This window comes from Cervus canadensis, chromosome 10 (genome assembly GCF_019320065.1).
Source record: "Cervus canadensis isolate Bull #8, Minnesota chromosome 10, ASM1932006v1, whole genome shotgun sequence".
Classification (NCBI taxonomy): Eukaryota; Metazoa; Chordata; class Mammalia; order Artiodactyla; family Cervidae; genus Cervus; species Cervus canadensis.
In genome coordinates, this window is record NC_057395.1 from 72390506 (window position 1) to 72460697 (window position 70192).

Sequence of the window (70192 nt, forward strand, 5' to 3'; positions counted from 1 at the left end):
ACTATGAACAAAGCTGGTGGAGGTGATGGAATTCCCGTTGAGCTATTTCAAATCCTGAAAGATGATGCTGTGAAAGTGCTGCATTCAATATGCCAGCAAATTGGGAAAACTCAGCAGTGGCCACAGGACTGGAAAAGGTCACTTTTCTTTCCAATCCCCAAAACGGCAATGCCAAAGAATGCTCAAACTACTGCACAATTGCACTCATCTCACATGCTGGTAAAGTACTGCTTAAAATTCTCCAAGCCAAGTTTCAGCAATACATGAACCGTGAACTTCCAGATATTCAAGCTGATTTTAGAAAAGGCAGAGGAACCTGAGATCAAATTGCTAACATCCTCTGGATCATTGAAAAAGCAAGAGAGTTCCTGAAAGACATGTATTTCTGCTTTATTGACTATGCCAAAGCCTTTGACTGTGTGGATCACAATAAATTGTGGAAAATTCTGAAAGAGATGGGAATACCAGACCACCTGACCTGCCTCTTGAGACATCTGTATGCAGGACAGGAAAAAACAGTTAGAACTGGACATGGAATGACAGACTAGTTCCTAATAGGAAAAGGAGTACGTTACAGCTGTATATTGTCACCCTGCTTATTTAACTTACATGCAGAGTACATCATGAGAAACGCTTGGCTGGAAGAATCACAAGCTAGAATCAAGATTGCCAGAAGAAATATCAATAACCTCAGATATGCAGATGACCACCCTTATGGCAGAAAGTGAAGAAGAACTAAAGAGGCTCTTGATGAAAGTGAAAGAGGAGAGTGAAAAAGTTGGCTTAAAACTCAACATTCAGAAAACTAAGATCATGGCATCCAGTCCCATTACTGCATGGCAAATAGATGGGGAAACAGTGGCTGACTTTATTTTTCTGGGCTCCAAAATCACTGCAGATGGTGATTGCAGCCATGAAATTAAAAGACGCTTACTGCTTGGAAGGTAAGTTATGACCAACTTATACAGCATATTAAAAAGCAGAGACATTACTTTGTCAACAAAGTTCCATATAATCAAGGCTATGGTTTTTCCAGTGGTCATGTATGGATATGAGAGTTGGACTATAAAGAAATCTGAGCTCAGAAGAATTGATGCTTTTGAACCATTGTGTTGGAGAAGACCCCTGAGAGTCCCTTGGACTGCAAGGAGATCCAACCAGTCCATCCTAAAGGAGATTAATCCTGGGTGTTCATTGGAAGGACTGATGTTGAAGCTGAAACTCCAATACTTTGGCCACCTGATGCGAAGGGCTGACTCATTGGAAAAGACCCTGATGCTGGGAAAGATTGAGGGCAGGAGGAGAGGGGACGACAGAGGATGAAATGGTTGGATGGCATCACTGACTCAATGGACATGGGATTTTGGGTGGACTCCGGGTGTTGCTGATGGACAGGGAGGCCTGGTGTGCTGCCGTTATGGTATCACAAAGAGTCGGACACGACTGAGTGATTGAACTGAACTGATAAGTAAAGGGTCCCAATTTCTGTGAGCAATTTTGATAACTTGTTCAACATGGGAGTTCAGTCAAAGAATATCTGAATTAACAGTCAGTTGGTCACACGTGTAAGTGACCCCAAGATAGTGATAAACACTTGAAATGTGGGCCGACCTCAAGGATGGAGCCATCATCATTGGGGTCTGGGTCACCTCTGCGGATTTAGTGTCAAAAGTGAATTGACTCCTGTATGCCCAGTGTGTGTGAGGGAATAGGTTGCTGTTGGCACAGACCCTACATGTTTGTTGTCAGGGATAAAACCCAGACTCACTGTTTTCTTCCATTTGTGTCTGGGGTGAGATTCAGGGACAGTGGACTATAATATGTTGAACAGAGCGTTTGGAACCCCTCAGTAGTTCTCTGCATTTTTAGAATTCCTGAGAGAATCAGGGAGTTGATTAAATGGGTTGTGACAGATTGTATCTTTTCCTCATCCTACCACCTACATGCTGTTTGTCCTGCGATAGTCCGATCTGCAACTTTTTCATGAGAGCAGGGGCACCAAGTTTCCAGAGATTTTTGAAAGGATTATTAGTTATACCTTTGTGGTCAGCAGTGTCCATTTTCCACCAAAAATTTTCATCTGAAAGACTTGTCAACCTACCTACACATCTTCATGACACACCTGAAAAAACATGTGCATCAAATAATGATTATGTCCCGGTGATTAAATTAATCAGAGAGTGAGTGACAGCTGAGGGTCTTCTCTTCAGAGGCAATGGCTGGCAGAACAAGAAATGCAGTACTTTGTTGAATTTGCTCTTGGGGCCAGGATTGCTTTCTCCAGGCTGGAGAAAGCAGCCTTTCTCTTGACCTTAGTCAAGAATCAATGCCCTTCCCCTTGTGCCCCTATCAGACTACATTTTATTTTCCTATAATGATACAGATGACAGCTACACGCATAATTACATAGACAGGCCTCATCATCATAGAGACTAATAGGAATTTTACTCTATCCACTCTCTTCAATGATGGTGCACTTGGCATGAGTCTGAACCAGGAGAGTCATTTACTAGAGAAATACTTATCAAAATGTATCTTTTTGATTCTGAGAGCATAGTCTTTAAGTAGGAAACAGCTATAAAGAAAATATAGTAAAATAATATACACACAATAAAGGAGGGGAACACACAATAAAGTTGGGGAGAATCCTATGCCAGGTTATGATGAGCGTTGTGAAGAAAGAGAGAGATGGGGATAAAGGAGGCTGGCAGGGGTCAGGGAAATGCTCTGTGATAAGGAGATTTTGGGCAGATGCTTCCAAAAAAGTGTCTGAATGTTTGAGCAGCACCCACGACCAGAGTGGCTGAGACTGAGAGGGTTGAGGGGCAGGGGAGTGGAAGGGATGAGACAGAGAGGGCTTGGGGACAAGTCATGAAGAGGCATGTAGAACTGTAAGAATCAGAATTTGACTCTTAGAAAGCTAGAGGGTCACTGAGGGATGGGTCATGGGAGCCATGGGATAGGATTCACTTTGTTTTTTTTGACACAGAATCCTTGTGGCTATAGTGTGGCGAGTGGCCTCTAGTGGGTGAAGGGCAGAGACAGAGGCCCCTGGGTGGGCTGCTGCATTTTCCAGGTGAGCCATGATGAAGTGTGTATCCATATTGCTGCCTGGATTGAACTCAGTACATTAGAATAACATGAATCACTTGCTCTGTTGAGGTTTCTGTGGCGGCTTCATCACAAATCAGGATTCATTAAATCTTTAGCCATTCGTGATGTAGTCACCCTTCTAACCCTTGCCTCCCTTTGAGTTTTGGGGGAAGGAAAAGCAGAAGCTGGAATTAAAACCTATATCTATGGCTGATTCATGTTGATGTTTGACAGAAAGCAACAAAATTCTGTAAAGCAATTTTCCTTCAATTAAAAAATATATAAAAATAAAAACAAATCAACCACCAAATCAGGTGTTAGTTACCCAGACAAAAACCTCCTTTCTAAGGTTAAATTGAGGCTTTGCTGATGACCTCTCTCACATCGTAAAAGACTCCCTTGGTGCTGTCACCTCTAAGGAAATCCAGTAGTTTTTGTTGCTCAGTTACAGGACCAGTTAGAAGATCAAATTAATACCTCTTACATAAATCAGAGTATCAGTATTCCTAGAATATTCCTTAATCCCAGTGCCCATAATGTAAACAAAGTGAACACAGTGGGGGGTTTTCTTCCATTCGTTCCTCCATTAAATCATGATGCCTTCTCAGTTTCTTTTTTATACTGAAATCTTACAACTAAATACATCTACAGATCAGAGTATTATATGGAGAATATTCTTAAAATACCTTTTTTTCTTGTTCTATTTGTAGCTAAGCAGTAGAAAAATGCCAATTCATGTATACGCGTCAGTAATGATATGTGATTATTTACAATCTTACCCAGTCGATCTGAAGCCTAACAATATTAATAATATTGTCACACAAAGCAGGGTATGAAATGGCCTTTTCACATTCACACCCATACCACTCTCTATTGCAGACAAACTGGTATTTTCTGTATTTTACCTTTTAGACCCAGCTGTAATGACCATCTTCCTATTTCACTGAGATCCTCCCATCCCTACAGCCTTGTGGCCTGACGCCTGTCTGGAGCCTCCATTCATGGGTCCCTGCAAGGCCAAACTAAGCAGACACAGCTACAATGCCACGTTCAGTTTCTGGTAGATTTTTGCATATGGTAGCTAAAATATTAAGAACAAAGACTACAGTGGTGGCCTTGCTATGATAAGACTCCTGCTGGTGCTATCCTATCCTGGGTAAGACAGCAGGCAGATCATGGTATAGGGGAAGGGCTGGGGAAAGAGTTGGAGCTCAGGAGGGTACACACTTCTCTAGACCACCCACAGTGATTATTTTCCTCACTGATTCCTGGGAGAAGGGGCTGCAGTATCCTTAGAAATCATGGGCTGAGCATGTCCTCCAGGGGCCAGCTTGGCAAAAAGTCAGTCCTAGAAGCACCATCCTGATAATCTGAGCTTACTCTCATGCTCCCCTTTCTTAGATGGGAAGAGTAATTCAGCCAGGCCACAGAACAGGTTGGTAGTGCTACTGAGTCCCCCACATCGGCTTCAAAAATTCACTTATTTCTGGAGGTCACTGTGATCGTGGGAGGACTGTTGTTGGTGATTTTTAGGATGGCCTAGGTACTGACCAGGTACACAGTGTCCAGGTCTGGGGCTTCAGAGATTCAGTCAGCAAATTCCTCTACTTTTGCAAAGGCCATGGGAACTGAGCTCCCCTGAGATGCTGAAGTCTAAGGAGCAGCCAGTCATGGCTGAACTCTGGCTGCTTGTGAGAATATTCAGCCTTTCCCTCTTGCTTCTCAACACTACCTTCCTCAGCAGAAATCTGCCTCTTTCCTCTCTCCCATAGGACTACTTGCTTTACTTCTGTCTCATCCAGTTGGCTCTAAGCGCCATGAGAACAAATCTTCCCTTGATCCCTAGAACTTTGCACAGCTCCGTGCACATAGGATACAGTCCATGAATATTGAAGTTAGGATGGAAACAATGAGGGGGAAAAGCTCCTCATGACTGCAGGAAAAGAAGAGCCTGGGATGTGAATTCCTGACTCTTGCTGTAATCTTCTTCATCAATACATCCTTACCTTCATCCTCCACCCCACCAGCACCTTGAGAGCCTTGGGAACGTGGCTGCCTGGATGCTGCCACAGAGGCTGGGACCACCTCATTTCCTTGTAAATGTGATTGCCAGTCATGAAATCACATCCAAAATCTTTGAAGCATCACCTGTGTTAGTATCAAGAAGATTTGCCTGGGTGGTGTTTGTTTGTTTGTGTGTTAGTGAAATTGAAATATCTCGGAATACTTGAAAAACAGGCAAGTGTCTTCCTCCTGATTTTCAGCTGTTTGTCTTGCAGCAAGTCACTTTTCTGTAGCTGTAGTTTGGTATCTTCATCTCTAATACAGGAATAATGATAGTTGATTGATAAGATTAAGGAAGACCAAGCTATCTTTTTTTTTTTTTAATGAAGCAAACAGTTATGTTTATTTTTTTAATTTATTTTTATTAGTTGGAGGCTAATTATACAGAGTGAAGCAAGCTATCTTTTTATCAACACTTCCTGAGAGCCCGCATGACAGGTCACAATTTTAAATGCCCTCCAGGACAAGTGAGTAATGTGAATGGAAGTATTTTGTGTGAGGTGGAGGCAGGTGGACCATGAGAAATGGTGGGTTTGTGGAAGTTTGAGAGAATGCTCCCCCTCTGAGAAGAGAGCCCCACAAGGATATGTCACTGGTTTGCTCCCTTTCTTTAAGGGTTTTTAGGATTAGATGAATTATATGTTTCATGTGTCTAGGATAAGTCCTGCTACAATGAAGAATTTAAGTTTTATCTAGAGTAATGCTACTACAAAGGACTTTGCCTTCTAGGGAGTAGGAATGCCTGTTGGATCCCTTGCTTCCACAGCAACCACATCATGTGGGCATCATCCGTCTCATGTGCCACCTGAAGACACAAGGTTCTGAGAGTTTTAAATCCTCAGGCACAAAGTTAGGAAAATGCAGAGCTGGTCCCCAAACCAAGATCCTATGGCCCCATCGTCAGTGACAGAGAGAACAGGAGGAATGGGGAGGCTCCCAGTGTTTTTCCAAGGTCCCCTGGTGTCCACTCAGGCAGACAGCTCTCCTGTTGCTGAAACCAGATGAGAGATGACTGTTGGTCATGCTGTGGATGCAGGTTCAGTTCCCTTCTTCCCCTCTGCTCCTTCCCCTTACTTGCTTTTTGATGCATAAACAGAGTTGTAGCCCAGGATGACATCACCTTCACCAACTAAGCTCCTGCCTGGACCAATGTCAGGGCCAGGGTTCCTCGGTTCCAAAAACTACAGTGTAGAGTCCTGAGTTGTGGTTGAGGTAGATTGGTGGTAGGCAGTCTTCCAAGACCCAGAGATCTACTCTAGTCTCTGAGGTCCACTCTGGCACATAGCTCTCCTGTTATGTGAAACCAGGCAAGGGGCAGTGGGTGTCATGCTCTGGAGACATATTATTCTTCTATTTCTATTCTGGCTGTGCCCTTTACTTTATTTCTATCCAGAATGTCAGGGTTTGTGGCCCAGATAGAGATGCTTTTCCCTGGCTGAACATCTCTTTGGACCAGTTCCAAGTAAATTGCTTGTGTGTTCCAGTAGAGGTGCTACCACAATGGTCGCAGGAAACTTACCTCTGTCATACTGGTCCTTTGAAATAAATGGGGTTAATGTGAGAGCACTGACATGTAGATATGAAGACAGCTGCATGAGGCTGTAAAGGAGGACCTGGCCTAACACACTGCTGATCGCCTAGCAGTCCTTTGATCTGCTCTCATCCACCCTCAGACCAACCTTCACGTGCCATGCAGTGCTCTAGGTGCTGGGATGCTTCTTGAGCACCATATTGGACAAAATTCCACCCGTAGAAACATGTTTTATGTTTTCATGAGACCACAGACAGAGTCAAGTTTGAAGACTGAAGTCACTGTTCATTTGCAGGACACAAGCAGGACAGAGGAGCCTGGCAAGTTGCATCCTATGGGGTGTCAGAGTCAGACAATATGAAGTGACTCGGCAGACACAAAAACACAGGGAGAAGCAGGACAGTGGAAGGCAGGGAGATTACACATTGTACGTGACTGACCCCAAATCCTCCATTTCCACACTCCCCTTCTTCTGGCCTGTTCTTATCCATCTGCTGGGGTGTAAGCAGTTCTGTGAACATTCATTTTTTCATAGATGCCCTTCTGCAAGGTCACAAACATGAGCAGACTCTGTTTCTTTGCAGCCCTGCTCATTTTCCTGGACACCATTCTGGTCAGCATTCTGGGGGATGAAACCAGCAACCAGCTCTGGGGTACATCCCAGCTCACTTCTCCCCTACAGACTGGAGGGGAAGGTGGTGAGTGCATGGAAGGGGTAGGAAGAGGGGTGTGGAGGATGCTGCCAGCCCTCTCTGGATTTCTTCTCGAAGTGAGCAGTTGAACTCCAGTACATTTTTGACTCTCAGAAAATATCAATATGTGTTCTGCTTTTAATAAAATTATCCCACCTCATTTTACAAAATCATGAATTTCATCTCTGAGACTGTCTATTCCTAGTCTCTACCTTGTCCCTAAATGTCATTTAGGATAGTTAAAATATCCATATTTGATCCTTGTCCTGGTTCATGCCCCAGGAATCCAGAAACTCTTGGAATTTATTGTCTTTCTCTAAGTACTGAAATCTGTGAAGGATCAGACCTTAGATAGTATCTGTGTACACCTGGACTCCAGAATATGCCATCATATGATTAGAAGCTTAGAATTTTCAGTCCCCAATCTCTCTGGGGAAGAGAGAATGGATACTGAGTTCCACCAAGAATGGCCAAAGATTCAGTCAAACTGACCACTTCAAACTGCCAATTAAAACCCTTGAAGACTGCATTCAGAGACTTTCAGAGGGGTGATAACATCAATGGTTTAAGGGAGAAGTGTCCTGAGATGGCATGGACACTCAGAATTTCCTTCTCCCTGTTTGCCTTATGCTTCTCCTCCGTTTTGCTATCTTGGAGTTTTATTTTATTCAGTGGGGAGTTTATATGAGAGGGGACCATAAGTAAAGGGTCCCCATTTCTGTGAGTGATCCTGATAACTTGTTCAGCATGGGAGTTGGGTCAAGCAATATCTGAATTAACAGTCAGTTGGTCATGGGTGTAAGTGACCCCAAGGCTCGTGATCAACACTTGGAAGTGTGGGTTGTCCTCAAGGATGGAGCCCTCACCATGTGGGGTCTGGGTCACCTCTGTGGATTTAGTGTCAAAACTGAATATACTGCTGGGTGCCCAATGGATGTAGGGGAACTGGATGCTGTTGGCAGAGACCCCACATATTTGTTGTCAGGGACAAAACCCAGACTCACTGTTTTCTTCCATTTGTGTCTCGGGTGAGATCCAGGGTAAGGGGACTATAATACCTTAAACAGAGTGTTTAGAACCCCTCAGTAGTTCTCTGCATTTTCAGAATTCCCGACAGAATCAGGGACTTGATTAAATGGGTTTTGCAGATTGTGTCTTGTTCTCATCCTACTACCTACATGCTGTGTGTCCTAGAATATTCCCATTTGCAGCTTTTTCATGAGAGCAGGGTCATCATGTTTTTGCAGATTTTTAAAAGGAATACCAGTCATGAGTACAAAGAATTTACACCTTTGTTGTCAGTTTTGTCCATTTTCCAGCAAAAATTTTCATCTGAAAGATTTGTCGACCTACCTATTTTTCTCTAATGATCATATCCCTGTGATGAAATTAATCAGATACTTGTAGGACAGCTGAGGGTCTTCTCTTCAGAGGCAACTGCAGGCAGAGCAAGAAATACAATACTTTGTTGAGTTTGCTCCTGGGGCCAAAATTGCTTTCCCCAGGCTGATATGATATTAGTCAAGACTCAATGCCCTTCCCCTTGCTCTTCTATCAGAGTATATTTTAATTTTCTATAATGATATACATGACAGTTGCACTCATATTTATATATCTAGGCCTCATTATCATAGAGACTAATAGGATTTTTACTTTATCCACTCTCTTCAATGATGATACACTTGGCATGAATCCGAAGAAGGAGAGTCATTTACTTGAGAAATACTTATCGAAATGTATCTTTTTGATTCTGAGAGCATAGTTTTTTCGGGTAGGGAAACAACTATAAACAAAATATAGGAAAATAACATGCACACAATAATGGAGGGAAACACACAATAAAGAGTGGGGAAAATCCTATGCCAGGTTATGATGAGTGTTGTGAAGAAAGAGAGTGATGGGGGTAAAGGTGGATGGCAAGCATCAGAGAAATGCTCTGTGATAAGGAGGTTTTGATCAGCTCCTTCCAAAAAAGTGCCTGAAACTTTGTGCAGCAGCCAGGACCAGAGTGGCTGAGGCTGAGAGGGTTGAGGGGAAGGGGAGTGGAGGAGATGAGACAGAGAGGGTCTAGGGACAAGTCATGAAGAGGCTTGTAGAATTTAAAGAACCAGAATTTGACTCTTAGAAAGCTAGGGGGTCACTGAGGGACTGGTCATTGGAGCCATGGAATATGATTCACTTTGAAATAGGGCGCTTGTGACTGTAGTGTGGAGAGTGACCAGTAAACTCATGAATGGTTATAAACTCGTGGACCATTGTCTAGCTCCAGTCTTGATCAACATATGGAGAATATCCTTAATATGTATCCTTTATTCTTGTTCTATCCGCAGCTAATCATTGGCAACATGCCAATGCATATATAAATATTCAGTAATGATATGTAAATATTTACAATATTACCCCATTGATCCGAATCCTAACAACATTAGTAACAATGTCCTACAAAGCAGGATATGAAAGGGCCTTTTCACATTCACACCCCTGCACCCCTACCACTCTCTATTGCAAGCAAACTGGTATTTTCTTTAATTTTTAAAATTAATTTATTTGAATTGGAGGCTAATTAACTTTACAATATTGTGGTGACTTTTGCCACACATTTAAAAGAATCAGGCATGAGTGTACACATGTCCCCCCCCATCCTGAACCCCCTCCCACCTCCCTCCTCAACCCATCCCTCTGGGTTTTCACACCCCTGCACCCCTACCACTCTCAGTGCAAACAAATTGATATTTTCTGTTGTTTGCCTTTTAGACCCAGCTATAATGAACATTGTCCTATTTCATGGAGATCCCCCCATCCCTACAGCCCTGTGGCTTGACGTCTGTCTGGAACTACTGTACATAGGTCCCTACGAGGCCAAAAGAAGCAGACACTTCTACATTGCCAAGTCCAGGTTCTAGGAGACCTTTGTATATGGTAGCTAAACTGTTAAAATCAAAGACTACAGTGGGGGCTGGGCTGTGTTAAGGCCCCGAAAGGTGATACCCTATCTTGAGTAAGATAGCAGGCAGGGCATGGGGAGAGGGCAAGGGCTAGGGAAAAAGGTGGAGCTCAGGAGGACACACACTCCTCACAAACGCCCACAGTGACTACTCTCTTTGCTACCTCCCAGGAGAAGCTGTGGGCTGAGCAAGTCCTCCAGGGACCAGCTTGGCAAAAGTTCAGCCGTAGCAGCACTGTCATGGTAGTCTGAGCTTACTCTCATGCTCCCCTTTCTTAGATGGGAAGAGTAAGTCAGCTACCTCCAGAGCAGGTCAGTAGTGCTGCTGAGTCCCCCACCTTGGATTCAAAAATTCACTTCCTTCTTGGTGGTCATTGTGATCCTTAGAGGACTGTTGTTGCTCATTTTTAGGAAGGCCTAGGTCATATCCAGGTACACAGGGTCCAGGTTTGGGGCTTCAGAGATTCAATCTGCAAGTTCCTCTCTTTTGCAGAGGTCATGGAAACTGGTCTACCTTGAGAAGCTGAAGTCCAAGGAGTACCCGGTCAGGGCTGAGCTCTGATTGCTTGTGACAATATTCAGCCTTTTCCTCTTGCTTCTCAACTAAGCCCTTCTCAGCTGAAATCTATCTCTTTCCTCTCTCCCATATGAGTATTTACTTTACTTCTGTCTCAATTAGTTGGCTCTAAGCACCATGAGAGCAAGTCTTCTCTTTATCCCTAGAACATTGCACAGCTCCAGGCACAAAGGATATAGTCCATGAATATTTTAGTGCAGATGGAAACAATGCAGGAGAAAATCTCCTCCAGTCTGAAGTGAAAGTGGAGCCTGAAATCTGAATTCCTGATTCTTGCTGTAATCTTCTTCGTCACTGCATCCTCACCTTCATCCTCCACCCCACCAGCACTTCGAGAGCCTTTGAAATGTGGCTGCCTGGATGCTGCCAGAGAGGCTAGGACCACCTCATATTCTTGTGAATATGATGTGACATTCATGAAGTCATGCCCAAAATCTTTGATGCATCATCTGTGTTAATACCAAATAGATTTGCTTGGGTGGTGTTCGTATGTTTGTTTGTTAGTGATTTTGAAATACCTGGTGACACTTGACAAACAGCCAAATGTCTTCCTCGTGATTTTCAGCTGTTTGTCTTCCAGAAAGTTACTTTTCTGTAGCTGTAATTCGGTATCTTCATCTCTGAAAAAGGAATAATGATAGTTGATTGATAAGATTGTTAAAGAAGAGCAAGCTATCTTTTTATCAACACTTCCTGTGAGCCCACATGACAGGTCACAATTTTAAATGCCCTCCAGGACAAGTGAGTAATGTGAATGGAAGTATTTTGTGTGAGGTGGAGGCAGGCGGACCATACGAAACGGTGGGGCTTATGGAAATTGAAGAGAATGCTCCCCTCCTGAGAAGAGAGCCACTCTTGTTAGCTTAGTTCAGGGTTTTGAAAGTGTGGTCCCTTGAGCAGCACCTCCAGTGCATTGGAAACCTTGTTGATGCAGCTACTCAGGTCCTACCATGTGCTACTGAATCTAAAATCTGGGGATGAAGATCTCAAATCTGTGTTTGGCCAAATGGTTAAGGGATTCTGATGCTCACTCACATTGAGACCCATGGTCCTTATTAAATACCAGGACTGTGATGCCAGTTGGGTTACTTGTCCTGCATTGATAGAAATTTTTTAAATTAAATCTCCCATTTTATTGGCATAGAGCTGCTGGTAGTAGTCTCTTATGATCCTTTGTATTTCAGTGTTGTCTGTTGTGATCTCTCCATTGTGGAGATTTCTTAAAAAACTGGAAATAGAACTGCCATATGACCCAGTAATCCCACTTCTGGGCATACACACCAAGGAAACTATATCTGAAAGAGACACGTGCACCCCAATGTTCATTGCAGCACTGTTTATAATAGCCAGGACATGGAAGCAACCTAGATGCCCATCAGCAAACGAATGGATAAGGAAGCTGTGGTACATATACACCATGGAATATTACTCAGCCATTAAAAAGAATTCATTTGAATCAGTTCTAATGAGGTGGATGAAACTGGAGCCCATTATACAGAGTGAAGTAAGCCAGAAAGATAAAGACCAATACAGTATACTAATGCATATATATGGAATTTAGAAAGATGGTAACAATAACCCTATATGCAAAACAGAAAAAGAGACACAAATGTACAGAACAGACTTTTGGACTCTGTGGGTGAAGGCGAGGGTGGGATGTTTAGAGAGAACAGCATTGAAACATATATATTATCAAGGGTGAAACAGATCACCAGCCCAGGTTGGATGCATGAGACAAGTGCTCAGGGCTGGTGCACTGGGAAGACCCAGAGGGATGGGGTGGGGAGGGAGGTGTGAGGGGGAATCGGGATGGGGAATACATGTAAATCCATGGCTGATTCATGTCAATGTATGACAAAACCCACTGCAATGTTGTGAAGTAATCAGCCTCCAACTAATAAAAACAAATGGGAAAAAAAAATAAATTAAATCTCCCACTGTGAAGTCTTATAAATGCCTAAAATTGTAAAGTCACCTCTGTGAGCTTATATTACATATAGTCTAGCCAGACGTGCAACCTCTAGTTTACGCTCCCTTTTAATCTTGGACATAATTTAAAAAAATATACCATGGGGCTCAAAAGTCAGGTACTCTGTATCATGTAGCAAGAAAGCAATCACATTACTTGGATGTGAAAGTACCTCTCCCATGGCACAGCATCTGAAATATCTAAAATCTTATCTCTGCCCCAGGTGCATTCCATCCATTTGAAGATGTGGCCTTAGATAGCATGGAATTGAAGATTGCCATTATTCAGATGGAGATACTGAGGAACAGAAGCAGAGATATGACCTGGGGTCCCAGAGGGTTGGCATCACTTGTCTTCATCCGGTGTACATCCACTGTTTGTGCCTGTCCTGCAATTTTTCTAAAGAGGCCTGCCTGCAGGGGTCAGCGAGGTTTCTAGTTAGAGACCACACTTACATGAGCAGGGAGCATGGAGGTGGAGTCAGAACTGGCCCATCAGGGGGCTAGCAGAACTGGGGGCCTCTAATTTTGACCAGAGTAAGGAGGACCGGGAGAGGAGAACACTGGGAGAAAAAGACATACCGATGAGAGAGGAGAGGGGAGAAAAGAGGAATTTCTTTTGGGGAGAGTCTCAGCTACAATGTGGTCTCAGATGCAGACATTGAGGCAGGAAGAGAGGCAGGGCCAGAGCGCCTTCTGAACGTGAACCCTTGTTGTACCATCTGCAGGTTGTGTGTCCTGAGCAAGTGGCATTACCTCTCTGAGCCTCTCCTTTCTGCTTGACACTGTGGTATGAGAATCCCAGATATTGTAGAACTGACATGAGGCTAAATGAAATCATGCATGTGGAATGTCTCAGGAGAGAGGGACCCTCCACTCACAGTGGCTTCTTTTGTGAGTCACCCACTCCCGATGCACATGTGTACTAAGCCAGCTTGGTAGTGAGAGCTCCTGCCATTCTCAACCATGCTCTATGTTTGTAACTACAAGTAATAAACACGAGTGACATTATTAGAGAAATGCAAATCAAAACCACAATGAGGTACCATTACTCGCCAGTCAGGATGGCTGCTATCCAAAAGTCTACAAGCAATAAATGCTGGAGAGGCTGTGGAGAAAAGGGAACCCTCTTACACTGTTGGTGGGAATGCAAACTAGTACAGCCGCTATGGAGAACAGTGTGGAGATTTCTTAAAAACTGGAAATAGAACTGCCATATGACCCAGCAATCCCACTTCTGGGCATACACACTGAGGAAACCAGATCTGAAAGAGACACGTGCACCCCAATGTTCATCGCAGCACTGTTTATAATAGCCAGGACATGGAAGCAACCTAGATGCCCATCAGCAGATGAATGGATAAGGAAGCTGTGGTACATATACACCATGGAATATTACTCAGCCATTAAAAAGAATTCATTTGAATCAGTCCTAATGAGATGGATGAAGCTGGAGCCCCTTATACAGAGTGAAGTAAGCCAGAAAGATAAAGAACATTACAGCATACTAACACATATATATGGAATTTAGAAAGATGGTAAAGATAACCCTATATGCAAAATGGAAAAAGAGACACAGAAATACAGAACAGACTTTTGAACTCTGTGGGAGAAGGTGAGGGTGGGATATTTCAAAAGAACAGCATGTATACTATCTATGGTGAAACAGATCACCAGCCCAGGTGGGATGCATGAGACAAGTGCTCCGGCCTGGTACACTGGGAAGACCCAGAGGAATCGGGTGGAGAGGGAGGTGGGAGGGGGGATCGGGATGGGGAATAAGTGTAAATCTATGGCTGATTCATATCAATGTATGACAAAAAAATAAAAAAAAATTAAAAAAAAATAAATAAACACGAGTGAGTGATGGGATGGTGGATGTGACTTGTGTGCACTCTAATTTACAGCTTGCAATGCAGCAGAACGCATGTGCATAGACTCTAAGTCAGATCGCTTGGCCCAAATCCTCTCTCAAAAAGCTATGATCTAAGCAAATTACTTTATTTCTTGTTATCTCAGGTACCTCTTCAGTAACACGCAGATATGTCAACAGTTTCTCCCCCTTTCTTTAAAGATTTCTTAGGATTAGATGAATTTTATGTTTCATGTGTCTAGGATAATGCCTGCTACAATGAAGGATTTAAATTTTAATTAGAGTAATTACTCATTACTGTTATTGTTACTACTACAAAGACTTTAACTTCTAGGGAGAAGGACTATATGCCTGTTGCATCCATTGCTTCCATGGCAACCACATGAGTGTGCAGCATGGATCTCAGGTAACACCTGAAGACACGGGATTCTGCGAGGCTTAAAACCTCAGGCACAAAGTTAGGAAAATGCAGAGCTGGTACCCAAACAGAGGTCCTATGTCTCCGTTGCCATTGAGGGAGAGAGCAGGAGGAAGGGGGTGGCTATTCGTGGTCTTCCAAGGCCCCCTGATATACACTCAGGCAGACAGCTCTTTCCTGTTGGTGAAACCAGATGAGGGATGACTGTTGGTACAAGTTCAGCTCCCTGCTTCCCCTAGTCCACAGAAATTAAAAGATGTGGGCTTCTATGAGTTGAATTTGGGGAGGGTTTCAGAAAGCTGGCTTTGTCTGGATGGATGATGTTTAGGAAGTGGAGTAGTTCTCTGAGTATCTTAATCTTACCTTTAAGAAGGAAAGACTAGAGGTTTGAGCTGTACTGGCCAAGAAATAACACTCACACAAGATAAGTGTTTGATCATATCAGTGATTGGTGTAATGTAGCTCCTTTGTTCAGTGCTCAAGCATGATTATCCAATATCCTATTTTTGTCTAGAACTTTCACCAACCCAGTATGGTCTCATCTGATGTTGAAGCATTGTAAAATGTTTATGTTGAGCAGGAGAACAAAAGGGCTGTTGGTGGTACCAGCTCAGGTCTTGGAACTCAGAGGTTGCTTTTCTCTTTCTCTATCAATCTCAAAGGATCGTGATGAGAGTGAAAGAGATGTATTTGTTAAATGCTTGTTCAAATGTTAGCAGAGTAACTATTTGATGAATGTCAGATACGATAATAGTGATAGTAATACCAGATTGTGCTGTTGTTCAGACACCCAGGCATGTCCCACTCCTTGCAACTCCATGGAGAGCAGCATGCCAGGCCTCCCTGTCCCTCACAATCACCCGAATTTGCCCAAGTTTATGTCCATTGCATCAGTGATGCCATCCAGTCATCTCTTCCCCTGACACCTCTTCTCCTTCTGCCCTCAATCTTTTTCCAGCATCAGGGACTTTTCGAATGAGTTGGCTGTTCACATCAGATGATCAAAATACTGGAGCTTCAGCTTCAGCATCAGACCTTCCAATGAGTATTCAGGGTTCATTTCCCTTAAGATTGACTAGTTTGATCTTTTTGCTGTCCAAGGGACTTCAGGAGTGTTCTCCAGAACCACAGTTCCAAAGCATCAATTCTTCGGCACTCTGCCTTCTTTCTGGTCCAGATCTCACAAGCATATGTGACCAATGAGACCATAGACTTGACTATATGGAACTTTTTTGCAGAGTGATGTCTCCAGTTTTCAACACACTATCTAGGTTTGTCATAACTTTGCTAAAAAGAAGTAATCTTCTGATTTCACACCTGCAGTCACCAACCACAGTGATTTTAGAGCCTAATTAGGGGAAACCTGTCACTACTTAACACCTTTTACCCTTCTATTTGCCATGAAATAATGGGGCCAGATTCCATGGTCTTAGCTTTTTAACTATTTAGTTGATGAAACCAGATGAGGGATGACTGTGGGTCATGCTGTGGATACATGTTCAGCTCCCTGCTTCTCCTCAGCCTCTTCCTTTATTAGTTTTTCGATGCATAAACAGGGTTAGAGCCCAGGACGACATCACCTTCACCAGCTAAGTTCCTGCCTGGACAAATGCCTGGTAAAGTGCAAGTGTCCATCCATGGGAGAAGTTGTGGCAATGGTTTTAGGAAGGTGACCTGTGTCACACCTGTCATCTGAGGTAGGTGAGGGGGGTCAGGGTATTGAGGTCCAGGTGAGATGACTCATGCAGAAGGCTGAAATGGAGAATCTGGGCTAACACGTTGCTAGTCACTTATCTGTCTTCTGATCTACTCTCATCCATTTACGTATCATCCATCACATGCCAGGCACTGCTCTAGGGGCTGGGATGCTCCCTCCATCTGTCTGATCACAATCTGTGTTTACATGAGACCCACAGGCATCATCAAGTCTGAGAAGTGTTCTTACTGAATATTTGAGCCCTGCAGACAGAAGCAGGAGGCATGGTTAGGTAGGCAGATTACGCAATAAACAGGACTGACCCAGCTCCTCCCCTTGCCCACTCCCCTCCCCATCACCTGATCCCACCCCTCAGCCAGGATATTAAAGCTCAGTGCATCCCCAGCATCCTCAGGAGCCCTCCTGCAAGGCCACCAAGATGAGACGGCTCTGCCTCTCCGCAGCCCTTCTCTTCCTCCTGGTTATCCTGGTGGACAGCATCCCGGTGAATATACACCATATCCAGGATGAAGGTAGGTCCAGCCTCACCTCTCTTCTACAGCTTCTAGGAAAATGATGGAAGTCCATGAAAGTGGGCGGGGCAGGTGTGGATTGGGTGTTGCCAACCCTCTCTGGATTTCTCCTGTCATGCTGTCCAGGAATTTTGTTTGTTTCTTTGGTTTTGGCAGCACTGGTCTTCCTCCCTATTCAAGGATATTCTCTAGTTCCGGAGTCTACTCTCTGGTTGCAGAGTGTGGAATCTTGTTGGGGTGGTTTCTCTTGTTGTAGATCAGGGGCTGTAGGCATCTGGGCTCAGTAGTTGCAGTTCATCTTCTTAGTTGCCGCAAGGCAAGTGGAATCTTCACAACCAGGGATAGAACCCAAGTCCTGTGCATTAGCATGTGGATTCTTTTCTATTGGACTACCAGGGAAGTCTTTAGTTGCAGACTTTTAACTCCACTGACATCATGACTCTCATGAGGATATTTATTAAAAAAAAAAAATATATATATATATATATATGTCTCAAAATTCTGCCAGATCAGGAACCCTATTTCTGAGAATCTCTATTCTTGTTCCCGGCCATGTCCCTGAACCTCACTGTAGTTCAGTAATAAAAGTAAGTAAAGTGAAAGTCGTTCAGTCGTGTCCAACTCTTTTCGACCCCATGAACTCTATCACCCATGGAATTTTCCAGGCCAGAATACTGGAATGGGATCCCTTTGCCTTCTACAGGGGATCTTTCAAACACAGGGATTGAATCCAGGTCTCCCACATTTCTGGTGGATTCTTTACCAGCTGAGCCACCAGGGAAGCCCTGTATAGTAATAAAAAGCTTAAAATTTGAACCATCTCTTAGCTAATGGCCCAGGTCTCCTAAAACTCTTGCAGTTTCCTTACTTTAGATGTTATGAGATGAGTAACAAAAGGCAACTCAAGGTAACCTTGAGGTGTGGTTTGTGTCCAAGAAACCACAAGAACCCATTTAACGTTTACAGTTTTCAACAACTGTCATTCCAGCACCTCTGAGGAGAAGGGAGGGAACTGAAAGTGAGATCAATCACCAATGGCTTATCCAACCAATGTGCCTATTTAGTGATCCCTAGGAAGAAAGACATAAAAACTGGGCTCAGAGAGCTTGTGGGTTGGTGAATAAAGGAAGTTGAAGTGAGGGTGCTATGCTCACTAGGGCACAGAGGCTGGGGACACCTCCCACTCCCTTTGCCTTACACATCTCTTCCATTTTGCTGCCTCGAGTTATATTTTGTACATTAATCTGGGAATAGTAAGCAATGGTTTCCTGAAGTTCAGCCACCGGATCTACTGAGTTGTTGAATTTTGAAGTTGGGGTCATAGACCTGCCTGCCCCCCCTTTTAGTTATTTGGTCTCAAGCATGATAGACTCGTGACCTCATGGCTGCCATCTGAACTGAGGAGAGTCTTGAGCCAACCTCAACCTTCAGAATCTGCAGTAACTCCATTGATGCCCATCAGAAGTAAATGGATTTGTTGAACACCCAGTGGGTGTTTGGGTAATTGGTTGCTGTTGGTAGAGACACCACATATTTGGTGTGAGGGAAAAACCCAGAATCACTCTCCCCTGTGATTGGCGGTTCAGGTGATGCTTCAAAGAGGGGGAGTAATGGAAATACATATTGCACCCATAAATTGTTTCCACTTATCTGTATTTTCAGAGTTCCTGGGATAATCAAGGACTGTATCAAATAGGTTGTAACATGCCAGAATCTTGTCCTGGCCCTGAAACACACATGCCATGTCCTGGGGCAAGTAATCTGCAATTTTCTCATCAGAACAGGGGATACATGTTACATGGCTTTTTAAAAAGATCACTAGTGATGAATATAAAAATTGAATCACATTTCGTGGTGAATTTTGTGCATGTTCCGCCAAGATGTGTTACTCTAAAAAAATTTCTTTAACTACCTAGTTTAGGAAACAAAGAATATTTATGTGTCAAATAATGAGTATTCTTCTATCTGAAAAATAATCAGAAAAACCTGGGATGAATGTTCTGCAGGAAATGTAAGAAACAACCTTTTATGGGTTGACTCCTGATACCAAAGCTGAGATATTATTAGGAAAGTCTCCAGGCCCTTTCCCATGTTCCCTTTTGAATATTTTTTATTATCCATATGTTCTCCCTCCTTTGTACATTGTTGACTACTATTTTATTATCCATATTTGATACTTGTTTTAGTTCATAGACCAGGCATCCTAAAACTCTTGGAATTTACTGTCTTTCATAGGTCTGGAGACAAGCCATACACGGGAACTTGAGAAGCGTTCAGTAGTAAATGTGGTTAAAAGTATCCTCGGCGGTGTGATTACAGGTTTGATCTTTCTGCACCTCTGGGAAAAGGACAGGGCACTGAGATTGGGAACAGTCTCCACTGGCCAATGATTCAAGCAAAATACCTGTTTGGTGAAACCTCAAGAAGAATCCAGAAATGTGGGGCATTAGAGAGCTTCTGAGCTGTTAAAAGAGGGAGGGTGGTGATGTGAGGGTCCTGTGTTCTCTAGGACATGGAGCTCCCCACAACTGTACTTCCATGTTGCCTTGCACATCCACTCATTTGGGTGTGCCTAGAATTATCCTTAATAACAAGGTGCGATCCCTATGTGGGTGGTCTTCCTGAGTTTGGTCATCAGATTAACTGAGCTATTGAACATGGAGGTGGGGTAATAGAACTTCCCAGTTTTAGACACTTTGTCAAATCATGAGCAATGGGCCCACATGGCTGGCATCCGAAGTGAGGACAGTTCTGGGACCTCAACATGCAGAATGTATGTTAACTCCCCCGATTTCCTATCCGAATTAAATTGCCTTGTTGCACACCCAGTGGGTGTTTGGGGAATTGGGTGTTGTTTCGAGAGACACCACATATTTAGTGTCAAGGAAACCCAGCCCACTCTCCCTTGTGCTTTGGGAGCTCAGGTGAGTGCCGGGCCAGGGGAGTAATGAAAGTGGGACACTGTACCCAGAGCTGTTACCAGTTATCAGTATTTTCAGAGTTCCCTTCAGAATAGGAGAGTGTATCAGTTGGGTTGTGACAGGGTGTATCTTGTTTGGACTCTGTCACCCTCATGCCATGTGTCCCCCAGGAGGTCATCTATAGTCCTCATCTGAACAGCAGATAAGTGCTGCATGACTTCTTGGAACATTTTACGAGTCATAAATATAAACAGCTTATTCAAATATCATGGCCATGTTTGGTCATTTTATACCAGGATATGTTCATGAACAGTTTCTCTACCTGTTTACTAGGGTTCGAAAGAAAGAATACTTATGGGTCAAGTAAGGATTATCCCTTTATTTAAAATTTAATCACACAGACCTGGATCACTGAGAAGAGGAAATGCTGGGAAAGCATGAAACCCACTCTTTGTGTGGTTGGCTCATGGGACCAAGGCTTGTACAATACTAGCAAATTCTCCAGGCCTTTTTCTTTGTCCCATTTGAATATCATTTTATTTTTCATATTTGAACGTTGTCCTGGCTCATAGTCCAATATTCCTGAAATTTTGAAATCTCTGTCTTTCACAGGTACTAAGATTGTCGGAAATGGAGCCAGTATACTAACAGGATTGGCTGAAATAATCAACAAAGCACTTAAAGGTTAGGACTCTGCACCTCTGGGGAGAGAAAAGGGCACTGAGACTGAAATCAGTCACCACTGGCTGATGCTTCAACCCATATGACTATTGACTGAAACTTCATATAAATCTATAAATATTGGCTCAGAGAGCTTATGAGGTGGGAGGAAATGGTTGTGAGGTGATGGTGCTCTACTCAGGAGGGTGTAGACACTCTGTCCAACACCATTCCTCCCGTGCCATAAAGATCTCCATTTCACTGTTTCTGAGATTTTTTCCTGGACATTAACCTGAGAACAGTGATTAAGAGTTTTCCTGAGTATGGGGGCTGGTTCGATTGAGTTTTTGAGCACAGAGGTAGAGTCATGGAAATTTCAGGTTTAAGTCACTTGGTCAGGAAGATGATAATTTGAGAAGACATGGTGGGCATCTGAAGTGAAGGCAGTCTTGCTATCCCAAAGTGTGTCATTGGCAGTAACTCCACAGATATGGTATCAGAAATCAATTGAGAGTGGGCGGCCACTGGGTGTTGGGAATTGGATGGTTGGTGGAAAAACCATGTATTTCGTGTCAGGAAAAAACCCAGACTCACCCTCTCCTATGATGTGAGGGCTCAGGTGAGGCTTGGGGAGAGGTGAGTAGTGAAAGTAAGACCCAGGACCTGGAAACTCTCCCCAGTTCTCTGTATTGTTGAGTTCCTGGCCAATTTATAGTGTATCAAATGGGTTGTGACATGACAGTATCTTGTCCTGACCAGGCAACCCACATGCTTTTGTCCTGGTGCAAGTCATCAGCAGTTTCCTCATCTGAACAGGGGAAACATGTTACATGAGTTCTTAGAACAGATGACGAGTTGTGAATAGAAAGACTTTATTCACGTGTCATGACCAGATTTGTCCATTTCCTACTACAAAGTGTTAATCTGAAAAAAAATTTCTCTACCTACTTGCTGTGGCCAAGTAATAATATACCTTTGGCAAATAATGTTTATTACTGTATTATTCTTAAGATAATCAGAAGATGTTGAGCCATGGAGGAGGGCAACTGAAGGGAAAGGAAGAAATACAGCCTTTGTGGGGTAGCATGTGGGAGGAAGGCTGATACAAAATACTGAAAGTTTCCAGGCCCTTTCCCTTGTTATCTTTTGACTGATATTATCTTATCTGTTTGTTCCTTTTCTTGTTTCATGGACCAGGTCTCCTGAAACTCTTGAAATTTCCTCTCTTTCATAGGTCAGGTGATGATTTCTGGAATACAATTTGATAACCATACACAAGAGGAACTGGCAACACTGGAGATTGAATACTCAACACTCAGTGAGGAGATTAAAGGTTTGTAGTGTCTGAACCTCCCGAAGAGGGAAGGGCACTGAGATTGGATCAATGATCAAAGACCAATAATTTAATCAATAAGTATCTTTTTTGAAACTTCAACAATCCATAAACATTTCATGGTGAATTTTGCGCATGTTCTGACAAGAGGTATTAATCTAAAAAATTTCTTTACCTACTTACTTTGGGCCACAAAGAATCTTTGGGTGTCAAATAATGACTATTTCTCTATCATGAAAAATAATTAGAGCAAGCTGGGATGAATGTTCTGCAGGGAATATAAGAAAGAGCCCTGTGTAGGTTGACTTCTGATACCAGAACTGAGGCATTATTAGGAAAGTCTGCAGGCCCATCCCCACATTCTCTTTTGACTATTGCGTGTTATCCATGTTGTTCCCTCATTTGTCCATTGTTGATGACTATACTTTTATCCATGTGTGATCATTGTTTTAGTTTATGGACCAGGCCTCCTGGAACTCTTGGATTTACTGTCTTTCCTAGGTGTGGAGACAAGCCATAAACAGGGCCTTGAGAAGCGCTCAGTACTACCTGTGGTTAAAGGCATCCTCGGCGGTGTGCTTAAAGGTTTGTTCTTCTTGCACCTCTGGGGAGAGGACAGGGCACTGAGACTGGGAACAGTGCCCACTGGCCTGTGATTCAATCAAAACACCTGTTTAGTGAAACCTCAAGAAGAATCCACAATTGTGGGCTTTCAGAGAGCTTCTGGGCTATTAAAACAGGGAGGGTGGTGATGTGAGGGTCCTGTGTTCTCTAGGACATGGAGCTCCCCAGAACTCTACTTCCACGTTGCCTTGCACATCTACTCATTTTGGTGTGCCTAGAATTATCCTTAATAACAGGTGCAATCTCTATGTGAGTGGTCTTCCTGAGTTTGGTCATCAGATTAACTGAGTTATTGAACATGGAGTTGGGGTAATGGAACTTCCCAGTTTTAGACACTTTGTCAAATCACGAGGAATGGTCGCATTGGCTGACTCCTGAACTCAGGACAATTCTGCGACTCAACATGCAGACTGTATGCTAATTCCCCCGATTTCTGCTCTGAATTAAATTGCGTTGTTGCACACCCCATGGGTATTTGGGTAACGGTATGTTGTTTCTAGAGACACCACATATTTGTTGTCAAGGAAACCCAGCTCACTCTCCCTTGTGCTTTGGGAGCTCAGGTTAGTGCTGGGCCAGGGGAGTAAAAAAAGTAGGACACTGCACCCAGAAGCTGTTACCAGTAATCGTTATATTCAGAGTTCCAGGCAGAATAGGATAGTATATCATGTGGGTTGTGACAGGCTATATCTTGCTTGGACCCTGTCACCTCATTCCATGTGTCCTCCAGCAAGTCATGTATAGTCCTCATCTGAACAGCAGATAAGTGCTTCATGAGTTCTTTGAAGATATTACGAGTCATAAATAGAAACAGCTTATTTACATTTCATGGCCATGTTTGGTCATGAAAAAGTAAATGTTCATGAAGAATTTCTGTACCTACTTACTTGAGGCCAGAAAGAATGAATATTTATGGGACAAGTAATGATTATTCCTCTGTTTAAAATGAATCACACAGACCTGGAGCACAGAGAAGAGCAACTGCCGGGAAAGCATGAAACACAAGCCTTGTGTGGTTGGTTCATGGGACCAAGGCTTGTACAACATTAGAAAATTCTCCATGCCTTCCCTCTGTCTTACCTTTTCCTATCGTTTTATTTTTCGTACGTGAACATTGTCCTGGTTCATGGTACAATATTCCTGAACTGTTTTGTCTTCCATAGGTGCCAAGATTTTCGGAAAGGGAGCCAGTATACTAACAGGATTGGCTGAAATAGTCAACAAAGCACTTAAAGGTTAGGACTTTCTGCACCTCTGGGGCGAGAGGAGGGCACTGAGACTGAGGTCAGTCACCACTGGCTGATGATTCAATACATACGACTCTTGGGAGAAACCTCAATAAAAATCTATAAATATTGGCTCAGAGAGCTTATAAGGTGGCACTAAACGGTGATGGGTTGAGGGTGCTGTGCTCAGGAGGGCATGGAGCCTGCATCCAACTCCACTACACCCAGCCCTAAAGATCTCCTCCATTTCACTGTTTCTGAGTTTTTTCCTATATGTTACTCTGAGAACAGTGATTACGAGTTCTCCTGAGTTTGTTCACTGGTTTGAGTGAGTTTTTGAACATGGAGGTAGAGTGGAAATTTCAAGTTTTAGTCACTTGTTCAGAAACATGATAACCCGAGAACACGTGGCTGGCATCTGAAGTCTGGGAGGTCTCGATGCCTCAACCTGTGGCATCAGCACTAACTCCACAGATGTGGTCTGAGGTCAATGGACACTGGGTGCCCCGCTGGGTGAGGGGAATTGGATTGTTGTTGGAAAAACCACATACTTGGTGTCAGGAAAAAACCCAGACTCACCCTGCCCTGTGATTTGGTGGTTCAGGTGAGGATTGGGGAGAGGTGAGTAGTGAAAGTCAGCCCCTGGACCTGGAAACTCTACCCAGTTTTCTGTATTGTCCAGTTCCTAGCCAATCAATAGCGTATCAAGTGGGTTGTAACATTATCGTATGTTGTCTTGACCAGGCAACCCACTTGTTTATTCCTGGCCAAGTCATCAGCACTTTCCTCATATGAACAGGGGAAACCTGTTACATGAGTTCTTAGAACAGATGACCAATTATGAAAGGAAAGAGTTTATTCATGTCTCACGACCTGATATGTCCATTTTCCAACACAATGCCTTAAGCTGAAAAAAAAAAATTCTCTATCTACTTTCTTTGGCCAAGTAAAAAATTTCTTTATCTAATAGTGTTTATTCCTGTATTATTAAGAGTAGTCCAAAGATCCGAGCCATGAGGGCTGCAGCTGAAGGGAAAGCAAGAAACACAGCCCTTGTGGGGTGGCCTGTGGGAGCAAGGCTGATCCAATATAAGGAAAGTTTCCAGGCCCTTTCCCTTGTTGTTTTTTGACTGGCGTTATCTTATTCATGTTTGTTCCTTTTCTTGTTTCACGGACCAGGTCTCCTAAAACTCTAAATTACTCTCTTTCATAGGTCAAGTAATGATCTCTGGGATACAATTCGATAACCATACGCCAGAGGAACTGCCAACACTCCAGATTGAATACTCAACACTTGGTGAGGAAAATAAAGGTTTGTATTTTCGGCACCTTAGGGAAGAGGGAAGGCCCCTAAGATTCAGATCAATGACCAATGATCAATGATTCAATCAACAAGCCTGTTTGTTGAAAACTCAGCAGTGCATAAATATTTCATGGTGAATTTAGTGCATGTTCTGCCAATATGTATTCATCTAAAAAATTTCTTTACGTAGTTACATTGGGGCACAAGGAATATTTAGGTGTCAAATAATGAGTGTTCCTCTATCATGAAAAATAATTTGAAGAAGCTGGGATGAATGCTCTGCAGGGAATGTAAGAAAGAGCCCTGTGCAGGTTGCCTCCAAATATCAAAGCTGTGACATTATTAGGAAAGTTTCCAGGCTCTTTCCCATATTCCCTTTTCACTATTGTGTATTTTCCACTGTTGTTCCCTCATTTGTCCACTGTTGACGAAGATTTTATTATCCATATTTGATTGTTGTTTTAGTTCATGGCCAGGACTCCTGAAACTCTTAAAATTTACTGTCTTTCCTAGGTGTGGAGACAAGCCATAAACAGGGCCTTGAGAAGCGTTCAGTAAAAAAAGTGATTAAAAGTGTCCTCGGTGGTGTGATTAAAGGTTTGTTCTTCCTGCACCTCTGGGGAGAGGACAGGGCACTGAGACTGGGAACAGTGCCCACTGGCCCATGATTCAGTCAAAACACCTGTTTATTGAAAGCTCAGGAAGATTCCACAAAGGTGGGCTTTCAGAGAGCTTCTGGGCTGTTAAAACAGGGAGGGTGGTGATGTGAGGGTTGTGTGTTCTCTAGGACATGGGGGCTCCCCACAACTGCACCTCCATGTTGCCTTGCACATCTACTCATTTTGGTGTGCCTAGAATTATCCTGAATAACAGGTGCGATCCCTATGTGAGTGGTCTTCCTGAGTTTGGTCATTAGATTACCTGAGCTATTGAATATGGAGGTGGGGTAATGGAACTTCCCAGTTTTAGACACTTTGTCAAACCATGAGGGATGGGTGCACATGGCTGGCATCTGAAGTGAGGACAGTTCTGAGACCTCAACATGCAGAATGTATATTCAGTCCCCCGATTTCCTCTCTGAATTAAATTGCTTTGCTGCACACCCAGGGGGTGTTTGCAGAATTGGGTGTTGTTTCTAGAGACACCACATATTTGGTGTCAAGGAAACCCAAGTCACTCTCCCTTGTCCTTTGTGAGGTCATGTGAGTGCTGGTCCAGGGAGTAATCAAAGTGGGACACTGCACCCAGAAGCCGTTACCAATTATCAGTATTTTCAGAGTTCCCTTCAGAATAGGAGAGTGTATCAAGTGGGTTGTGACAGCACGTATCTTGTTCGAACCCTGTCACCCTCATGCCATGTGTCCTCTGGGAAGTCATCCACCGTACTCATCTGAAGAGCACATAAGCACTGCATGAGTTCTTGGAACATAATGCCAGTCATAAATAAATAGCTTATTCACATTTCATGGCCATATTTGATCATTTTGCACCAGGAAATGTTCATGAACGATTTCTGTACCTACTTACTTGGGGCCAGAGAAAAAGAATATTTATGGCTCAAATGATGGTTATTCCTCTGTTTAAAAATTAATCACAGAGACCTAGAACACTGAGAGGAGCAGCTGCTGGGAAAGCATGAAACCCAGGCCTTGTGTGGTTGGTTCATGGGACCAAGGATTTTACAATATTAGAAAATTCCGCTGGCCTTTCGTTTTCTCACTTTTCCCTATCATTTAATTTTTCATATGTGAACATTGTCCTGGTTCATGTTCCAATATTTCTGAAATTTTTGAAATTTTTGTCTTTCATAGGTTCCAAGATTGTCGGAAACGGAGCCACTATACTAGGAGGACTGGCTAAAATACTCAACAAAACACTTAAAGGTTAGGACTTTCTGCACCCCTGGAGAGAGAGGAGGGCACTGAGACTGAGATCAGTCACCAGTGGCTGACGATTGAATACATATTGAACTGTTAGTGAAACCTCAATAAAACTCAATATATATTGGCTCAGAGAACTTATGAGGGGGAAGAAACGGTCGTGAGTTGAAGGTGCTCTGCTCAGAAAGGCATGGAGGCTCCGACCATCTCCCCTCCTCCCGTGCACTAAAGATCTCCTCGTATTCATTGTTTCTGAGATTTTTCCTGTAATGTACACTGAGAGCAGTGATTAAGAGTTTTCTTGAGTTTGGTCACTGGTTCGAATGAGTTTTTGAGCATGGAGGTGGAGTTGTGGAAATTTCAAGTTTCAGTCATTTGGTCAGAAACATGATAACTCAAGAGGACATGGCTAGCATCTGAAGTCAGGGTCGTCTCCCTACATCAACCTGTGGCATTGGCCCGAACTCCACAGATGGTATCAGAAGAAAGTGGACTTTGGACGGCATGATGGGAGCTGGGACTTGGATGGTTGTTGGTAAAACCATGTATTCAGTGTTAGGAAAAAACCCAGGGTCACCCACCATTGTGATGTGGTGACTCAGGTGAGGCTTGAGGATAGGTGAGTTAGGAAAGTAAAACCCTGAACCCGGAAACTCTCTTCAGTTCTCAGAATTGTCCAGTTCCTGGCCAAGCAATAGTGTATCAAATGCGTTGTGACGTGACAGTATCGTGTCCTGACCAAGCCACCCGAATGTGTGTGCTGGTGCAAGTCATCTGCAGTTTCCTCATCTGAACAGGGAAACCTGTTACATGAGTTCTTAGAACAGATGAGGCATTATAAATAGAAACAGTTTATCCACGTGTCACGACCAGATTTGTCCACTTCCCACCACAATGTGTTAATCTGAAAAAATATTCTCTACGTACTTGCTGTGGCCAAGTAAAAATATTTCTTGTTGGAAAAGGTTATTTCTGTATTATTTAAAGTAATGAAAAGATGTAGAGCCATGAAACTGGGCAGCTGCAGGGAAAGAAAGAAACACAGCCCTCGTAGGGTAGCCTGTGAGAACAAGGCTTTACAATATAACAGAAGTCTCCAGGCCCTTTCCCGTGTTGTCTTTTGACTGGTATTATCTTACCCATGGATGATCCTGTTCCTGTTTCATATACCAAGTTTCCTGAAACTCTTGAAAATTACTCTCTTTCACAGATGAGGTGATGATTTCGAGCATACAATTCAATAACTACACAGAAGAGGAATTGCCAACACTCGAGATTGAATACTTACCACTCACTGAGGAGACTAAAGGTTTGTAGTTTCTGTACCTCGGGGAAGAGGGACGGGTACTGAGATTCAGATCAATGACCAATGATTCAATCAATACGCCTGTTTCTTGGAACAGGTGCAGAAATATTTCATGCTGAATTTTATGCATATTCCCCCAAGATGTACTCATCTCAAAAGATTTCTTTACCTAGTTACTTTGGGCCACAAAGAATCTTTGGGTGTTAAATAATGACTATTTCTCTATCATGAAAAATAATTACAGCAAGCTGGGATGAATGTTCTGCAGGGAATATAAGAAAGAGTCCTGTGTACGTTGACTTCTGATACCAGAACTGAGGCATTATTAGGAAAGTCTGCAGGCCCATCCCCACATTCTCTTTTGACTATTGCGTGTTATCCATTTTGTTCCCTCATTTGTCCATTGTTGATGACTATATTTTTATCCATATGTGATGGTTGTTTTAGTCCATGGACCAGGCCTCCTGGAACTCTTGGATTTACTGTCTTTCCTAGGTGTGGAGACAAGCCATAAACAGGGCCTTGAGAAGCGCTCAGTACTACCTGTGGTTAAAGGCATCCTCGGCGGTGTGCTTAAAGGTTTGTTCTTCCTGCACCTCTGGGGATAGGACAGGGCACTGAGACTGGGAACAGGGCCCACTGGCCCGTGATTCAATCAAAACACCTGTTTAGTGAAACCTCAAGAAGAATCCACAATTGTGGGCTTTCAGAGAACTTCTGTGCTGTTAAAACAGCGAGGGTGGTGATGTGAGGGTCCTGTGTTCTCTAGGACATCGAGCTCCCCACAACTCTACTTCCACATTGCCTTGCACATCTCCTCATTTTGGTGTGCCTAGAATTATGCTTAATAACAGGTGCGATCCCTATGTGAGTGGTCTTCCTGAGTTTGGTCATCAGATTAACTGAGTTATTGAACGTGGAAGTGGGGTAATGAAACTTCCCAGTTTTAGACACTTTGTCAAGTCATTAGGAATGGGTGCATTTGGCTGGCTCCTGAACTCAGGACAATTCTGAGACTTAACATGCGGAATGTATGTTAACTCCCCCGATTTCTGCTCTGAATTAAATTGCCTTGTTGCACACCCCATGGGTGTTTGGGTAACGGTATGTTGTTTCTAGAGACACCACATATTTGTTGTCAAGGAGACCCAACTCACTCTCCCTTGTGCTTTGGGAGCTCAGGTGAGTTCTGGGCCCGTGGAGTAATGAAAGTGGGACTCTATACCCAGAAGCTGTTACCAGTTATTGGTATTTTCAGAGTTCCAGGCAGAATAGGATAGTATATAAAGTGGGTTGTGACAGAGTGTATCTTGTTCGGACCCTGTCACCTCATGCCATGTGTCCTCCAGCAAGTCATGTATAGTCCTCATCTGAACAGCAGATAAGTGCTTCATGAGTTCTTTGAACATATTACGAGTCATAAATATAAATGTTTATTCACATTTCATGGCCATGTTTTGTCATTTTATACCAGTAAATGTTCATGAAGCATTTCTGTACCTACTTACTTGAGGCCAGAAAGAATGAATATTTATGGGACAATTAATGATTATCCCTGTGTTTAAAAATGAATCACAGACCTGGAGCACAGAGAAGAGCAACTGCCGGGAAAGCATGAAACACAGGCCTTGTGTGGTTGGTTCATGGGACCAAGGCTTGTACAACATTAGAAAATTCTCCATGCCTTCCCTCTGTCTTAACTTATCCTATCGTTTTATTTCTCATACGTGAACATTGTCCTGGTTCATGTTACAATATTCCTGAACTGTTTATCTTTCATAGGTGCCAAGATTTTCGGAAAGGGAGCCGGTATACTAACAGGATTGGCTGAAATAGTCAACAAAGCACTTAAAGGTTAGGACTTTCTGCACCTCTGGGGCGAGAGGAGGGCACTGAGACTGAGGTCAGTCACCACTGGCTGATGATTCAATACATATGACTCTTGAGTGAAACCTCAATAAAAATCTATAAATATTGGCTCTGAGAGCTTATAAGGTGGCGCTAAACGGTGATGGGTTGAGGGTGCTGTGCTCAGGAGGGCATGGAGCCTGCATCCAACTCCACTACACCCAGCCCTAAAGATCTCCTCCATTTCACTGTTTCTGAGTTTTTTCCTATATGTTACTCTGAGAACAGTGATTATGAGTTCTCCTGAGTTTGTTCACTGGTGTGATTGAGTTTTTGAGCATGGAGGTAGAGTGGAAATGTCAAGTTTTAGTCACTTGTTCAGAAACATGATAACCTGAGAACACGTGGCTGGCATCTGAAGTCTGGGAGGTCTCGATGCCTCAACCTGTGGCATCAGCACTAACTCCGCAGATACAGTCTCAGAGGTCAATGGACACTGGGTGCCCCGCTGGGTGAGGGGAATTGGATTGTTGTTGGAAAAACCACATACTTGGTGTCAGGAAAGAACCCAGACTCACCCTCCCCTGTGATTTGATGGCTCAGGTGAGGCTGAGGAGAGGTGAGTAGTGAAAGTTAGCCCCTGGACCTGGAATCTCTACCCAGTTTTCAGTATTGTCGAGTTCCTAGCCAATCAATAGTGTATCAAATGGGTTGTAACATCATGGTATATTCTCTTGACCAGGCAACCCACTTGCTTACTCCTGGCCAAGTCATCAGCAGTTTCCTCATATGAACAGGGGAAACATGTTACATGATTTCTTAGTACAGATGACCAGTTATGAAAGGAAAACGTTTATTCATGTGTCACAACCTGATTGTCCATTTTACAACACAATGGCTTCAGGTGAAAAAAAAATTCTGTACCTACTTACTGTGGCCAAGTATAAATATTTATTTATCAAATAATGTTTATTCCTGTATTATTAAGAGTAATCAGAAGATACTAGCCATGAGGGTAGCAGCTGCAGGGAAAGCAAGAAACACAATCCTTGTGGGGTAGCCTGTGGGAGCAAGGCTGATACAATATCAGGGAAGTCTCCAGGCCCTTTCCCTGGCTGTCTTTTGACTGGTATTATCTTATCCATGTGTGTTCCTTTCCTTGTTTCACAGACAAGGTCTCCTGAAACTCTTGAAATTTACTCTTTTATAGGTCAGGTGATGATTTCCGGGATACAATTCGATAACCATATGCCAGAAGGATTGCCATCACTCCAGATTGAATACTCAACACTCAATGAGGAGAATAAAGGTTTGTATTTTTGGCACCTGAGGGAGGAGGGAAGGGCACTGAGATTCAGATCAATGACCAATGACCAGTGATTCAATCAATAAGCCTGTTTGTTGAAACCTCAACAGTGCATGAATATTTCATGGTGAATTTAGTGCATGTTCCGCCAGTATGTATTCATCTAAAAAATTTCCTTACATACCTACTTTGGGCCACAAAGAATATTTAGTTGTCAAATAATGAGTATTTATTATCATGAAAAATAATTGGCGGAAGCTGGGATGAATGTTCTGCAGGGAATGTAAGAAAGAGCCCTGTGTAGGTTGCCTCCTGATACCAAAGCTTAGACATCATTTGGAAAGTCTCCAGGCACTTTCCCATGTTCTCTTTTGACTATTATATATTATCAATATTTTTTCCCTCATTTGTCCATTTTTGATGACTACTTTGTTATCCATATGTGATCGTTGTTTTAGTCCATGGATCAGGCCTCCTGGAACTCTTATATTGACTGTCTTTCCTAGGTGTGGAGACAAGCCATAAACAGGGCCTTGAGAAGCGCTCAGTCCTACCTGTGGTTAAAGGCATCCTCGGCGGTGTGCTTAAAGGTTTGTTCTTCCTGCACCTCTGGGGAGAGGACAGGGCACTGAGACTGGGAACAGGGCCCACTGGCCCGTGATTCAATCAAAACACCTGTTTAGTGAAACCTCAGGAAGATTCCACAAACGTGGGCTTTCAGAGAGCTTCTGGGCTGTTAAAACAGGGAGGGTGGTGATGTGAGGGTCCTGTGTTCTCTAGGACATGGAGCTCCCCACAACTCTACTTCCACGTTGCCTTGCACATCTCCTCATTTTGGTGTGCCTAAAATTATCCTTAGTAACAAGGTGTTATCCCTATGTGAGTGGACTTCCTGAGTTTGGTCATCAGATTAACTGAGTTATTGAACATGGAGATAGGGTAATGGAACTTCCCAGTTTTAGACACTTTGTCAAATCATGAGGGATGGGCGCACATGGCTGGCATCTGAAGTGACTACGGTTCTGAGACCTCAACATGCAAAATGTATATTCACTCCCCGGATTTTCTCTCCGAATTAAATTGCCTTGCTGCACACCCAGTGGGTGTGTGGGGATTTGGATATTGTTTCTGGAGACACCACATATTTGGTGTCAAGGAAACCCAAGTCACTCTCCCTTGTGCTTCAGGAGCTCAGGTGCATGCTGGGCCAGAGGAGTAATGAAAGTGGGACACTGCACCCAAAGCTATTATCTGTTCTCAGTATTTTCAGTGTTCCTGGCAGAGTAGGATAGTATATCAAGTGGGTTGCGACACGGAAGTATCTTGTTCCAACCTGGCTCCTTCATGCCATGTATCCTCTTGCAAGTCATCTATAGTCTTCATCTGAACAGCAGATAAGTGTTGCATGAGCTCTTTGAACATATTACGAGTCATACATATAAACAGCTTATTCACATTTCATGGCCATTCTTAGTCATTTTACACTAGGAAATGTTCATGAAAGATTTCTATACCTACCTAGGTAGGGCCAGAAAAAAGGAATATTTATTGTCAAATAATGATTATCCATCTGTTTAAAAATTAGTCACAGAGACCTGGACCACTGAGAAAGGCAACTGCTGGGAAAGCATGAAACCCAGGCCTTGGGTCGTTGGTTCATGGGACCAAGGCTTCTACAATGTTAGAAAATTCCACAGTGTGTTCCTTTGTTTTTCTTTGCCTATCATTTTATTTTTCATATTTGAACATTGTCCTGGTTCATGGTCCAATATTCCTGACATTTTTGAAATGTTTGTCTTTCATAGGTACCAAGATTTTCGCAAAGGGAGCCAGCATACTAACAGGATTGGCTGAAATAGTCAAGAAAGCACTTAAAGGTTAGGACTTTCTGCACCCCTGGGGAGAGAGGAGGGCACTGAGACTGAGATCAGTCACCACTGGCTGATGATTGAATACATACGACTCTTGAGTGAAACCTCAGTAAAAATCCTTATATAAATATTGGCTCAGAGACTTTATGAGGTGGGAAGAAACGGTGATGAGGTGAGAGTGTCTGCTCAGGAGGCATGGAGGCTCCATCCATCTCCACTCCTCCCATGCCCTAAAGATCTCCTCCATTTCACTGTTTCTGAGTTTTTTCCTGTACATTAATCTGAGAACAGTGATTAAGAGTTTCCTGAGTTTTGTCGCTGGTTCGATTGACTTTTTGAGCATGGAGGTGGAATTGTGGAAATTTCAAGTTTGAGTCACTTGGTTAGAAGCATGATACCTCGAGAACACATGGCTAGCATCTATAGTCAGGGCAGCCTTGATACCTCAACCTGTGGCATCGGCCCTGACTCCACAGATATGGTATCAAAAATCAATGGACAGGGGCGGCCCGTTGAGTGTTTCAAATTGGATGCTTGGTGGAGAAACCATGTATTTGGTGTCAGGAGAAACAGACTCACCCAGACTCACCCTCCCCTGTGCTGTGAGGGCTCAGGTGAGTCTTGGGGCGAGGTGTGTAGTGATCATAAGACCCTGCACCTGGAGACTCTCACCAGTTCTCTGTATTGTCGAGTTCCTAGCCAATCTATCGTGTATCAAATTAGTTGTGATGTGACAGTATGTTGTCCGGACTTGTCCACCCACATGCTTCTGTCCTGACCAAGTCATCTGCCCTTTCCTCATCTGAACAAGGGAAATAGTAGTTTTGGAACAGGGTTCCAAAAGAATGGAACAGGGTTGCATTAGTTCTTAGAACAGGTGACGAGTTATGAATAGAAAGACTGTATTCATGTGTCAAGAACATATTTGTCGATTTTCCAACACAATGTGTAATTGTGAAAAAAGATTCTGTACCTGCGTGCTTTGGCCAGGGAAAATATTTCTTTATCAAATAATGTTCATGCCTGTATTATTAAGGGTAATCAAAAGATGTTGAGCCACGTAGGAGGGCAACTGCAGGGAAAGCAAGAAGTTCAGCCCTCGTGGGGTAGACTGTGGGAGCAAGGCTGATACAGCATAATGAAAGTGACCAGGCCCTTTCCCTTGTTGTCTTTTGACTGTTATTATCTCATCCATGTTCAATCCTTTTCTTATTTCCATCACCAAGGCCTCCTGAAACTCTTGAAATTTACCCTCTTTCATAGGTCAGGTGATGATTTCTGGGATTCAATTCGATAACCATACACAAGAGGAATTGCCAACACTCCAGATTGAATACTTAAGCCTCAGTGAGGAGAATAAAGGTTTGTATTTTCTGCACTTGGGGAAGAGGATCGGGCGCTGAGATTCAGATCAATGGTCAATGACCAATGATTCAATCAATACACCTGTTTATTGACACCTCAACTGTGCATGAATATTTCGTGGTGAATTTAGTGCATGTTCTGCCAAGATGTATTTGTCTCAAAAGATTTCTTTACCCCCATACTTTCAGCAACAAAGAATATTTGGGTGTCAAATAACGACTATTTCTCCATCATGAAAAATAATTAGAGCCAGCTGGGATGAATGTTCTGCAGGGAATGTAAGAAAGAGCCCTGTGTAGGTTGCCTCCTGATATCAAAGCTGAGGCATTATTAGGAAAGTCTCCAGGCCCTTTCCGATGTTCTCTTTTGACTATTGCATATTATCCATATTTTTTCCCTCATTTGTCCATTTTTACGACTATGTTGTTATCCATATGTGATCGTTGTTTTAGTTCATGGACCAGGCCTCCTGGAACTCTTGGATTTACTGTCTTTCCTAGGTATGGAGACAAGCCATAAACAGGGCCTTGAGAAGCGCTCAGTCCTACCTGTGGTTAAAGGCATCCTCGGCGGTGTGCTTAAAGGTTTGTTCTTCCTGCACCTCTGGGGAGAGGACAGGGCACTGAGACTGGGAACAGGGCCCACTGGCCCGTGATTCAATCAAAACACGTGTTTAGTGAAACCTCAAGAAGAATCCAGAAATGTGGGCTTTCAGAGAGCTTCTGGGCTATTAAAACAGGGAGGGTGGTGATGTGATGTTCCTCTGTTCTCTAGGATATGGAGGTTCCCCACAACTGCACTTCCACATTACCTTGCACATCTCCTCATTTTGGTGTGCCTAGAATTATCCTTAATAACAAGGCGTGATCCCTATGTGAGTGGTCTTCCTGAATTTGGTCATCAGATTAACTGAGTTATTGAACATGGAGGTGGGGTAATGTAACTTCCCAGTTTTAGACACTTTGCCAAATCATGAGGAATAGGCACACATGGCTGGCTTCTGAACTCAGGACAATTCTAGGACTCAAAATGCAGAATGTATGTTAACTCCCCCAATTTCAGCTCTGGATTAAATTGCCTTGTGGCACAACCAGTGGGTGTTTGGGTACCTGGATGTTGTTTCTAGAGATGCCACATATTTGGTGTCAAGGAAACCCAACTCACTCTCCCATGTGCTTTGGGAGCTCAGGTGAGTGCTGGGCCCATGGAGTAATGAAAGTGGGACACTGCACCCAGAAGCTGTTACCAGTTATCATTATTTTCAGAGTTCCAGGCAGAATAGGATAGTATATCAAGTGGGTAGTGACTTTTTTGGACCCTGTCACCCTCATGCCTTGTGTCGTCTGGCAAGTCATGTATAGTCCTCATCTGAACAGCAGATAAGTGCTTCATGAGTTCTTTGAACATATTACGAGTCATAAATATAAATGTTTATTCACATTTCATGGCCATGTTTTGTCATTTTACACCAGTAAATGTTCATAAAGCATTTCTGTACCTACTTACTTGGGGCCAGAAAGAACAAATATTTATGGGATAAGTAATGATTATCCCTGTGTTTAAAAATAAATCACACAGACGTGGAGCACTGAGAAGAGCAACTGCCGGGAAAGCATGAAACCCAGGCCTTGTGTGGTTGGTTCATGGGACCAAGGCTTGTACAACGTTATAAAATTCTCCATGCCTTCCCTCTGTCTTAACTTTTCCTATCATTTTATTTTTTATATGTGAGCATTGTCCTGGTTCATGTTACAATATTCCTGAAATGTTTGTCTTCCATAGGTGCCAAGATTTTCGGAAAGGGAGCCAGTATACTAACAGGATTGGCTGAAATAGTCAACAAAGCACTTAAAGGTTAGGACTTTCTGCACCGCTGGGGAGAGAGCAGGGCACTGAGACTTAGGTCTGTCACCACTGGCTGATGATTCAATACATACGACTCTTGAGTGAAACCTCAATAAAAATCCATAAACATTGGCTCTGAGAGCTTATAAGGTGGCGCTAAACGGTGATGGGTTGAGGGTGCTGTGCTCAGAAGTGCATGGAGGCTGCATCCAACTCCACTACACCCAGCCCTAAAGATCTCCTCCATTTCACTGTTTCTGATTTTTTTCCTGTATGTTACTCTGAGAACAGTGATTAAGAGTTTTCCTGAGTTTGTTCACTGGTTTGAGTGAGCTTTTGAGCATGGAGGTAGAGTGGAAATGTCAAGTTTTAGTCACTTGTTCAGAAACATGATAACCTGAGAACACGTGGCTGGCATCTGAAGTCTGGGAGGTCTCGATGCCTCAACCTGTGGCATCAGCACTAACTCCACAAATGTGGTCTCAGAGGTCAATGGACACTGGGCGGCCCGCTGGGTGTTGGGAATTGGATTGTTGTTGGAAAAACCACATACTTGGTGTCAGGAAAGAACCCAGACTCCCTGTGATTTGATGGCTCAGGTGAGGCTGAGGAGAGGTGAGTAGTGAAAGTTAGCCCCTGGACCTGGAATCTCTACCCAGTTCTCTCTATTGTTGAGTTCCTAGCCAATCAATAGTGTATCAAATGGGTTGTAACATTATCATATGTTGTCTTGACCAGGCAACCCACTTGCTTATTCCTGGCCAAGTCATCAGCAGTTTCCTCATAGGAACAGGGGAAATATGTTACATGAGTTCTTAGTACAGATGACCAGTTATGAAAGGAAAGTGTTTATTCATGTGTCACAACCTGAATTGTTCATTTTCCAACACAAAGCCTTTAGCTGAAAGAAAAAAAATTCCCACCTACTTTCTGTGGCCAAGTATAAATATTACTTTATCAAATAATGTTTATTCCTGTATTATTAAGAGTAGTCAAAAGATCCGAGCCATGAGGGGAGCAGCTGCAGGGAAAGCAAGAAACAAAGCCCTTGTGGGGTGGCCTGTGGGAGCAAGGCTGACCCAATATCAGGAAAGTCTCCAGGCCCTTTCCCTGGCTGTCTTTTGACTAGTATTATCTTATCCATGTTTGTTCCTTTCCTTGTTTCACAGACAAGGTCTCCTGAAACTCTTGAAATTTACTCTTTTATAGGTCAGGTGATGATTTCCGGGATACAATTCGATAACCATATGCCAGAGGAATTGCCAACCCTCCAGATTGAATACTCAACACTCAGTGAGGAGAATAAAGGTTTGTTTTCGGCACCTCAGGGAAGAGAGAAGGGCACTGAGATTCAGATCAATGACCAATGATCAGTGATTCAATCAATAAGCCTGTTTGTTGAAACCTCAACAGTGCATAAATATTTCATGGTGAATTTAGTGCATGTTCTGCGAATTTGTATTCATCTAAAAAATTTCTTTACTTACTTACTTTGGCCTACAAAGAATATTTAGGTGTCAAATAATGAGTATTCCTCTATCATGAAAAATAATTGGAAGAAGCTGGGATGAATGGTCTGCAGGGAATTTAAGAAACAGCCCTGTGTAGACTGACTCCTATACCAAAACTGAGACATTATTAGGAAAGTCTCCAGGCTCTTTCCCGTGTTCCCTTTTGACTATTGTGTATTATCCATTGTTGTTCCCTCACTTGTCCACTGTTGATGACGATTTTATTATCCATATTGATCATTGTTTTAGTTCATGGCAGGGCCTCCTGAAACTCTTGGAATTTACTTTCTTTCCTAGGTGTGGAGACCAGCCATAAACCAGGTCTTGAGAAGCGTTCAGTAAAAAAAGTGATTAAAAGTGTCCTCAGTGGTGTGATTAAAGGTTTGTTCTTCCTGCACCTCTGGGGAGAGGACAGGGCACTGAGACTGGGAACAGGGCCCACTGGCCCGTGATTCAGTGAAAACACCTGTTTAGTGAAACCTCATGAAGAATCCAGAAATGTGGGCATTCAGAGAGCTTCTGGGCTGTTAAAACAGGGAGGGTGGTGATGTGAGGGTCCTGTGTTCTCTAGGACATGGCGGCTCCCCAAACTCCACTTCCACGTTGCCTTGCACATCTACTCATTTTGGTGTGCCTAAAATTATCCTTAGTAACAAGGTGTGATCCCTATGTGAGTTGTCTTCCTGAGTTTGGTCATTAGATTACCTGAGTTATTGAACATGGAGGTGGGGTAATGGAACTTCCCAGTTTTAGACACTTTGTCAAACCATGAGGGATGGGTGCACATGGCTGGCATCTGAAGTGAGGACAGTTCTGAGACCTCAACATGCAGAATGTATATTCACTCCCCCGATTTCCTCTCTGAATTAAATTGCTTTGCTGCACACCCAGGGGGTGATTGCAGAATTGGATGTTGTTTCTAGAGACACCACGTTTTTGGTGTCAAGAAAACCCAAGTCACTCTCCCTTGTGCTTTTGGAGCTCAGGCGAGTGCTGGGCCAGGGAGTAATGAAAGTGGGACACTGTACCCAGAAGCTGTTCCTAATTATTGGTATTTTCAGAGTTCACTTCAGAATAGGAGAGTATATCAAGTGGGTTTTGACAGCACGTATCTTGTTCGAACCCTGACACCCTCATGCCATGTGTCCCTGGCAAGTCACCCATCGTCCTCCCTTGAAGAGCAGATATGTGCTGCATGAGTTCTTAATGCCAGTCATAAATAAATGCTAGTCATAAATAAATAGCTTATTCACATTTCATGGCCATGTTTGGTCATTTTACACCAGGAAATGTTCATGAAAGATTTCTGTACCTAGTTACTTGGGGCCAGAAAAAAAGAATATTTATCGCTCAAATGATGGTTATCCCTCTGTGTAAAAATTATTTACAGAGACCTAGAACACTGAGAGGAGCAGCTGCTGGGAAAGCATGAAACCCAGGCCTTGTGTGGTTGGTTCATGGGACCAAGGATTTTACAATATTAGAAAATTCCGCTGGCCTTTCCTTTTCTCACTTTTTCCTATCACTTTGCTTTTCATATGTGAACATTGTCCTGGTTCATGTTCCAATATTCCTGAAATTTTTGAAATTTTTGTCTTTCATAGGTTCCAAGATTGTCGGAAATGGAGCCACTATACTAGGAGGACTGGCTAAAATACTCAACAAAACACTTAAAGGTTAGGACTTCCTGCACCCCTGGAGAGAGAGGAGGGTCTGAGATCAGTCACCAGTGGCTGATGATTGAATACATATTGAACTGTTAGTGAAACCTCAATAAAACTCAATATATATTGGCTCAGAGAACTTATGAGGGGGAAGAAACGGTCGTGAGTTGAAGGTGCTCTGCTCAGAAAGGCATGGAGGCTCCGTCCATCTCCACTCCTCCCGTGCACTAAAGATCTCTTTGTATTTACTGTTTCTGAGATTTTTTCTGTAATGTACACTGAGAGCAGTGATTAAGAGTTTTCGTGAGTTTGGTCGCTGGTTCGATTGAGCTTTTGAGCATGGAGGTGGAGTTGTGGAAATTTCAAGTTTCAGTCACTTGGTCAGAAACCTGATAATTCAAGAGGACATGGCTAGCATCTGAAGTCAGGGTCGTCTCCCTACATCAACCTGTGGCATTGGCCCGAACTCCACAGATGGTATCAGAAGAAAGTGGACTTTGGACGGCATGATGGGAGCTGGGACTTGGATGGTTGTTGGTAAAACCATGTATTCAGTGTTAGGAAAAAACCCAGGGTCACCCACCATTGTGATGTGGTGACTCAGGTGAGGCTTGAGGATAGGTGAGTTAGGAAAGTAAAACCCTGAACCCGGAAACTCTCTTCAGTTCTCAGAATTGTCCAGTTCCTGGCCAAGCAATAGTGTATCAAATGCGTTGTGACGTGACAGTATCGTGTCCTGACCAAGCCACCCGAATGTGTGTGCTGGTGCAAGTCATCTGCAGTTTCCTCATCTGAACAGGGAAACCTGTTACATGAGTTCTTAGAACAGATGAGGCATTATAAATAGAAACAGTTTATCCACGTGTCACGACCAGATTTGTCCACTTCCCACCACAATGTGTTAATCTGAAAAAATATTCTCTACGTACTTGCTGTGGCCAAGTAAAAATATTTCTTGTTGGAAAAGGTTATTTCTGTATTATTTAAAGTAATGAAAAGATGTAGAGCCATGAAACTGGGCAGCTGCAGGGAAAGAAAGAAACACAGCCCTCGTAGGGTAGCCTGTGAGAACAAGGCTTTACAATATAACAGAAGTCTCCAGGCCCTTTCCCGTGTTGTCTTTTGACTGGTATTATCTTATCCATGGATGATCCTTTTCCTCTTTATATACCAGGTTTCCTGAAACTCTTGAAAATTACTCTCTTTCACAGATGAGGTGATGATTTCGAGCATACAATTCAATAACTATACAGAAGAGGAATTGCCAACACTCGAGATTGAATACTTACCACTCACTGAGGAGACTAAAGGTTTGTAGTTTCTGCACCTCGGGGAAGAGGGACTGGTACTGAGATTCAGATCAATGACCAATGATTCAATCAATACGCCTGTTTCTTGAAACCCCACCAGTGCAGAAATATTTCATGCTGAATTTTATGCATATTCCCCCAAGATGCATTCATCTCAAAAGATTTCTTTACCTAGTTATTTTGGGCCACAAAGAATCTTTGGGTGTTAAATAATGAGTATTCCTCTATCATGAAAAATAATTAGCAAGCTACGATGAATGTCCTGCAGGGAATATAAGAAAGAGCCTTGTGTAGGTTGACTTCTGATACCAGAACTGAGGCATTATTAGGAAAGTCTTTAGGCCCATTCCCACATTCTCTTTTGTCTATTGCATAGTATCCATTTTGTTCCCTCATTTGTCCACTGTTGATGACTATATTTTTATCCACATGTGATGGTTGTTTTAGTCCATGGACCAGGCCTCCTGGAACTCTTGGATTTACTGTCTTTCCAGGTTTGGAGACAAGCCATAAACAGGGCCTTGAGAAGCGCTCAGTCCTACCTGTGGTTAAAGGCATCCTCGGCGGTGTGCTTAAAGGTTTGTTCTTCTTGCACCTCTGGGGAGAGGACAGGGCACTGATACTGGGGACAGTGCCCACTGGCCCGTGATTCAATCAAAGTACGTGTTTAGTGAAACCTCAAGAAGAATCCAGAAATGTGGGCTTTCAGAGAGCTTCTGGGCTGTTAAAACAGGTGGTGATGTGAGGGTCCTGTGTTCTCTAGGACATGGAGCTCCCCAGAACTCTACTTCCACGTTGCCTTGCACATCTACTCATTTTGGTGTGCCTAGAATTATCCTTAATAACAGGTGCGATCCCTATGTGAGTGGTCTTCCTGAGTTTGGTCATCAGATTAACTGAGTTATTGAACATGGAGGTGGGGTAATGAAACTTCCCAGTTTTAGACACTTTGCCAAATCATTAGGAATGGGTGCATTTGGCTGGCTTCTGAACTTGGGACAATTCTGAGACTTTACATGCAGAATGTATGTTAACTACCCTAATTTCTGCTCCGAGTTAAATTGCCTTGTTGCACACCCCATGGGTGTTTGGGTAACGTGATTTTGTTTCTAGAGATGCCACATATTTGGTGTCAAGGAAACCCAACTCACTCTCCCATGTGCTTTGGGAGCTCAGGTGAGTGCTGGGCCCATGGAGTAATGAAAGTGGGACTCTATACCCAGAAGCTGTTACCAGTTATTGGTATTTTCAGAGTTCCAGGAAGAATAGGATAGTATATCAAGTGGGTTGTGACAGAGTGTATCTTGTTCGGACCCTGTCACCCTCATGCCTTGTGTCCTCCGGCAAGTCATGTATAGTCCTCATCTGAACAGCAGATAAATGCTTCATGAGTTCTTTGAACATATTACGAGTCATAAATATAAATGTTTATTCACATTTCATGGCCATGTTTTGTCATTTTACACCAGTAAATGTTCATGAAGCATTTCTGTACCTACTTACTTGGGGCCAGAAAGAATGAATATTTATGAGACAAGTAATGATTATCCCTGTGTTTAAAAATGAATCACACAGACGTGGAGCACAGAGAAGAGCAACTGCCGGGAAAGCATGAAACACAGGCCTTGTGTGGTTGGTTCATGGGACCAAGGCTTGTACAACATTAGAAAATTCTCCATGCCTTCCCTCTGTCTTAACTTTTCCTATTGTTTTATTTTTTATATGTGAGCATTGTCCTGGTTCATGTTACAATATTCCTGAACTGTTTATCTTTCATAGGTGCCAAGATTTTCGGAAAGGGAGCCAGTATACTAACAGGATTGGCTGAAATAGTCAACAAAGCACTTAAAGGTTAGGACTTTCTGCACCTCCGGGGTGAGAGGAGGGCACTGAGACTAAGGTGTGTCACCACTGGCTGATGATTCAATACATACGGCTCTTGAGTGAAACGTCATAAAAATCCATAAACATTCGCTCCGAGAGCTTATAAGGTGGCGCTAAATGGCCATGAGTTGAGGGTGCTGTGCTCAGGAGGGCATGGAGGCTGCATCCAACTCCACTACACCCAGCCCTAAAGATCTCCTCCATTTCACTGTTTCTGAGTTTTTTCCTGTACCTTACTCGGAGAACAGTGATTAAGAGTTTTCCTGAGTTTGTTCACTGGTGTGATTGAGTTTTCGAGCATGGAGGTAGAGTGGAAATTTCAAGTTTTAGTCACTTGTTCAGAAACATGATAACCTGAGAACACGTGGCTGGCATCTGGGGGGTTCAATGCCTCAACCTGTGGCATCAGTACTAACTCCACAGATATGGTCTCAGAGATCAATGGATACTGGGTGGCCCGTTGGGCCATTGGGAATTGCATGGTTGTTGGCACAACCACATATTTGGTGTCAGGAAACAACCCAGACTCACCCTCCCCTGTGATTTGATGGCTCGGGTGAGGCTTGGGAGAGGTTAGTAGTGAAAGTCAGCCCCTGGACCTGGAATCTCTACCCAGTTTTCAGTATTGTTGAGTTCCTAGCCAATGAATAGTGTATCAAATGGGTTGTGACATCATTGCATATTGTCTTGACCAGGCAACCCATTTGCTTATTCCTGACCAAGTCATTAGCAGTTTCCTCATATGAACAGGGGAAACATGTTACATGAGTTCTTATAACAGATGACGAGTTATGAAAGGAAAGACTTTATTCATGAGTCATGACCTGATTTGTCCATTTTCCAGTACAGTGTGTTAAGCTGAAAACAAAATTCTCTGCCTACTTGCTGTGACCAAGTAAATATATTTATGTATCAAATATTATTTATTCCTAAATTATTAAGAGTAATCAAAAATCTGAGCCATGAGGGTAGCAGCTACAGGGAAGGCAAGAAACACAATCCTTGTAGGGTAGCCTGTGGGAGCAAGGTGACCCAACATAAGGGAAGTCTCCAGGCCCCTTCCCTTGTTGTCTTTTGATTGGTATTATCTTATCCATATTTGTTCCTTTTCTTGTTTCACGGACCAGGTCTCCTGAAACTCTTGAAATTTACTCTCTTTTATAGGTCAGGTGATGATTGCCGGGATACAATTCGATAACCATACACCAGAGGAATTGCCAACACTCCAGATTGAATACTCAACACTCAGTGAGGAGAATAAAGGTTTGTATTTTTGGCACCTGAGGGAAGAGGGGAGGGCACTGAGATTCAGATCAATGACCAATGACCAGTGATTCTATCAATAAGCCTGTTGTTGAAACCTCAACTGTGCATAAATATTTCATGGTGAATTTAGTGCATGTTCCACCAGTATGTATTCATCTAAAAAATTTCTTTGCCTACTTACATTGGGCCACAAAGAATATTTAAGTGTCAAATAATGAGTATTCCCATTCATACTGGGATAAATGCTCTGCAGGGAATGTAAGAAACAGCCCTGTGTATGTTCCCTCCTGATATCAAAGCTGAGGCATTATTAGGAAAGTCTCCAGGCCCTTTTCTACGTTCTCTTTTGACTATTCCATATTATCCACACTTTTTTCCCCTCGTTTGTCCATTTTTGACGACTATTTTGTTATCCATGTGTGATCGTTGTTTTAGTCCATGCACCAGGCCTCCTGGAACTCTTTGGATTTACTGTCTTTCCTAGGTGTGGAGACCAGCCATAAACAGGGCCTTGAGAAGCGCTCAGTCCTACCTGTGGTTAAAGGCATCCTCGGCGGTGTGCTTAAAGGTTTGTTCTTCCTGCACCTCTGGGGAGAGGACAGGGCACTGAGACTGGGAACAGGGCCCACTGGCCCGTGATTCAATCAAAGTACGTGTTTAGTGAAACCTCAAGAAGAATCCAGAAATGTGGGCATTCAGAGAGCTTCTGGGCTGTTAAAACAGGGAGGGTGGTGATGTGAGGGTCCTGTGTTCTCTAGGACATGGAGGCTTCCCGCAACTGCAATTCCATGTTGTCTTGCACATCTCCTCATTTTGGTGTGCCTAAAATTATCCTTAGTAACAAGGTGTTATCCCTATGTGAGTGGACTTCCTGAGTTTGGTCATCAGATTACCTGAGTTATGGAACATGGAGGTGGGGTAATGAAACTTCCCAGTTTTAGACACTTTGTCAAATCATGAGGGATGGGCGCACATGGCTGGCATCTGAAGTGAGGACAGTTCTGAGACCTGAACATGCAGAAAGCATATTCACTCCCCCAATTTCTGCTCTGAATTAAATTGCCTTGTTGCACACCCACTGGGTGTGTGGGGATTTGGATATTGTTTCTAGAGACCCCACATATTTGGTGTCAAGGAAACCCAAGTCACTCTCCCTTGTGCTTCAGGAGCTCAGGTGCATGCTGGGCCAGAGGAGTAATGAAAGTGGGACATGCACCCAGAAGCTATTATCTGTTCTCAGTATTTTCAGTGTTCCTGGCAGAGTAGGATAGTATATCAAGTGGGTTGTGACACGGAAGTATCTTGTTCCAACCTGGCTCCTTCATGCCATGTATCCTCTTGCAAGTCATCTATAGTCCTCATCTGAACAGCAGATAAGTGTTGCATGAGCTCTTTGAACATATTACGAGTCATACATATAAACAGCTTATTCACATTTCATGGCCATTCTTAGTCATTTTACACTAGGAAATGTTCATGAAAGATTTCTGTACCTACCTAGGTAGGGCCAGAAAAAAGGAATATTTATTGTCAAATAATGATTATCCATCTATTTAAAAATTAGTCACAGAGACCTGGACCACTGAGAAAGGCAACTGCTGGGAAAGCATGAAACCCAGGCCTTGTATGGTTGGTTCATGGGACCAAGGCTTGTACAACATTAGAAAATTCCACAGTGTGTTCCTTTGTTTTTCTTTGCCTATCATTTTATTTTTCATATTTGAACATTGTCCTGGTTCATGGTCCAATATTCCTGACATTTTTTAAATGTTTGTCTTTCATAGGTACCAAGATTTTCGCAAAGGGAGCCAGCATACTAACAGGCTTGGCTGAAATAGTCAAGAAAGCACTTAAAGGTTAGGACTTTCTGCACCCCTGGGGAGAGAGGAGGGCACTGAGACTGAGATCAGTCACCACTGGCTGATGATTGAATACATACGACTCTTGAGTGAAACCTCAGTAAAAATCCTTATATAAATATTGGCTCAGAGACTTTATGAGGTGGGAAGAAACGGTGATGAGGTGAGGGTGTCTGCTCAGGAGGCATGGAGGCTCCGTCCATCTCCACTCCTCCCATGCCCTAAAGATCTCCTCCATTTCACTGTTTCTGAGTTTTTTCCTGTATGTTAATCTGAGAACAGTTTAATAAGGTTTTTCTGATGCTGGTCACTGGTTCGATTGACTTTTTGAGCATGGAGGTGGAACTGTGGAAATTTCAAGTTTGAGTCACTTGGTTAGAAGCATGATACCTCGAGAACACATGGCTAGCATCTATAGTCAGGGCAGCCTTGATACCTCAACCTGTGGCATCGGCCCTGACTCCACAGATATGGTATCAAAAATCAATGGACAGCGGGTGGCCCGTTGGGTGTTTCAAATTGGATGCTTGGTGGAGAAACCATGTATTTGGTGTCAGGAGAAATAGACTCACCCAAACTCACCCTCCCCTGTGCTGTGAGGGCTCAGGTGAGTCTTGGGGTCATAAGACCCTGGTCCTGGAGACTCTCACCAGTTCTCTGTATTGTCGAGTTCCTAGCCAATCTATCGTGTATCAAATTAGTTGTGACATGACAGTATGTTGTCCGGACTTGGCCACCCACATGCTTCTGTCCTGACCAAGTCATCTGCCGTTTCCTCATCTGAACAAGGGAAGTATTAGTTTTGGAACAGGGTTCCAAAAGAATGGAACAGGGTTACATTAGTCCTTAGAATAGATGATGAGTTATGAATAGAAAGACTGTATTCATGTGTCAAGAACATATTTGTCGATTTTCCAACACAATGTGTAATTGTAAAAAAAGATTCTGTACCTGCATGCTTTGGCCAGGGAAAATATTTCTTTATCAAATAATGTTCATGCCTGTATTATTAAGAGTAATCAAAAGATGTTGAGCCACGTAGGAGGGCAACTGCAGGGAAAGCAAGAAGTTCAGCCCTCGTGGGGTAGACTGTGGGAGCAAGGCTGATACAGCATAATGAAAGTGACCAGGCCCTTTCCCTTGTTGTTTTTTGACTGTTATTATCTCATCCATGTTTGATCCTTTTCTTATTTCCATCACCAAGGGCTCCTGAAACTCTTGAAATTTACCCTCTTTCACAGGTCAGGTGATGATTTCCGGAATACAATTCGATAACCATACACAAGAGGAATTGCCAACACTCCAGATTGAATACTCAACACTCAGTGAAGAGAGTAAAGGTTTGTATTTTCTGCACCTCAGGGAAGAGCGAAGGGCAGTGAGATTGAGATCAATGACTAATGACCAATGATTCAATCAATAAATCTATATCTTGAGACCTCAACATTGCATAAATGTTTCATGGTGAGTTTTGTGCATGTTCCACCAGGATGTATAAATCTCAAAAAATTTCTTTACCTTCTTAGTTTGGGCAAGGATAAATATTTAGGTGTCAAATAAGGAGTATCCTGCTATCATGAAAAGAAATTAGAAAAACTTGGTATGAGTGTTCTGCAGGGAATTTGTGAAACATTCCTCTGTAGGTTGACTCTTGATACCAAAGCTGAGAAATTATTAGGAAGGTCTCCAGTCCCTTTCCCATGTCCCATTTTGAATATTGTTTATTATCCATATTTGTTCCCTCCTTTGTCCACTCTTCACTACCATTTTATTAGGCATATTTGATCCTTGTTTTAGTTCATGGACCAGGCCTCCTGAAATCTGGAATTTTCTGTTTTTCATAGGTGTGGAGACAAGCCATAAACGGGTACTTGAGAAGCGTTCAGTAGTACATGTGGTCAAAAGTATCCTCGGCGGTGTGATTAAAGGTTTGATCTTCTTGTATTTCTGGGGAGAGGAGAGGGCCCTGATTTTTGGAACCAGTAACCACTGGCCAATGATTCAATCAAAATACCTGTTTAATGAAACCTGAAGAAGAATCCATAAAAGTTGGCATTAAGAAAGCTTTTGGGCTGTTAAATTAGTGAAGTTGATGATATGAGGGTCCTGTGTTCTCTAGGACATGGAGGCTCCCCACAACTCCACTTCCACTTTGCCTTGCACATCTGTTCATTTTGGTGTGTCTAGATTTATCCTTAATATTATTGTGAGATTCATATTTGAGTTGTCTTCTTGAGTTTGGTCATCAGTTTAACTGAGTTATTGAACATGGACATGGGGTAATGGAACTTCCCAGTTTTAGACACTTTGTCAAATCATGAGGAATGTGTCCGCATGGTTGGTATCTGAAGTGAGGACAGTTCTGAGACCTGAACATGCAGAATGTATATTCACTCCCCTGATTCCTTCTCTGAATTAAATTGCCTGGTGGCACACCCAGTGGGTGTTTGGGGAACTGGATGTTGTTTTGAGAGACACCACATATTTGGTGTCAAGGAAACCCAAGTCACTCTCCCTTGTGCTTTGGGAGCTCGGGTGAGTGCTGGGCCAGGAGAGTAATGAAAGTGGGACACTGTACCCAGAAGCTGTTACCAGTTATCAGTATTTTCAGAGTTCCATGCAGAATAGGATAGTATATAAAGTGGATTGTGACAGGGTGTATCTTGCTCAGACTCTTTCACCCTCATGCCATGTGTCCTCTGGTAAGTCATCTATAGTCCTCATCTGAACAGCAGATAAGAGCTACATGAATCCTTTGAACATGAAGTGAAGTTTCTTCAGTTGTGTCCGACTCTTTGCAACCCATGGACTATAGCCTGCCAGGTTCCTCTGTCCATGGGATTTTCCAGGCAAGAGTCCTGGAGTGGGTTGCCATTTCCTTCTCCACTGAACATATTATCAGTCATAAATATAAGCAGTTTATTCACATTTCATGGCCATGTTTGGTAATTTTCCACAGGATATGTTCATGAAATATTTCTCTACCTACTTACTTGGGGCCAGAAAGAAAGAATATTTATGGGTCAAATAATGATTATCCCTTTATTTAAAAATTAATCACACAGACCCTGACCACTCAGATATGGGACTGCTGGGAAAGGATGCAAACCAGCCCTTGGCTCATGGGACCAAGCCTTGAACAATATTAGCTAATTGTCCAGGCCTTTTCCTTTGTCTACTTTTTCCTATCATTTTATTTTTCATATTTGAATGTTGTCCTGGTTCATGGTCCAACAGTCGTGAAAATTTTGAAATGTTTGTTTTTCTTAGGTACCAAGATTTTCGGAAAGGGAGCCAGTATACTAACAGGATTGGCTGAAATAGTCAACAAAGCCCTTAAAGGTTAGAACTTTCTGCACCTCTGGGGAGAGAGGAGGGCACTGAGACTGAGATCAGTCACCACTGGCTGACAATTCAATACATATGCCTATTGAGTGAAACCTCAATAAAAATCCATAAATATTGCCTCAGAGAGCTCATGAGGTGGGAAGAAATGGTCATGAAGCGAGGGTGCTCTGCTCAGGAAGGCATGGAGGCTCTGTCCATCTCCACTTCTCCCATGTGTGAAAGATCTCCTCCATTTCAAGGTTTCTGAGTTTTTTTCCTGTATGTTAATCTGAGAACAGTGATTAAGAGTTTTCTGAATTTGGTTGCTGGTTCGATTGAGTTTTTGAACATGGAGGTGGAGTTATGGAAATTCTAAGTTTCAGTCACTTGGTCAGAAACATGATAACTCAAGAACACAAGGCTGGCATCTGAGGTCAGAGCAGTCTTGATACCTCAACCTATGCCATCGGCCCTGACTCCACAGATATGATATCAGAAGTCAATGGACAGTGGGAGGCCTGTTGGGTGCTGGGAATTGGATGGTTGGTGGAAAAACCACGTATTTTTTGTCAGGAAAAATAGACTCACCCAGGCTCACCCTCCCCTGTGATGTGAGGGCTCTGGTGAGGCTTGGGGAGAGGTGAGTAGTGAAAGTAAGCCCCTGGACCTGGAAATGCTCACCCGTTATTTATATTGTCGAGTTCCTAGCCAATCAATAGTGTATCAAATGTGATGTGACATGACAGTATCTTGTCCTGACCAGGCCGCCCACATGCTTGTGTCCTGGGCAAGTTATCAGCAGTTATCCCCTGTTCCTCATCTGAACAGGGGACACTTGTTACATTAGTTCTTAGAATAGATGAGGAGTTATTAATAGAAACAGTTTATCCATGTGTCAGGACCAGATTTGTCCACTTCCCACCACAATGTGCTAATCTGAAAAAATATTCTCTACCTACTTGCTGTGGCCAAGTAAAAATATTTCTCTATCAAATAATGTTTACTCCTGTGTTGTTAAGAGTAATCAAAAGATGTCAAACCTCGGAGGAGGGCAATTGCATGGAAAGCAAGAAACACAGCCCTTGTGGGGTAGCCTGTGGGAGCAAGGCTGATGCAATATAATGAAAGTCTCCAGGCCCTTTCCCTTGTCTTTTGACTGTTATTATCTTACACATGTTTGATCCTTTTCCTGTTTCATGGACCAGGCCTCCTGAAACTCTTGAAATTTACACTCCTTCATAGGTCAGGTGATGATTTCCGGAATACAGTTTGATAACCATACGCAAGAGGAATTTCCTACACTCAATATGGAATACTCAACACTCAGTGAGGAGATGAAAGGTTTGTAGTGTCTGTGCCTTGGGGAAGAGGGAAGGGCACTGAGATTCAGATCAATGATCAATGACCAATAATTCAATCAGTAAGACTATTTATTGAAACCTGAACAGTGCGTAAATATTTGGATTCAGAGTTTTCTGGGTGGTCAATACCATTTTGAGGGTGCTGTGTTCCCTGGGGAATGGAGGCTCCACACACCTTCACTGCCCCTTTTCCCTACTCCTCTCCTCCATTTCACTGTGAATGTTTCATGTATATTCATCTGGGAACAGTAAGTAAGTGTTGTCCAAAGTTTGGTCATCATTAACACTCAGTTATTGAACATGGAGTTGGGATCATGGACCTCTCCATTTTAACCATTTGGTCATAAGCAAAACTAAGTGGGGACCACATTGCTTGCACTAAAGTGAGGACAGTCTTGGGTGCTCAACCTGTGGGATCTGCAGTAACTGCATAGATTTCATACCAGACATCAGTTGACTGGGGGACACCCAGTGGGTGTTTGGAGAATGGCTTAATGTTGGTAGAGACACCATATATTTGTGATAGGATAAACCCAGGCTCAGTTTGCCCTTTGATTTGGGGGCTTAGGTTACCTTATATACAAGGAAGTAATGAAAGTAGGTCGCCAGCTCCAGAAACTCTTACAAGTAAACTGTGTTTCCTGAATTCCTGGTAGAATCATATATTATATCAGATGAGTTGTGTGACACCATAGCAACTTGTCCTGACTCTATCATCCACATGCTCTGTTTCATGGGAAAAGTTATCTGCAATTTCCTCACCTGAAGAGGGGAAATACGTTACATACATCCTTTGAACAGAGTTCCAGTCATGAGTATAAAGAATTTATGCCCTGCTACCTTAGTGTCTACAGCATTTGAAAGTTTAGTTTCCTGACAAGGAATTGAACCTAGGACTACTTAATTGGAATACAGATTCCTAACCACTCGACCACCTCAGAAGTCTTATAGATGTTCTTCAGCTTATCAGAGGCATTATACCTATCTTTCTTAAAAGACTTAATGAGGAGATATACATTTGTACATGATTACTATATCATGCCATCCCTAGCAACATTCATATTCTGTCCCAGAAGGGGTGTTTTCACATAGGCATTTCAATTTGACCACACTCCACAACCCTAACATTCTCTCTTGCAAACAAACCGGTGGTTCTAGTTGTTGTCCTTGTACGGAGCAGTGATGACCATCCTCATAACTGTGCCATTGTCCCTCTAGTTTCACCAACTTCTATGCCTGCCTTCTGCCTGGAGCCTAAAGTAACAGGTGGCTGCAATACCATGATGACCAGGTACTTCTACAATGCCCAGACCGGCCTCTGTGAGCAGTTTGTGTATGGTGGCTGTGAAGGAAATGCAAACAACTTTGAGAAGTTAGAGGACTGCATGAAGACCTGCTCTCAAGAGGCTGGGTCCCTGTGGTAAGACAGGGGGCAGGGCACCGGAGGAGGGGAAGGGCCGGGGAAAGAGGTGGGGCTCAGGGGGCCACACGCCATTCACCCTGCACAGCGTCCTCCTCCTCGCTGCTGCCAGGAGGGGAGGCTGCAGCGTCCTGTGAAACCCACACTGAGCGAGGTCTCCAGGGAGAGAATGGCAGAAGGTCAACCCCTGATGCCTCTTTGTGGGCATCTCAGCCTGATCACATGCTCCCCTTTCTCAGTTGGGAACAGCGATTCAGCCACCCTCCAGGGCAGGTCTGCAGTGCTCCTGAGCACCCCACCTAGGCTTAGAAAACTCACTTCCTTCTTGTTTGTGATTCGGGAATGTGGTTCCATATTTTTCTGAAAATACAGGATCTATTAAGTTGACCATTGTCCAGGTCTGGGGCTACACTGATGGCACTCAACAAGTTCCTTTCTTTTTGCAGAGGACATGCGAAGAGTAGTCCCTGAAACTCTGATGTTCGAGGAGGACTCCTGCAGGGCTGGGCTGTGTCTACATCTGAACGTCTTCAGTCTCCTCACAGTCCTTCTCTCCCTGCCCTCCTCAGCAGAATGTGCCTATTTCCTTTCCTCTATTGATCAACACATCTAATTCTCTTTTATCCAGGTGGCTCTCATCACCATGAGAGCATGTCTTGCGTTTACCCCTAGCACTTCACACAGTTCCTGACACCAATGAGGCTGTTTATAATTATTTGAGTAAGGAAGGAGTAAGGTAGGAGCACATTGCTCGGGACCACATTAACTCAGAGCCTGCAGTGTAACACAGGATTTTTGTTTTCACCCCCATCCTCACGGCATCCTCACTTTCATCCCTGTGCCCACCATCACTGCTCTCCTTGTGGGTGTCCAAGGTGGTATTTCCAGAATCCAGTTCTGAGCATCAGTCATGAGAGAAGAGTTTCATTTAAAAATGTTTCTTGATCGTACAATGATTTGCAATTTTCATTTCTGTAGCCTCAAGCACTATGGGTTATATTTCAATAAATGCACATTCAAAATTAAACTGACTAGAGTGGAGTCTGTTGTTTGTAATTACAAACCTCAACCAATAGGGTCGATGGAAATGGTGGTCCTTCTCACTGTTCTGCAGACTGTGAGCACCTAACCTTTACCTTTCCACAGACTCTGCCCTGCCAGGTATAGGAAGCAAATTCATTATGTCATCAATGACTTCTTAATAGCTGCACAAGTTACACAGAATCCTGGGAGATACACATGTCAACATGACAGCTTTTCTTCCTTACTTCTAAGTTCAGTCAAACTGGGGGGCAGGCTGTCCTCCTGACTCTCAGAAGGAGAATGGGCGTGAGGTTCAGTTGTCCACTTTTCTAAGAAATCCAATTCCTTGAGGTCACATGTGGGGAGGGGGTTTCTAACAAGAAAGGGCAACTACTGTTTAGTATCCCTGGCTCTGTGTTTGCATTTTGCCCGCATTTTTCTATTCATCATGCTGAGAATCCTTCAAGGGAGGAAATGGAGACAGAGATGGCACTTAGGTGCTGTATTCATTTCCAAATATGGCAGGTCCCTACTCTCCCAAGCAGAGGGTCTTTGATGATGCTTTCTTGCTCAGCATCTTGGAAGATTTAAAATGAAGGCAACTTTGGAAACAGACAGTATCTGTTTCACTATGTCACAGAGACCAGAGCAAGTATTAGTATTTGAATAAAGGAGAACACACAGGGAGTTGGTACTCCTTTTCATATCTTTCCAGTCCTGGGAAAACTGTCAACATCTCTGAGCTTTGCTTTCTTTATAAAAATAAGGAGAAGGCTTGTACTTGTCAATGTTTCTAACCAGAGAACACTAGAATACTCCCATTTCTAGTTGAACTCATTGAGTTTATTACTCACTGCAGCAAGGAAGTGGTATTATCTTGGATAATAATATGCAGTCCTCTTAAGACAATGTTAGAAAGAACTTATAAGATGTGGGCTTCTGAGCTGAATTTGGGGATGATTTCAGATAGCTGGCTTTGTCTGAATGGATGATATTTAGGAAGTGTGATAGTTCTCTGAGTATCTTAATCTTAACTCTAAGAGGCAAAGACTAGATAGGGGTTAGAGATGTACTTGGCCAAGAACTAACAGTCACTCAAGATAGGAAGGTGTATGGTCATATTGATGGTTTGTGTAATGTTTCCTTTGCTCAGTGCTCAAACATGATTATCCAATGTCCTATTTTTGTGTAGATCTCTCACCAACCCAGAATGGTCTCATCTGGTGTGGAAGCATTGTAAAATGTTTATGTTGAGCAGGAGAACAGAAGGGCCATTGTGGTACCAGCTCAGGTCTTGGAATGCAGAGGTTGCTTTTCTCTTTTTGAATCTCAAAGGGTCGTGATGAGAGTGAAAGAGATGTATTTGTTAAATGCTTTGTTCCAGTGTTATCAGAGTAACCATTTGATGAATGTCAGACATGATAATAGTGATAGTAATACTATGTTGTTGCTGTCATTGTTGCTCAGTCACCCAGGTGTGTCCCACTCTTTGTGACCCCATGGACTGCAGAATGCCAGGCCTCCCTGTCCCTCTCCCAAAGTTTGCCCAAGTTCATGTCAATTGCATCAGTTTTGCCATCCAGCCATCTCATCCTCTGACACTCTTTTCTCTTTCTGCCCTCAATCTGTCCTAGTATCAGGGATTTTTCCAATGAGTTGGCTGTTCACATCAGATAATCAAAATTCTGGAACTTCATCTTCAGCTGTTCCCTTCCAATGAGTATTCAGGGATGATTTCCCTTAAGATTGGCTAGTTGGGTCTCTTTGCTGTCCAAGGGACCTGCAGGAGTGTTCTCCAGCATCACATTGTGTAAGTATCAATTCTTCGGGCTCCGCCAGGTCTCAGAACCATACATGACCACTGAGAAGACCTTAGACTTGAGTATATGGGCCTTTTTAGGCAGAGTAATGTCTCTGCTTTTCAACACACTGTCTAGGTTTGTCATAGTTTTCCTAACAAGAAGCAATCATCTTCTGATCTCATGGCTGCAGTCACCATCCACAGTGCTTTTAGAGGAAATCTGTCACTACTTCCACATTTTCCCCTTCTATTTGCCACGAAGTAATGGGGCCAGATGCCATGATCTTAGTTCTTTAAACATTTAGTTTAAGCCAGCTCTTTAACTCTTCTCCTTCACCCTCATCAAGCAGCTCTTTGCTTTCTACCATTAGGCTGGTATCATTCACATATCTGAGGTTGTTGATGTTTCTCTCATCTCTTGATTCCAGCTTGTAACTCACCCAGCCTGGTATTTCTCATGATGTGCTCAGTGTATAGGTTAAACAAACAGGGTCACACCAGACATAGTTGATGAAACAGAGGTAGATATTTTAATGAAATTCCCTTGCATTCTCTGTTATCTAGTCAATGTTGGCAATTTGGTCTCTGGTTCCTCTGCCTTTTCTAAACCCAGCTTGGACATCTGGAAGTTATTGGTTCACATAACCCTGAAGCCCAGCATGCAAGATTTCAAGGCACGACTTTATCAGAATGGGAGGTAGGTGCAATTGTCCAACCGTTAGCACATTCTTTAGTGCTATCCTTTTTGGGAATTGGGATGAGGATCAACCTTTTCCTATCCATGACCACTGCTGAGTGTTCCAGATTTGCTGACATATTGAATGCAACACCTTGACTGTATCATCCTTTAGGGTTTTGCATAATTACTGGAATTCCATTGCATCCACTAGCTTCATTAACAGCAGTGCTTCCTAAGGCCCACTTGACTTGGCAGTCCAGAATGTCTTTCTCTGGGTGTCTGACCACACCATCATATTAATCTGGTTCATTAAGATCTTTTTTGTATAGTTCTTTCATGTAGTCTTTCCATCTTTTCTTGATCTCTTCAGTGTCTACTAGGTCTCCACCTTTCTGTCTTTTATTGTGCCCATCTTTGGGTTAAATGTTCCCTTGATATTTCCAATTTTACTGCAGAGATCTCTGGTCTTTCTCCTTTTGTTTTCTTCTAGTTTTATGCACTGTTCATTGAAGAAGGCCTTCTTTTCTCTCTGTGCTGTTCTTTGGAACTGTGTATTTAGTTGGATATAGCTTTCTGTTTCTCCCTTGTTTTTTGCTTCTCTTCTTTCTTCAGCTACTTGTAAAACCTCCTCAGATAACCACTTTGCCTTCTTGTTTTTCTTTTTTTTTTGGAATAGTTTTGTTTGCTTCCTCCTATAAAATAATATGGACCTCTGTTCGTAGTTCTTCAGGCACACTGTTCACAAGTTCTAATCCCTTGAATCTATTTGTTACCTCCACTACATATTCATAATGGATTTGATTTAGTCATACCTGGTTGGCCTAGTAGTTTCCTCTGCTTTCTTTAGTTTAAGCCTGAATTTTTCTATGAGAACCTGATGATCTGAGCCACAGTCAGCTCCAGGTCTTGTTTTTGCTGACTCTACACAGCTTCTCCATCTTCAGCTACAAACAATGCAACTGATTTGATTTTAGTACTGATCATTTGGTGATGTTCATGTGTAAAGTTGTCTCTTGTGTTGTTAAAAGAGGGTATTTGCTATGACCAGTGCATTCTCTTGGCAGGATTCAGTTAGACTTTGCCTTGCTTCATTTTGTTCTCCAAAGCCAAACTTGCCTGTTACTCCAGGTATCTCTTGACTTCTTATATTTGCATTCCAATACCCAGTGATGAATTGAACATTTTATTTTGTGTGTGTGTTAGTTCTAGGAGGTCTGTGATTGTGGTTTTCATTCTGTCTGCCCTTTGATGGATAAGGATAAGAGGCTTCTGGAAGCTTCCTGATGGGAGAGATTGACTGTGGGGGAAACTGGGTCTTGTTCTGATGGCCAGGGCCATTCTCAGTAAATCTTTAACTCAATTTTCTGTTGATGGGAGGGGCTGTGTTCCCTCTCTCTTTTCGACCTGAGACTAAAGTATAGTAGGGGTAATAAAGATAATGGCGACCTCCCTCAAAAGGTTATGCACTCACTGTTGTATTCAGTGCCTCTAAGCCTGCATCAGGTCCCTGTCAACCCATACCTCCACCTTAGACTCCTGGACACTCCCAGACAAGTCTGGGTCAGTCTCTTGTGGGGTCACTGCTCCTTTATCCTGGGTCCTGGTGCTCACAAGGTTTCGTCTGTGCCCTCCAAGAGTCTGTTTCCCCAGTCCTGTGTAAGTTCTATAATCAAATCCCACTGGCCTCCGAAGTCAAATTACCTGGGGATTCTCAGTCCATCTGTCAGATCCCCAGATTGGGAATTCTGTTGTGGGTCCTAGAACTTTCTTAATAGTATGAGAGTTTATTTGGTATAATTGTTTTGCAGTTTGTGGGTCGTCTGCTCAGCAGCTATAAGGTGGGCTTAATGGTGACCTCCTCCAGGAGGGCTTATGCCACATGCCATGTGACCCAGGTCTGCTGCACCCAGAGCCCTTGCCCCTGCAGCAGGCCACTGTTGACCCGTGACACCACAGGAGACACTCAAACACTCAAAGGCAGGCCTGGCACATTCTCTGTGGAGTCTCTGGGTTCTGGTGCACACAAGGTTTTGTCTGAACCTTCCGAATATCTCTGGTGGGTATGAAATTTGATTCTAAATGTGATTTTGCCCCTCCTACCATCTTGCTGGGACTTTTCCTTTGCCCTTGAACTTGGGGTATCTTTTTTTTTGTGGGATCCAACATTCTCCTTAATCACAGAAAACCACAATCACAGAAAACTAATGAAACTGATCACATGGACCACAGCCTTGTCTAACTCAAAGAAACTATGAGTCATGCTGTGTAGGGCCACCCAAGACAGACAGGTCATAGTGGAGAGTTCTGACAAAACATGGTCCACTGGAGAAGGGAATGGCAAGCCACTTCGGTATTCTTGCCTTGAAAACCCCATGAGCAGTATGAAAAGGCAAAAAGATATGACACTGAAAGATGAACTCCCCAGGTTGTTAGGTGCCCAATATGCTACTGGAGAAGAGTGGAGAAATATTTCCAGAAAGAATGAAGAGACAGAGCCAAAGCAAAAACAACGCTCAGCTGTGGATGTGACTGGTGATGGAAGTAATGTCCGATGATATAAAGAACAATATTGCGTTGGAACCTGGAATGTTAGGTCCATGAATCAAGGTAAATTGGAAGTGGTCAAACAGGAGATGTCAAGAGTGAGCATAGATATTTTAGGAATCAGTGAACTAAACATGGTAAATTGGAAGTGGTCAAACAGGAGATGGCAAGAGTGAACACTGACATTTTAGGAATCAGTGAAATAAAGTGGACTGGAAAGGATGAATTTAATTCAGATAACTATTATATCTACTACTGTGGGCAAGAATCCCTAGAAGAAATGAAATAGTCCTCATAGTCAACAAAAGAGTGTGAAATTCAGTACTTGGGTGCAATCTCAAAAATGACAGAATGATCTCTGTTTGTTTCCATGACAAATCATTCAATAACACAGTAATCTAAGTCTATGCCCTAAGCACTGATGCCAAAGAAGCTGAAATTGAAAGGTTATGTGAAGACCTTTAAAACATTCTAGAACTAACACCAAAAAGATGTCCTTTTCATCATAGGGGACTGGAATGCAAAAGTAGAAAGTCAAGAGATACCTGGAGTAACAGGCAAGTTTGGCCTTGGAGTATAAAATGAAGCAGGGCAAAGGCTAACAGAGTTTTGCCAAGAGAATGCACTGGTGATAGCAAATAGCCTCTTCCAACAACACAAGGGAAGACTCTACACATGGACATCACCAGATGGTCAACACCAAAATCAAATTGATTGTATTCCTTGCAACCGAAGATGGAGAAGCTATTTACAGTCAGCAAAAACAAGACTGGGAATTGACTGTGGCTCAGATCATGAACTCCTTATTGCCAAATTCACATTTACATTGAAGAAAGTAGGGAGAACTACTAGACCATTCAATTATGACCTAAATCAAATCTCTTATGATTATACAGTGGAAGTGACAAATATATTCAAGGGATTAGATATGATAGAGTGCCTCAAGAACTATGGATGGAAGTTTGCAACATTGTACAGGAGGCAGTGATCAAGACCATCCCCAAGAAAAAGAAATGCAAAGGGGCAAAATGGTTTTCTAAGGAGGCTTTACAAATAGCTGAAAAAAGAAGAGAAGCTAAAAGTGAAGGAGAAAAAGAAAGATACATCCATGCAGAATTCCAAAGAATAGCAAGGAAATATATGAAAGCCTTCCTCAGTGATCAATGCAAATAAATAGGGGAAAACAATAGAATGGGAAAGACCTGAGATCTCTTCAAGAAAATCAGAGTTACCAAGGGAACATTTCATGGAAAGATAGGCACAGTAAAGGGAAGAAATGGTAGGGACCTAATAGAAGTAGAAGATATTAGGAAGAGGTGGCAAGAAAACACAGAAGAACTATAGGAAAAATCTCTTAATGACCTAGATAACCATGATGCTGTGATCACTCACCTAGAGCCAGACATCCTGTAATGCGAAGTCAAGTGGGCCTTAGGAGGCATCACTACGAACAAAGCTAGAGGAGGTGATGGAATTCCAGTTGAGCTATTTCAGATCCTAAAAGATGATGCTGTGAAAGTGCTGCACTCAATATGCCAGCAAATTTGGAAAACTCAGCAGTGGCCACAGGACTAGAACAGGTCACTTTTTATTCCAATCCCAAAGAAGGGCAATGCTAAAGATGTTCAAACTACTGCACGATTGCACTCATTTCACAAGCTACTAAAGTAATGCTCAAAATTCTCCAAGCCAGGATTCAGCAATACATGAACCAAGAACTTCCAGATGTTCAAGATGGATTTAGAAAAGGCAGAGGTACCAGGTATCAAATTGCCAACGTCCACTGGATCATTGAAAAAGAAAGAGAGTTCCAGGAAAACATCTATTTCTGCTTTATTGACTGTGCCAAAGCCTTTGACTGTGTGGATCACAACGAACTGTGGAAAACTCTGAAAGAAATGGGAATACCAGACCACCTGAGCTGCATCCTGAGAAATCTGTATGCAGGTCAAAAAGCAACAGTTAGAACCAGACATGAAACAACAGACTGGTTCCAAACTGGGAAAAGAGTATGTCAAGGCTGTATATTGTTGCCTTGTTTATTTAACTTATATGCAGAGTACATGATGCAAAATGCTAGGCTGGATGAAGCACAGGCTGGAATCAAGATTGCCAGGAGAATTATCAATAACTTCAGATATGCAGATGACATCACCCTATGGCAGAAAGTAAAGAACTAAAGAGCCTCTTGATGAAAGTGAAAGAGGAGAGTGACAAAGTTGGCTTACACTCAACATTCAGAAAACTAAGATCATGGCATCCAATCCCATTATTCATGGCAAATAGATGGGGAAACAATGGAAGCAGTGACAGATTTTATGTTTGGGTGCTCCAAAATCACTGCAGATTGTGAAATTAAAAGCCATGAAATTAAAAGATGTTTGCTTCTTGGAAGAAAATCTATGACCAATATAGACAGCATATTAAAAGGTAGAGACATTGCTTTGCCAACAAAAGTCCATCTAGTGATAGCTATGGTTTTTCCAGTAGTCATGTATGGATGTGATAGTTGGACTATAAAAAAAACCTGAGCACTGAAGTATTGATGCTTTGAACTGTGGTGTTGGAGGAGACTCTTTAGAGTCCCTTGGACTGCAAGGGAATCAAACCAGTCAATCCTAAAGGAAATCAGTCCTAATATTCATTGAAAGGACTGATGCTGAAACTGAAACTCCAAATTTGGCCACTTGATGTGATGAACCTTAGAAAAGACCCTTATGCTGGAAAGATTGAAGGCAGGAAGAGAGGGAGGCGACAGAAGATGAGATGGTTGGATGGTATTACCAACTAGATGGACACGAGTTTGGGCAAGCTCTGGGAGTTGATAATGGACAGGGAAGCCTGGCATGTGGAAGTCCATAGGGTTGCAAAGAAACAGACATGACTGAGCAACTGAACTGAACTAAGTGGTCTTTTAGGTCTTCATAGAAGTGATCAATTTCAGCTTCTTCAGCATTGATGGAAGGGGCATAGACTGGAATTACTGTGACATTAATTGGCTTGGTAACAAGCTAAGAACATGCTGTCATTTTTGAGGTTGCACCCAATTACTGCATTTCAGACTCTTTTGTTGATTATGAGGGCTACTCCATTTTTTCTATGGAATTCTTGCCTATACTAGTAGATAAATTGGTCTTCTGAATTAATTACGCCCATTCCCATTCATTTTCATTCACTGATTCCTAAGATGTCAAGGTTTATTCTTATCATCTCCTGCTTGACCATGTCCAGTTTACCTTGCTTCAGGGACCTAACGTTCCAGGTTCCTATGCAGTACTGTTCTTTGCAGCATCAGAATTTACTTTCATCAACAGACACATCCACAACTGAGTGTCGTTTTCACTTTGGCCCTACCACTTCATTCTTTCTGGGGCTATTAGTAGTTCTCCTCTGCTCTTTCCCAGCAGTATATTGAACACCTTCTGGCCTGGGGGACTCATCTTTCAGTGTCATATGCTTTTGTCCTTTTATAGAGTTCATAAGGTTCCATGGCAAATATACTGGGGTGGTATGCCATTTCCTTCTCCAGTGGATCACATTTTGTCAGAACTCTCCACTATGACCTGTCCATCTTGGGTGGCCCTACATGGTATGGCTCATAGATTTGTTGAGTTACAAAAGCCCCTTTGCCACAAAAAGGCAGTGATCCAAGAAGAGCAGTCATACTATACATTATTTAATTTTAATTATTATTACTTTGTAACTGTGTAATGAAAATGATTTGATATTAATGAAAAGAGTTTGGCTTCAGTAACTCACTGTGTTTTGTGATCTTAGGCAAGTCATTTCACCTCCCTGAGACATAGATTCTTTTTTAGTAAAAAGGGAAAGATGATATCTGCATTAAGAAATGCCCAGATTTGGGTACTTCGAGAACCATTGTGATTTTGTTGCTAATGTATTTGAACACCTCAGACTAAAAAAAAATTTCTAGAAGCACAGAATTTTATTTTCCTCTGTTCCTGACTGCTCTTTAAATGTGCTGTTAACTGTAGTAAAGACAGGAGGAAATAAAATTGACTGTAGTAGAGTCATCTTCTAGAATTTCACCCTCGGGAAACTGCCTCAGTGTTAGAGTGGAGTCATCGTCCCAATTCCAATTAGGTCTCCTTGTTCCTCAGAGGTAAGCAAAAGCCCTCTTGCTTCACTGATTGATCTCACCCATGTCCAGCCCCTTTCCCACTCCTTCTTGTCTATTTGACTCTCTGGACAATGTAGTTAAGTGTTAATTATAATAATTACTCATCATTATATTTCAAAAGACTTTGATTCTGCAGGGAGAAGAATATATATCTAGGGCCTCTAATGATTCAGAACAGCCCCAGGATATAAGCAACACGATATCATGTTACAAGTGCAGAAGAGGGTAATTTCCAGCCCCAGGTCACATTGTTAGGAAAAGGCAGAACTGAGGCTTAAACTGAGTTCCTCTGTTCCAAAAACCACTAATGTTGAGTTCCAAGTTTGGGTGTATATGGGTGGTAGGTAATCTTCCAAATTCCCTGAAATCCACTCTAGTCCCTGAGGTCCACTCTGTCAGGTAGCTCTCCTGTTGGTGAAACCAGGTGAGGGGCAGGGGGTGGTCATGCTCTAGAGATGTGTTTATGTCTCTACTTCCCTTCTGCCCACTCCCTTTACTCTATTGCTACCCAGAATATCAGCGTCTGTGCTGCAGATGGTGCTGCTCTTCCCCAGCTCAACATCTCTTTGAACCAGTGCCAGAAAAGAGCTTGTGTGTTTCAGTAGAGATGCTGCAACAATGGTTGTAGGAAGCTTACCTGTGTCATACCTGTCTTCTAAAGTAGGTGGAGCTAATGTGAGAGGGGGAGCATTGGCAGGTAGATATGAAGTCTCCTTATGAGCATGTAAAAGAGGACCTGGGCTAACACACTGCTGATCACCTGAGTCCTTTAGTCTGATCTCATCCACTCACAGACCATCCCTCATGTGCCATGCATGTCTCTGGGTGCCAGAATGCCCCTTCAGTGACCATACTGGACAGAATTCCACAGAGTCACATTCTGTGTTGTCACCAGACCACAGACAGAGTCAAGTTTGAGAATTGTACTTCCTGAGCATTTCACTCAAGCAAACAGAAGTGGGACAGAGGATCCTGGTGGGCTACAGTCCATGGGGTCTCAAAGAGTCAGACCAGATGAGTTACTGAGCAGACACACACGGACAGAGAGAAGCACGACAATGGAAGGTGGGAAGATTACATGTACATGACTGACCTCAAATCCTCCATTTCCTCACTCCCCTCCTTCTGGCCTGTTCTTACACATCTGCTGGGTTGTAAACAGATCTGTCAACACCTGTCTTTCCATAGACACCCTTCTGCAAGGTCACAAATGTGAGCAGACTCTGCCTTTCTGCAGTCCTGTTCCTGGGCACCCTGGTGGCCAGCATTCTGGGTTGTAAAACCAACAACTGGGTCCAGAGTAAGCCCTAGCTCACCTCTCCTCTACAGACTGGAGAGAAAGGAGGTGAGTGCATGGAAGGAGTGGGAAGAGGGGTGTGGTGGATGCTGCCAGCCCTCTTTGGATTTCTCCTCGGAAGTGAGCAATTGAACTCCAGAGACATTACTTCGCTCTCAAAAAGTATCACTATGTGTCTGCTTTTAATAAATATATCCCACCTCATCTTACAAAATCATGAACTTCTTCTCTGAGACTGTCTATTCCTGGTATCTTTCTTGTCCATAACCACCCCCCCCTCCTTAGAATAGTAAAAAGATCCATATTTGATCTTCATCCTAGTTCGTGCCCCTTGACTCCAGAAACTCTTGGAATTTATTGTCTTTCTATAAGTAATGAAAATCTGTGATGGATCAGATGTTAGATAGTATCTGTGTGTACCTGGACTCCAGAATGTGCCATCAGATGATTAGAGGGTTAGAATTATCAATCACCAGTCCCTCAGGTGAGAAGAGAGAACTAATATTGAATTCCATCAACAATGGCCAAAGATTCAATCAAATTGACTACTTCAAACCCTCAATTAAATCCCATGTACACTGGATTCAGTGAGCTTTAGAAGGTTGATAACATCAAGGGTTTGTAAAGGGGGGATGTCCTTAGATGGGGTGGATGCTGGACATTTCCTAGTCTCTCTTTGCCTTATGCTTCTTCTCCCATTCACTGTCTCAGTGTTTTAACCTTTATAATAACTGGGGACCATAAGTAAAAGTTCCCCAGTTCTGTGAGTGGTTTTGATAACATGTTCAACTTGGAAATTGGGTCAAAGAATCTCTGAATTGACAATTAGTTGGTCACACGTGTAAGTGACCCCAGGACTTGTGATCAACACTTGAAGTGTGGGCCATCCTCAGGGATGGAGCCCTCACCCTTTGGTTTCTGGGTAACCTTTGGGGATTTAGTGTCAGATGAGTTGACTCCTGGATGTCCAGTGGGTCTGGAGGAACTGGTTGCTGTTGGCAGACACCCCACCTGTTTGGTGTCAGGGACAAAACCCAGACTCACTCTTTTCCTCCATTTGCGTCTGGGGTGAGGCTCAAGGACAGGGGACTATAATACGTTGAACAGAGCACTCAGAACCCCTCAGTAGTTCTCTGCATTTTCAGAATTCCTGGTAGAATCAGGGACTTGATTAAATGGGTTGTGACAGAATGTGTCTTGTCCTCATCCTAACCACCTGCATGCTGTGTGTCCTGGGATATTCCCATCTGCAGCTCTTTCATGAGAGCTGGAGCACCATGTTTCTAGAGATTTCTGAAAGGATTACCAGTCATGAGTACAGAGAGTTTACACCTTTGTGGTCAGAGGTGTCCATTTCCCACCAAAGCATTTTAGTGTGAAAGACTTGTCAACCTACCTACGTTTCTTCTTGACATATTAAAAAAAAGTGTCAAATAATGATCATTTCTCTATGATTAAATTAATCAGAGAGCTGAGTGACAGCTGAGGGTCTTCTCAGAGGCAACTGCAGGCAGCAAGAAATGCAGTACTTTGTTGAGTTTCCTTGTGGGGCCTACACACCTTTTTCCAGGCTGGTATGATCTTAGTTAAGACTCAATGCCCTTCACCTTGCTCTCACCTATCACCTATCAGACTATATTTTATTTTCCTATGATACACATGACAGTTACCCTCATAATTATAGAGTTAAGCCTCATCATCATAGAGACTAATAGGAATTTTACTCTGTCCACTCTCTTCAATGACAGTGTACTTGGCATGAGTATGAAGTAGGAGAATCATTTACTTGTGAAATATTTATCAAAATGTATCTTTTTGATTCTGAGAGCATAGTTGTTTGAGTAGGGAAATGGCTGTAAACAAAATATAGTAGAATAATATACACACAGTAAAGGAGGGAAACACACAATAAAGTTGGGGAAAATCCTATGCCAGTTATGAGGAGTGTTCTGAAGAAAGAGAGTGATGGGGATAAAGGAGACTGGACAAGTGTCAGGGAAATGCTCTGTGATAAGGAGGTTTTGAGCAGAGCCTTCCAAAAAAGTGCCTGAGTAAACAGCACCCAGGACCAGAGTGGTTTAGGGGCAGGGGAGTGGAAGGCATGAGACAGAGACTCTGGTGACAAGTCATGAAGAGGTTTGTAGAATTGTAAGAATCAGAATTTGACTCTCAGAAAGCTAGGGGGTCGCTGAGGGACTGGTCACTGCAGCCATGGAATATGATTCACTTTGAAATAGGGTCCTTGTGGCTGTCATGTGAAGAGTGGCCTTTAGGGGGTGTAGGGCAGAGACAGAGGCCCCTGGGTGGACTGGTGCTTTGTCCAGGTGAGCTGTGATGAAGTAAGTATCCATATTGTTGCATGGATTGATCTCAGTTTATTAGAATAACATGAATATCTTGCTCTGTTGAGACTTCTGTAGAGGCTTCATCACAAATAAGGATTCGTTAACTCTTCAGCCATTTGTGATGTATTCACTCTTCTAACCCTTGCCACTCCTTGAGGTTTGGGGGCAAGGGAAAAGCCAAAGGTGGGAATTAAAACCTATATCTATGGCTGATTCTTGTTGATGTTTGACAGAAACCAGCAAAATTCTGTAAAGCAATTACATACAGTGAAAAAATATATAAAGTAAAAAACTCAAAAAACTCAACCACCAAATCCCGTGTTAGTTACCCAGGCAACCCACCTCCTTTCTAAGGTTAGGTTGAGGCTTTGCTGGTCACCTTCCTCACATTATAAAAGACACCCTTGATGCTGCCATTTCTTAGGAAATCCAATCATTTTAGGAGCTCAGTTCCAGGAATGGTTAGACCAAATTAATACTTCTTATGTAAGTCAGAGTATCAGTATTCCCTCAATATTTCTTATTTCCAGTGCCCATGATGTAAACAAAGTGAACACAGTGGGCGGTTTTCTTCCATGCCATTCTCCATTAAATCATGATGGTTTCTCACTGTGTTTTTTTATAGTGGAAACTTTCAACTATATACATGTACAGATCATAGAATTATAAACTGGTGGACCATTGTCCAGCTCTAGTCATGATCAACATATGGAGAATATTCTTAATGTGTATCTTTTATTCTTGTCCTATTTGGAGCTAATCATTGACGACATGCCAATTCATGCACAAATATTTAGTAATGATATGTAATTATTCACAATATTACTCTGTGGATCTGAAGCCTAGCAACATTAATACTAATGTCCTACAGAACAGGATATGAAAAGGCCTTTTCATATTCACACCACTGTACCCCTACCACTCTCTATTGCAAACAAGCTGGTATTTTCTGTTGTTCACCTTTTAGTTCCAACTGTGCTGCCCATTTTTCTATTTTACCAATATCCTCCCATTGCTACAGCCCTGCGGGCTGAGGTTTGCCTGAAGCTTTCACACATGGGTCCCTGCAAAACCAAAATAATCAGACACTTCTACAACTCAAACACAGGTTCTGGGAGACCATTGTATATGGTAGTTAAAATGTTAAGAATATACATTACATCAGAGGCTGGCCTGTGTTAAGACCCCTGCTGGTGGTATCCTATCCTGGGTAAGACAGCCTGAAGGGCAGGGGAGAGGGGAAGGCCTGGGGAGAGAGGTGGAGCTCAGGAGGATACACAGTCCTCAAAACCACCCACAGTGACTATTTTCCTGAGAAGTGGCTACAGTGTTCTTTGAAATCATGGGCTGAGCATGTCCTTCAGGAGCCAGTTGGCAAAAGTTCAGCCCTAGAGGCACCATCCTGATAATCCGAGCTTACCCTCATGCTCCCCTTTCTAGATGGGAAGAGTAAGTCAGCACCCCACAGAGCAGGTCAGGAGTGCTGCTGAGTCCCCCACCTTGGCTTCAAAAATTCATTTCCTTCTGGTGGTCACTGCGATCCTGAAAGCACTATGGTTGCTCATTTCTAGGCAGGACTAGGTCCTGTCCAGGTACACAATGTCCAGGCCTGGGGCTTCAGAGATTCAGTCATCAAGTTCCTTTCCTTCTGCAGAGGCCACAGGAACTAGGTTCCCTGAGAAGCTGAAGTCCAAGGAGGATCCAGCCAGGGCTGAGCTCTGGCTGCTTGTGATAATATTCAGCCTTTCCATCTTGCTTCTCAACACTACCTTTCTCAGCAGAAATCTGCCTCCGCTCCCATTTGACTATTTGCTTTACTTATCTCTCATCCAGTTGGCTCTAAGCACCCTGAGAGCAAGTCTTCTGTTTATCCCCAGAATATTGCACAGCTCCAGGCACAAAGAATACAGTCCATAAAAATTGAAGTTAGTATGGAAACAATGTAGGAGAAAAGTTCCTCAAGACTGGAGTGAAAGTAGAACCTGGCATGTGAAATCCTGATTCTTGCTCTAATCTTCTTCATCACTGCATCCTCACCTCCTTCTTCCTCCACCCCACCAGCACTTCAAGAGCTTTGGGAACATGGCCACCTGGATGCTGCCAGAGAGGCTGGAACCACCTCCTATTCTTGTGAATATGATGTGACACTCATGAAGTCATGTCCAAAATCTTTGATACATCATCTGTGTTAATATCAACTAGATTTGCCTGGGTGGTGTTTATATGTTTGTGTATTAGTGAAATTGAAATATCTGGGAACACTTGAAAAACAGGCAAGTGTCTTCCTCCTGCTTTTCAGCTGGAACATAAAGTTCCAGAAAGTCACTTTTCTGTAGTTGTAGTTCTGTATCTTCATCTGTAAGAAAGGAATAATGATAATTAATTGATAAGGTTGTTAAAGAACACCAAGCTATCTTTTATCACCACTTACTACGAGCCCACCTCACAGGTCCCAATTTTAAATGCCCTCCAGAAGTGTGTAATGTGAATTGAAGTATTTGGAGTTGGAGTTGAGGCAGGCAGACCATAAGAAATGGTGGGGATGATTGAAACTGGAGAGAATACTCCCCTCCTGAGAAGAGAGCCACTCTTCTTAGCTTGGTTCATGGTTTTCAAAGTGTGGTCCCTTGAGCAGCAACCTCATTGCCATGGGAACCTTGTTGATGCAGCTACCCAGGTCCCATCCTGTGCTACTGAACCAAAACTCTGGGGCTGAAGATCTCAAATCTGTGTTTGGCCAAATGACTAAGGGATTCTGATGCTCAATCACGTTTGAAATCCATGGTTCTTGTTAAATTGTAGGACTGTAACTGCAGAACAAGTTGGTATGCTTGTCCTGCCGTGATTTTTTAATATGAAATCTCCCATTGTGAAATCTTATCAATGCCTAAAACTGTAAAATGAACTCTGTGAGCTAACTATACAGATATTCTGGCCATATGTGCAACCTCTGGTTATGCTCCCTTTTAATCTTGAAAATAATCTGAAAAAACATACTACAGGTTTCAAAAAATCAGGTGCTTTTTTATCATGTAGTAAGAAAGTAATTACCCATTACTCAGATTTGAACATATTTCTACCACGGCACAGCATCTCAAATATCTAAACTTCTTCTGTCTGCCCTGGGTGCATTCCATCATTTGAAGATGCAGCCTTAGATACCATGGAATCGAAGATTCTCATCATTCAGATGGAAATACTGAGGAACAGAAGCAGAGATATGACCTGGAGTCCCAGAGGGTTGGCATCACTTATCTTTATCTACTATACAATGACTGTTTGTTCCTGTCCTGCAATTTCTTTAAAGAGGCCTGCAGGGGCCAGGGAGGTTTCCAATTAGAGACTGCACTTCCATGAGCAGGGAGGGAGGAGTTGGTGGGGAGGAATGGCCCATCAGAAGGCTGTAGAACCAGGGGCCTCTAATTTGGACCAGGGTAAAGAGGACCAGGGGAGGAGGACATTGGGAGAGAAAGATGAGTGAGGAGAGGGGAGAAAAGAGCAGTTTCTGTTAGGTAGAGTCTCAGCTACTCCATGGTATCAGATGCAGAGGTTGAGGCAGGAAGAGGGGCAGGGACAGCACGCCTCCTGAATGGGAATCATTGTTTTACCATCTGCAGGTTGTGTGTCCTGAGCAAGTGGCATTATCTCTCTGAGACTCTGCTTTCTGCTTGACACTGTGGTATGAGAATCCCGGATGTTGTAGGATCGACATGAGGCTAAATGAAATCATGCATGTGAAATGTCTCAGGAGAGGGGACCCTCCACTCACAGTGGCTTCTTTTGTGAGTCACCCACTCCCGATGCCCTTCTGTCCTAAGAGAGCTTGGTACTGTGAGCTCAAACCCTGTTCAATGGTGCTGTATGGTTGTAGCTACAAGTAAAT

At 43.0% G+C, this 70192-nt stretch overlaps 1 protein-coding gene across 1 annotated transcript; it reads left to right on the plus strand.

Annotated features, from left to right (window-relative positions):
- Positions 1-17295: 17295 nt before the first annotated feature.
- Positions 17296-53271, plus strand: LOC122448933. The gene is given in 37 exon segments (XM_043480590.1): positions 17296-17389; positions 19625-19708; positions 20923-20994; positions 22205-22303; positions 22805-22888; positions 24091-24162; positions 25367-25465; positions 25970-26053; positions 27268-27339; positions 28547-28645; positions 29138-29190; positions 29192-29221; positions 30425-30455; positions 30458-30496; positions 31701-31799; positions 32303-32386; positions 33602-33673; positions 34931-35029; positions 35533-35616; positions 36815-36886; positions 38087-38185; positions 38686-38769; positions 39993-40064; positions 41264-41362; positions 41857-41909; positions 41911-41940; positions 43142-43172; positions 43175-43213; positions 44411-44509; positions 44997-45080; positions 46297-46368; positions 47613-47711; positions 48216-48299; positions 49642-49713; positions 50941-51039; positions 52278-52479; positions 52926-53271. Coding segments are annotated over 37 exon segments (2841 nt in total). The 3' UTR covers positions 52927-53271.
- The last annotated feature ends 16921 nt before the right edge of the window (positions 53272-70192 follow it).